Below are 72,089 nucleotides of genomic sequence, written 5' to 3' on the forward strand. Positions count from 1 at the left end.
TGGACTTATCTCATATTATCTCTACTTTTCTCTTTATTTCCTTCCCCTTATAATCTTATCTGGACATTCTCGGATTAGTTAATGTCCTCGGATTGGGCCATAGGCCCAATTAGTACAACCTTAACAGTACCTCCTGATTAACTTGCCCCCACACAAAGATTTCACCTTAGACCTCCAAAATGCTTGGGCCAACCCTGGTCTTGGGAAAGAGTAACTGGGTGAAGAATGAAGTTAAAAAAAAAGGTAGAGGGACAGAGATTGTTTGATCGGCTTAGGAGAGAGGGAGAGAAGAGTGAGTGAATGAATGAGATGAGGAGTGCTATACGTGAATGAAGAGAGAGAACATTAGATATTTTCAATTAAAAAATATTATTTGTTTTACATCCAAGTGAACTGTTGGTTCTATATATAAGATTCAACTATTCACAGGTTGTAAAATATTATGGAAACCCATACCCAGATGGAGCATGCTTTTTAGGGTTGTGGTTGTAAAATAGCACCTGGAGGGTGTTTAGAGCACTAGCAACAATGAAGCTATATAGCTATATAGTTATTTTAGCTTTACCAAAACATAAAAAATGCTCCCACAGCAGTGTATGTAAAGCTAAAAAATTTTAGCTTCAAGCTTCCGTACGAAGCCAAAATGAAGCTAAAAGTTAGAAATATTATTTTAATTCCTACCTCTATTAAAATAATATATTTTTTATTCTTTTTCTTTTTTGCTCATTTTGCCTATTGTGCTCTCATTCTCACCCTTTCTCCTCAAATCATCAAACTCTCTCAAACTTTCAAACTATCAGTTCTATATCAGTTCGACTCAACCATTCCAGAACCTTAGATTGACACAGATGAATCGGAAGACAAAATTTCGAATCCGAGTCATGACCATTTGGTAAGGAGGAGCAAGTCTGACAAGGTTGGTGGTGTCGTGGTTTGTCGTCAATCTTCATCTTCACGCAAATCTTCATCTTCATTGCCAATCTGTTCTGGGTTTGGTGGTGGTTTGATTTTTTTTTTCTTTTTTCTTGCCATGGGTTGTGGTTGTCCCATAGAGGTTACTGCTGGTGGAGTCGTGGTGGAGGTGGATGTGGCTGGTTGAAAGGTTTTTGTGGGTGATTGTTCTTGGTTAACAGTGGCTGTGGATTGTGCATTGATTGGTTTGCGGTGTTTTTTTTTTAGTGAGATGTATTATTTTATTGTGATATTTATATTATTTTATTGTGATATTTATATTATTTTATTATGTTGAAAGTTAAAATAGATCAACTACTACTGCTAGATGTTTGATAAAATAAGTAAGTAAAATAGATAAAGTAGAATTTTATGGTGTCAAATAACTAAAAAAATGACTTTAGTGTTATGAATGTTCTTACACCCTCAATGTTAGTGCTGTTACATAGCCCAATTGTAAACTTAAAAGACATTATTTTATTCACCCATCTCTCTCTCTTCTTTTCGGTTGCAAGTAAGGCATTATTTTATAACATTTTATGGTGTAGTTTTATTATTTTATTGTGTTGATTTATATTATTTTATTGTATTGTATGAAAAAATAAAAATTAAGATATTAATTATATTATAAAGTGAAATAATATAATAAATAAAGTAATATTTTTAAATGGAGAAATAGTAATTTTTGTACAACCTCGGATCTCAGCTAACTAGGTGATACAGTGCAGTCTATACCGACAATTATTGAGGATTTCTATCCCAGTCTGTAAAAACAGAGAACCGGCCAGCACATTGATTTCACATCCAATACCATAATTAAGCAAGCAGCCAAGCACACCGCGATGGCGTGTTAGATCTACATAAAAGAAAAGTGTCAGTGTCAGCCATGAACAAAAAGCCGTGGATGACAGATCAAAAATAAAGCAAAAAGTAGTACTACAGACAGAGTGGTAATGACAAATTCAGGCGTATTTATTGTCACCTTTTGTTTTAATTTTTTTTTACTTCAAAAGATAATTTTTTTATCCATCATTTATAATTTATAGCGATAAAAAAAAAAAAAAAACCCAACACTAAAGAAAAAACCAGTTTAGTTTTGTATTAGAATAATTTTATTTCTATTTTAAAAAAAATTAATTTTAGTTGACTTGTATGTAAAACTTTAAATTTAAAGGGAATGTAAATTTAAATATTCAAAGTTAACTAAATTTTTAACAGATATGGAGTATTTTATTTGACTTAGAATCAATTTTTAAAATAAAAATTATCAAGTAAAATTAATATGTTGCTCCGAGTTCAATGAAAAGCAATGTTAGAGTCCATCAAACAAAAAAAAGAAGCAGTGTTAGAGATGTGTCATTTTTTATTATTATAATTATTTAGTAATTTATTATAATAGTGTGTTTCAATCAAATTAATTGGCAAAATATTTTATCATAAAAAAATAGACTTTTAAATTCTGTTTACACTGTAACAGTAAAAAACAATTATTATTAGGACTGTTTTATAATTAATATTCCAATCACAATAGTTAAAAAGAAAAGAAAAGAAAAGAAACGATGAAAGTATTAAAATGTGAAATACCAAGGATATTCATCCTTTTTTGAGAAACAAAAAACGCCTATTTAAAGGCCTTGCTTAGCTGCCTTTCTTGCAACAGCACTCAGCAGCTCTCACACTTTCGAAGAAGAAGAAGAAAAAGAGATGGAGCGATCGATGCGTGTGTTTTCCACAGTTTTCGTCGTGCTGCTGCTTCTTGTGGCCACAGGTTGTTCTTTCTCATACACTTATTTACTTTCTACATAACCCACGCACACACACATATATAGCTCTAAATCTGTCTTAGAGTTAAGTATATAACATATAACATGGTTGACAAGGCACTTGTGAAGTAACTCTGACCTGTGTTTATATTTTGAGTGTGTTCCTTTATCCCCACAAAAGGAGAGGAAAAGCTTGTCTAGCCAACTCCTCAAGCTTCATTAAAGAGATTTTGATCGTAGTCATTTCTTCACATGGTCCATAAATTCATTGATGGCATATGACCATTTCTTTCAAAAAGTTTGTGAAAGAAACTCGATTTGAGGGAAAATAAAATGGAAAGGATAAATCATTTGAAGAAAATAAGAACTTTTTTTTTTAAATAAAGAAAATGAATTATCTGTTTAGATAAATTTTTTATCTTAAGTTTATTTTAACTCAAAATAGTTTTTTTTTTTGAGGAAACAAAAATAGTACTTTTATAGAACATTTTTAATCTGCTGTTTAAAAAAAAAAAAGACGAGACTTTTGAAATCTTGTTTCTCAGAGTAAGTGTGATGATTTTTCTTTTTTAATTTGGGACTTCCTAGAATATATATGCTCAATTTTTATTTTAATAATAAAAATTTTACTTCTTCAAAAATTTAATTTTGATTTTATGAAACATACATGATTATATATTATTTATGCCATATCTAATAAAGTAAAACACGCTTTAAAAAGATTGCTATATTTTTACAATTTTATTAAAGTTTAGACAATTTCAAATCTAGATATATAACTTTTTTTTTTTAAAGAAATTAGATATATAACTTTGGGTTGAAGAACTGTAGTGAATATAGTGACTATAGTTATATATAGTTATACATTAAAAATTGAGCAATATCGTATCAAAAAAAAAAAAAAAATTGAGCAATATAAATACACATTAAAAAACAATGATATAAATTTTTTCATGGTTAAAATTAAAATTTCCTTCAAATCCAGTTAGGAATATTTTTGTCAAGACAATTGACAAATAATTATTTATAGTAAAATAAATTATGATTTTGGGGTTTGAAGATGACAAATTATAAAGGTGAGAAATCTAGATATCGATGAAGGTCAGTTGCACGAAATCCCAAGTCTTCAAGATTTGGGCCCGTTTAGTAAGAGCTATGTCATCAGTGTCACGTAAAGAAGTACCATTTGTGCCGTAATTTGTCAGTGGATCTACCTCACTTTTTTACTATTCACAATTCACTATTAGGGTAAATTGTGGCATGTGTCACAAATATTATTCTTTTGGTAATGATATTAGTTTGTATTTTTTTGGTAATATCGTGTGTAAGTGAAAAGGAATTTAAAAATATATGTAATATGGTTTAAAACTCAAAATACATTACCAAACATCTCTTATATCCTGTACAAGTGTAAAAGTAGTACCAAGTGAGATCCTAATCCAGATCTCACTATTTTTTTCCCTACCAAAATAAATTCAAATTTGAACATCTGTATTTAACTTTTTTACCAAATCTGGATGTTCAACATATGGATTTGATCACTTAAAAAAAATAAAAATAAATTAAGGGCTTTTATGTGGCATTAACAATCTTATTAAAGATAAAAGGGCAAACATTCTCATAATCCGGTTTAATATGTAGTTTCCACGCTATCATGCTAAAAGATAGTGTGGATCTTTTATTCTTATAATCGTTTCAAATATTTGTTAGTACAAGTGAAAGTTATACATAGTTGTCACACTTACCACTACTAATAAAGAAATGTTTGGAATTATTTTGGTGTTTGAGCAGAGATGGGGCCAATGGTAGCCGAAGCTAGGACATGTGAGTCACAGAGCCATCGCTTCAAAGGCCCATGTGTGAGGAAGAGTAACTGTGCTTCTGTCTGCCAAACGGAGGGCTTTCATGGCGGCCAATGCCGGGGCTTCCGCCGCCGATGCTTCTGCACTAAACATTGTTAGTGTGTATCTGAGATCAGCTAGAAGATGATTATGATATCATCTCCTTTTAGTTTGTGTGAACCAAGAATAACATGTCATATGGTTTGTCTTTTCTTTTTCTTTTACCTAGTGTGTCCCAAGAATAATAAGACCCTACTCTGTATAGGGGGGATTCGTACTCTTCTATCATGTGATTCATCAGGTTTTGTAATCTATCGTTTTCTCGGATAATGTTAATGTATTATTATGCGTGTCTCTGTGTCTCTTTGAGTGTGTGCGTATGTATTAGACTCAGTTGAGCTTCGAATCTTTTTTTTTTTGTTGAGAGACAGCTTCGAATCCTTAAAAGCCTGCTTTAGTCCCATATTTTCTATTCTTTGGTTAAATTTCAGATAATTACCGTGGAGTTTGAGGTAATACCAAATACATCTAGGATAATTAAAAAGCAACCATTTTAGTCATAGAAGACAAGCGCTGATACAAGCTGTTTGTTCACTACACAAAACAAAATTTGCACAGCATTTTTTTTTTTCATTTCCAAGGCAACAAGTTCAGAAAATGTACAGCGCACCATCTGTTCCCGCCAGGCCAAAATCCTCACATTTGAGTCCAACACGTTTTCATCATTTTTGCTCTTCCCAAGAGCAACAAAGGGCTCTTAATATAAACTAGAGGAAAAGAACCCAAGTCGGTTGGTTCAAGGGCTCTTTTTAGACTTCATCAGAGTTAGAATTTCAACTCTCACTCAAAAAAAAGAAAAAAGAAAAAAATCGGACTAAGCAAAGAGAAAGGGGGGTTTCTATTCAAGAAAGGTTCAAATTAGTTCTTAATATCAAAATATAGCTAAACTTCTTGTAATGGAAGAAGTATAAATTACTTGAAAAATAGTTGATTTAGTATTTGTTTTGGTTTCTTTTGTAGGTTCTTTTTTTAGCAACTTGGCTCTTTTGCTTGGTAATTTCAACTCTTCTAGCGTGTAATCTTGTTTTTTTTTTTTTTCATCATCATCTAAGTTATAGTTTTGGGTAGGTAAAGAACTTGATCTTTATGGAAATGAAAGGATAAACACTAAAAAGAATTTGCAAAATGCATTTAGGCTGGCGGAAAAAAATGAGTGTGGGGTACCTTTCTGAACATTCATTCTTGGAAATGAAAAAAAAGGCTGTACAGCTTTTGTTTTAGGTGGAGTGAACAAACCCAAAATTGTTGCTTTTTAATTGTTTTGGATGTGTTTAGTATTATCTCAAACCGGTAGTTATCTGGAATTTACCCATTTTCTTTTTTTCTTTTTTTTTTGGGTAGAAGAGGCTTTTCATTAACAAAAACTAAAGTGCCCCATTGAAGCTTTTATACAAAACACTAGCAACATCTAAACTAAGCAGTAAAGAGACCTCCAAAGGAGGCTCCAAGTAAACAACAAAATCTTAAGAGAGTAGAGATTTTCTTCTAGCAAGAGTGTTAGTGCAGGCTTCCCTGTAATAGGGTTGGATTTTAACCATGGGACTTCGACTAAGTCCTTCTTTACAGTCAGCCTAAATGATATCAATAGCATTAGACAACACTTCAGCTTTGCTCAGCAGATCAACCACCAACTTAGCTTCCAATTCAATCTTAACAACTGGTAGATTAAGAGGTTTATACCATTGTTGAGGTCCAAAATATCACAAGTATTAAAATATGAAGTTAAAGGGCCCTTCAAGATGAGGAAGGCTCAATTTGCCATCCAAAGCTCACTTAAAATAAGTAAAAAAAAGGAGCCCAAGCCCATGGAAGGGCAAGCCCTGGGCCTTAGAAATGGAGAAAAAGGAAAAGAGGGGCTCAGCCCAGCCTTTGTGAGAAGAATTCTCGAGGAGCTCAGAAAGGGACAGGATTAGGATACCTTGGAATTGCCAAAACCAAGGGGATCCTTAGGAAATGCAAAAAAGAGCTAGTTGGGATTTGGACAACTCAAGAGAGCATGCTTATGGACACAAGGAACGAAGATAGGCATGCCCCATTAGCCGCCTATGACTCAGAAAAAAGCTAATGACTTAAGAATCAACACTTGATAAAAGGGAGCCTGATACCTAGAGGAGCGCCAGAAGTTGAACCATGAAGGAATGTGGCTGAGGATCTTTCAGCTTGACAGGAAGGAATCTACCCATTTAGAGATAAGGACAAAAGGAGAAGCAGCCAAAAGGTGGGGTTTGAAAAGGTCCATCTAGAAGTTTTGGGAAGAGTAGATTGAAAGTCAGCCTTTAGGACCCCCCAAAAGAAGAAGTTTAGCTGGGAACTTTTTAAAGAGAAACCTCAAAAGAAGGATGTAGTGAGAAAATAAGGAAAGGACCAGCTACTAATGTTGCTGACACAATATTGGTTATGGTATCTAGGGTAGCAAATGGAGGGAATCAATGGCACACCAAAAACCCTAGGAAGGTACTATAAAAGAGGATCAAGCCATCAACAAAATTCATTTAGCAATAACTAATTAGAGCCAAAAAAAAACCTTTGAAAGACTTCTTTAAAATTCAAAAAATGAGAGAAGAGGGAAAACACTGTGAGGGATCTTGAGATAAGCACTAGAGGATACACTTGAATTCAAAGGGATTCAAACCTCACAAGTCTTAGAAGCCTACAAAGAGTTATCTAAGTCTGTGACTTTGTAACTTATTTGAACCTTGTGGCATATCCCAGTGGAAAGAAGGACCCAATGTATTAAAACTCAATATAATGAAATATCATTTTATTTTCTGAGGATCCTTGACGTCTCTATTTACCTTTTTTCTTTATTTCTTTACTGTTTCTTTACAATATATATATATATATATATATATGTATGTATGTATGTATGTATGTATGTATGAATATGTATGTGTTGTATGGTCCATGTTTTGTGGACAACTTGATTCGTAATCAGTCCAATATAGCTGCGGTGAACCAAGCCTACTCCACCAAACAACAAGTATAAAGCTCTTTAGGAGCCCAGGATCTTTAATTCCACTTAGGCCTGGGTATTGTCCAAAATAAGAACCCACAACCATCTTTCTCGGCCCACAACTCCGCTGCAACGCTCGTAGTATTCCCAATAGCTCTAGTGTATCCTCTAATCCAATCTCTGTTAGCATTCCTTGTAAGTCCACCTTTCCTGGCCATACTAGGATTTCATAGAGAAGAATCTGAATTTGGCATTTTTTGTTAAATAACATAATTTTAGGAATAACTTATGAAAAAAGTACCAGGCTAAAGTTATTTAGTTATGTGACACTTTTTTGGAACTCGAGTTTGTTAAACTCAAGTTCCAAGTGAAACTTGAGTTTACTAGACTTGAGTTCTGACCATAATGACAATCTGATGGAACATAATACTTGGAACTTGAGTTCCAAAAAAGTGTTACATAACTAAATAAGTTTGGTTAGGTAATATTTAGCAAATTTTTCCATCTAAATTGAGTTTCTACCAATTAATGGGTGGGCAAATCCACTAACTTGGATGACAATCTGAGATGAAGATTTCTGCCCTTTGCCCCCATCAAAGATGTATTCAGTGGCTTTTCTCTAGCTTATATTACACTTTTATAAATTTTCCTTTTATTTATAATTATATATGTATATAAAATTTGTTCAAACTTTAATTATTAGACTAGTCTCATTTTTGAAAACAAGCTGCATGCCCTGATTTCAAAGAAATAACAACAGATAATTAAGGGTGACAATGTTTGATGTAATATACATATGTCACAAGGGTGGCAGTACACTTTGTTTAGGGGGGGTTCAAATGAACCCCCTAACTTCAAAAAAAAAAAAAAAATATATATATATATATATATATAAATATATATATATATAAATTATTTTTTGATGTTTAATACTTTAATTTATTTTTGAAAATATTTTTGCACACCCTAACTTAAATTTTATACACTCTCATTATAACTATTTCTAACTCTAAGAGTAAGAGTAATTTTTGTGAATTGTAAGTGTTACTCTTTATTATAAATTTATATTATATGTGTGTGAGTGTGTCTAATATTGATTGTGTGTTTTATTTTTTGTTATTAGAGTTTCAGTTCTTATAATCCTAGGCTACAACTACAAATGTTAGATCCTTTTGTAGTGGTACTCAGGTTATATAATATATTATAAGCCTATTTAAAAAATTCTATATACTACTTTCGTGTTCGTGTGTTCTAATAAGTATTACTGTTTCCTAAAAAAGAAGAAGTTATTTGTGTGAATAATGATGTGTGTGGATGTTTGTGTGTATAGTATAGATATAATATAACTTTGTGGTGGGCCTTTCTGTACTTCTGGGCTAGATTGCTTCCTGCCACATTGTGGCCTAATAGTTATGGGGTAGCAGAGTCGAGACTGACCTAATTGAAACTTAACTCAAGCTAGCTTGTGTGCAAGCTAGGACCCCTTTACTAAGATCTTGGTCATGTACCCACGGCAGAAGATGCTGTCACAAAAATGTTATAACAGAAGGGCATAGTATAATAAAACAAGAAGAATATATTTGCTGCCAACCAGAGACAATAATTAAACCACTTTCTTAGTAAGGAAAATACAACGATATGAGTACGGCAGAAATAGGTTAGTGACAATAATGAAGAAAAAGGAATAACGTCAATGCTTGATTAATCAATAAAAAAGAAAAAGGAGGACCAGTTTGTTGTGCTTGGTTTTTTAACAGATTTAAATCTAGGAAGGGAACTACTCTTCAATGTAGGCAATCTCACAGGGAAATCCTGCCATGAAAATTGCCTACTTTGAAAGTATGGGCCTAAATGGCTTATCTTCAAATTCTTTAATCTTGCTAGAGAGTTGGCTGTAGAGAGGGAGAGAAGGGAGTAGCCTATTAGTGCATGCCTTATCACACTCTTGCTTCCTCAATTCCCTTTCTATCCACTCTTTTTTTTCTTTGCTCTCCATTTCCTTTTTTATTCCTATATTTCCTCTATTCTTCTTTATTTTTTCTTTCTTGCTATTTTCCTCACTTGTTTTTACTTACTCTCCACTTGCCTCCTGTTGTTCTCCCCTTCGTTTATTGTACACAACTAAGGTCTTTTTATACTTCTTGCCGTGAAGAATTTTACTGTTTTACCCCTCAACTACTTTTGGCCTAGTGTAGGTGTCCTTCCCAGACCACCCACTGGTTTGTTGGCTACTTAGCCATCATCATTCACCACTACTCTGTGCTAGCTGTGCCACGTTCCATTCCCAGACAAAAAAGATTTTTTTTTTCTCTCTCCGTAGCATCCCTATTCGGATAAGGGTTGGGTATTCTCTCTTACTAACTCCTCTGACATGCACATAGTGATTCCAACTCATCTTTCCCTCTTTTGGGTGGTATGTCATCTGAGTAGGACATTTTTCCTAAAAGAGTTTGAGCGGGAATCCCAGAATAGACTTCTCCCTTCTCCCTTCTCCCCACCACCAAACCATACCCTCTCTTACCTTTGGCTCATGGCCCATCACACTTGTATTGGCTGGGTACAAGTGGGTGGTACCTGAGCCTTATGCGTGCTCCACTCCTATGTGAGTTCATGGTTTATCTGCCGTTCATGAGTTTGCCATTGCCTGTAAGTTTGTCTGGTCTTGCTACGCACTCCTACTGCTTATTTTTAACCTTTTGTGGCGTGGGTGAGTTTGGGTCTTTATTCTTTGCATTTTTTATCCTTCCTAGGCTGGGTCTTACTAGGGCAAGGGCCATTTCTTCTTTAATTCAGCCTTTGTTTCTCTTTATTGTTGGTTTGTGGGCCAACTAGTATTCCTGCCACGCCACTCCATTGCTTTTGCCATGTTGCCACTTGACTTGTACTTGCTGGACCTCCTTTGGGCTTGCCATGTACTTTCCTTTATTCAATTCACGTTGCCCAGTATTTCTGTTGGGTTAATTCTCATGCCATCTTGGGCTTCCTTGGCCCATATCCTTCTTTTGGGCTTCCTTGACCCGTTTCATTCCTTTGGGCATCTTTGGCCCATTCCATTTTTACATTTCCATAGGCTTTTTCTACATCTTTTGGGCTTCTTTGGCCCAATTACCATATCTTTTACTTTTGGGGGTTTGTTGGCCTTTGCACCAATCCCATTTACTAATTCCTTTCTTTGGGCTCCTTCGATCCATTTTGCTTGCTTTCCATTTCTGATAATTCCCATGGGCTTATTACTTCCTTCTCTAAGCTCCCTTGGGCCTATTTGGTTTCTTTGGGACATTTTTTACTATTTTGTAGGCCTGTGGACCATTATTCCTACCACTCGGGCTTAATGATTTTTTTTTCCTCACTTTGCTAATTCTTCTTTCTTCACTCTTTGTTATATTGTTGGGCTTCTTCTTGCCACTAGCCCTTTTCTTCTTTCTTTACTAAAATGGGCCTCAACAAACTTTATATAATTTAATAATTAGAAAATAAACAGGGTTTGTTACATGTGAGTATTGTTGCTATGTTATAATAACTTTTTGTTGTAAAGTTAGAAAAATTCAAGAAAAAAAAATTGTAAAGTTAGTGATTGTTTAAACATTTGATTGGTTAAATTGTATGAATAAGTGTGATTGTGTGCGTTAATTAATTAATACAGATCCAATAAGTTGAGTTTAGTCATTTAGTTTAAAATATTTTTATAAAAACAATGACAAATAAATAATAACAACTGTATAAAAATAAAAATATTAGACATAACAAAATAAAATGGTCATAGCTATCCACATTGGCAATAAATACTCATAATGAACTATTATGTAACAATTCAAAATTGTAAAACTTTTTTTTTGGGTCAATAACTCATATATTCAAGTTCTTTTTTTATTAAATTTAAATTTCTTAATAACACCCCTAAACAAAATTCCTGGAACCGCCACTATATGACATGATTTTTCATGGTTGATGTGTAATGTAAATGAGTTTATGTCAAAGCAAATCTATCCACTTTGATACAAATAATAAATGAGTCTATTTTCTATAGACCTCTTCGGCCTTGTAATAAATTCAAATTGATCTGGTTTTTCGTGTTAAGATGGATTAGTCCGTTTTAATATCAACTCGTTTTGACTCATAAATTAACTTCATTTTTATTCATATTTATCCAACATGAATTTTTAAAATTTAAATAAATTACTGAGTAATTAAAAAATCTTTTAAATACTTTTATTGGTAATCTTCTAAATGCTTTTAAATTTCAGATTTCTATTAAATGCTTTAAATAAAAATCTGAAATTTCTTAACTCTTTTACGTAAAGAGAAGTGTTACGTCCATAACATTTTCACAACAGATCATAGGTGGTTAGTTGTTAATTTAATTTTTCTTAGATTTTTTAATTCTAAGTTTGGATAGAATTTCATTGTATTGAAATAAAAATATTTTGACTATTAATCTAATTAATGCTTTATATAACTCTGCATGTTTTTATGATTAGTGTAAAATTTTTTGTTAAGAACTAATCCGAAGCCTATATATATATATATATATATAGTTAGGTTCAAGTTACTGCTGGTGTAACTCTAAGAAATGTTACAACACCTAATAACTTGTTATTGAATTAATCTTTTGAAAATTTAACTGTTGAATTACATGTTCTATATATTCTTAACATGCATGTCAATTTTCATATCCATCGGATGTTATTTACAATTTGATCCATAAATTCATCTTTTATGCATTATTTTAAATTATAAAAACTTGAATTTTAACAATTGATTAATGACATGACTATTAATCTTTGATCACCTTGAAATTTTGCAAGTATGGAGAATATACGAAATAATGTAATCTAACAGTGGATTTGTCAATATTCGCATCAAATTCAAAAATATTGAGTGGTGTAATATTGTTTAAAGTTACATCAGATGTAACTTGAACCCAAATCATATATATATATATATATATATATATTCTTTTTGTAGGTTGATAGCTTGCATAATATATGTTCATAGACAGTCCACAAGTTTATGGAATATGGTTTGGGTTTTGTATTGTTAATTTGTTATTGTTTTTTTTTTTTGAAAAAAGACCCGACTTTTCATTCAATTTAAACTTAACAAATCTTGGTACAGAGCATCACTAGCTGGAGGAGGACACTCCTCTAACCAGATTGTTTCCTCAGATACATAACGAGCAAAGCGAGCTAAGGAATGTGCTGCGCCATTAGCACCCCGCTTAACACAACTGACAGAACTCCATCTCAGACCGTGTACAAGACATTGGATATCCTGGAAAACATGACCCAACCTAGACTTGTCCATACTGTTGGAGCATACCGCTTTCATAACATTCACATTATCTCCTTCAATCATCAATTCAGCAAAGCCAGCATCAATGGCAAACTCCATTGCTCTTCGACATGCAAGTGCTTCAGCTTCTTCACTATTCCAAACCAGAGGTCCTTTAACAGACAAGGCCGCCATGACTTCTCCCCGCTCATTCCGAACAATCGCACCAAATCCTGAACAACCCAATTCCGTGAAGATGGCAGCATCAAAGTTCAGTTTATAGCGATCGATAGGAGGGGCCTGCCACTGAGTCACACTCTGCTGTCTACTTGGTATTGATAGCTGGTCTTGTGCTTGACGGTACTCAAGTAGGTAAACCTCTGCTTGTTTACACAGTTGTCCAGGATCTTTAATCTTCCCCCCATGTATTATGGCGTTTCTCTGATTCCAAATAACCCATGACAGAGTCAAAAATAATTCAAACTCCTCTCTAGACAAACGGTTGAGTAACTCCCCAAAAAGTTGTAACACATTATCGTAACCTTGGGTACATTTCTGCAGTCTCACCAAACTACCCGACCAAACATCCTAGGCCACCGGACATTCCCATAAAGCATGAATTCCAGTCTCCGGAGCTGTCTTGCATACTTCACAGTGCTCATCTTCCAATATTTTCCTTCGAGCCAAGTTTGCCCTTGTGGGCAAAATATCTTGACAAGCCCTCCACCCATAGACTTTTATTTTATTCGGAACCTTCAACTTCCACAGCTTCTCCCACACATCACGGCCACTACACCCTGAGGAACATTCAGCCCAATTATCAGACCTTAAAATTTGTCTAGCCAAATAATACCCTGACCTTACCGAGTACCGACCATCCTTGGTGTGAAGCCAAAGTAGTGAGTCCGAAACATTTCGATGGCTCAGCGGAATCATATCGCTTCAGCGTCATCCCTATGAAATTTTGACCAAACCAGCTCCCTATCCCAACTTCTGGACGTCTGATCTATGAGGTCAGATACTCTCCATTCCCAATCCTGTTCTTCTGGAGGGTGAAGGACCTTATTGGTTGGATAGTTTATAATCCATCTGTCCTCTATGACTCTAATTGAGGACCCATCCCCGACTCTCCAACAGCACCCTTGTTTTAAAATAGGCATGGCTGCCATTAAGCTCTTCCAGATAAAAGAGCTATTTGGTGAATCACTAGCCTCCAAAAAATTACACCGTGGGAAGTATCGATATTTGAAGCATTGATATAAAAGAGAGTCATGGCTTTGCATCAATCTCCACCCTTGCTTAGCCAACAAAGCCAAATTGAAAGCCCTTAGATCCCTAAAGCCCATCCCACCATCCTTCTTGGCCTGAGATAGCACTCCCCAACTCTTCCAATGTATCTTCCTTTCATTCTCCACTTGCCCCCACCAAAACCTTGCACACATCGCACTGAGTTCATTACATAGCTTTACCGGTAACTGGAATACCCCCATTGTGTAGGTCGGAATGGATTGAGCCACTGCCTTGATTAACACTTCTTTACCCGCTCTAGAGAGTAATTTTCCTTTCCAACCTTGTAGTTTTTTCCAGACTCTATCCTTTATAAAAGCAAAAGTCTGGTATTTTGCACGCCCTATAAAAGTAGGCAAGCCCAAGTAAGATTCAAAGTACTCCACCTCCTTCACTCCTAAGGTCGCCTTTGTCCACTCCTTTTGTGTTTCAGGTGTATTACTACTAAACAAAACCGATGATTTCTCCAAATTAATGCATTGCCCCGATGCACTTGCATATATTTGTAGGATCCCATTAACCTCATTAACTTCCTTTTGGGTAGCCTAGCAGAAGAGCAAAGAGTCATCAGCAAAAAGTAGATGGGAGATTCTTGGTGCTCGCTTGCAAATAGAAACCCCATGTAGGCGCCCTTCAACCTCTGCTTGAAACAGCAAAGAAGAAAAACCTTCTGCATATAGGAGAAACAAATAAGGCGAAAGGGGATCCCCTTGACGGAGCCCTCTAGATGGAGTAATATGTCCAAAAGGTTTGCCATTAATAAGGACAGAAAAAGTAGGAGTACTCACACATGTCATCACCCAATTTATCCAATTATCCGGGAAGCCCAATTTTACCATAATACCCTTCAAGAATGCCCATTCCACTCGATCATAAGCTTTGCTTATGTCTAATTTCAGAGCAAGCAAACCTGTTTTTCCTTTCCTCCTCCCACGCATGGAATGTAAGGTTTCACATGCCACCAACACATTGTCAGTAATAAGACGACCCGGAACAAAAGCACTTTGAGTGGAAGAAATAATATGTGGAAGAACTTGCTTTAACCTGTTAGCCAACACCTTTGATATGATTTTATAAATCACATTGCATAAGCTAATAGGTCGAAAATCCGACATTTTTTCAGGGGCCATTACCTTGGGAATCAACACGATATTGGTATGATTTATTTCAAGCACCAAAACACCAGAATTAAAAAAAATCCAACACAGCAGAGATTACATTATCACCAACAATGTGCCAAAATTTTTGATAGAAAAGGGCATTCATACCATCGGGTCCAGGAGCTTTTGTGGGTCCCATTTGAAACAAAGCTTCCTTTATCTCATGTGCAGTGAATTCATTGGACAAAGTTTGCCGCATATCATCAGTAACCTTGTGAGAGACTGCATTTAGACATTCTCCAATTTGGTCACACACCCCTGCACTAAACAAATTCCCAAAGTAGTTGGTCGCCACATCAGCAATGTCCTCCTGTTCCTCCACCCAATTATTTTCTAAGTCTCTAATTCCTTGTATAAAATTCCTCCGCCTCCGCTGTGAAGCTTTAAAATGAAAAAACTTTGAATTCTTGTCACCATGCTTCAACCAAGGAATTCGAGATCGTTGATGCCAGTAAATCTCCTGCTGTCTTAAGAGATTATCCAGGCACTTGCTGACTTCTAGGAATTCTGCTCTGTTCTCCACGGTACAATCAGCAGAGTTGAGTTCCTCAACCCGCTTCTGAAGTCTTTTTATTTCCTCTGAATCAGGATGCGTTTTCGATGCTCCCCAAGTTCGCACCTCAGCCCCACATGTCTCAATCTTCTTCTTTGTAATTGCAAGTGCGGAACCTCCATTAGAACTTTTCTCCCAGGCGTCCTTAACAACTTCTTCACAGTCATTCCAGAGAAGCCAAGATTCCTCGAACTTAAATCCATAGTTCCTTCTATTCTGGAACTTCCTGTCAGTTCGTGTTTGAAGAATGGTAGGTGCATGATCCGATGCATGAGATGAGAGGTGGGTCACAGTTGTCAATGGGAACTTGTCTCTCCAATCTTCAGTCGCTACTGCTCGATCTAGTCGTTCTTTCGTGTTTGCTTCACCAGGCCTTTTATTATTCCAAGTAAATGGGTAACCTTGATATCCCAAGTCTGCAAGGTTATTCATTTCAAGTGCCTCTCTGAAATCATCCATAAGTTTAGCATGAGCTGGCCGCCGACTAAGTTTTTCTGAAGAGCTAAGAATAGCGTTAAAGTCACCAATGCATAACCAAGGCCCATCTACAAAGGACCTGAGATGATTTAGCAAAGCCCAAGATTTAGCTCGATAATTTGTCTCTGGCCACCCATAGAAACATGTTAGAAACCAAGCAAAGCCATCTACCTCAACTACTCTGACCAAAAAATGGTGCACCGTATAGTTAATAAGATCTAACTTCACATCCTCCTTCCAAATAAGAGCCAGCCCACCTCCTGTATCAGGTTGTTTCACAATAAGTTTGTTTGGGTATGGCAAATCACCACACCAATCCTCAAAACCGTCTCTGTCCAATCTCGTCTCCATAAGGAAACATACTTTAGGAGCTTGCACCCTCACAAGATTGCGAAGGCTTCGAACTGTCCAGGGGTTCCCAAGCCCTTGGCAGTTCCAACTCAAAAGCCTCATTGCTTCTGGCAAGGGTGGGCATCCACCCTCGCCGATTTTTCAATAAAGTTTGTCTGTTGTTCATCCACCTTCTGCTGTTTGATGCGTGTTGCTGCCAAACCTTCATAATCATCGCCATCCAGCTGTGGCATTGTTCTCTTCTTACCCACGTATGCATGTGTTTTATTTTCCTCAGTTGTTTTAGGCCCATCTCCAATACGTGGAATACGTGTCCATTTTGGTTTGGGCTTAATAACAGGCCCATCCGTGGAAATGTTTGTTGTAGCAGAGTCCACATGCTCTGGGTCCACGTTTAAATTCAAATTTTGCTCTTCAGTAACGCTTCCCACATATTTCGTTACCATCCTTTCCATAATGGCGTCATTATTACCAAGAAACACAGGACAGTTTGGCTGAAAATCCGGGGAGATCCCTGGATTATCGTTGTTTCCTTCTCCATGTAACGTCTCCTCACTAGGGTTTCTTAAGTGACTCACCGCCGCCGTCTGAGCCTGCTTCAAAACCGACTGTTTATCTGAACCTCCCTCGGCACGATCATGATCCATAGAATTGGCCTCCGGAGCACCTGAGTTATTTCTTTTGGGTGGTGACCTAGGGCGTCCACCTACTGCTTTCAACCAGTCACCATACTGAACCTGCACTGAAGTCCCCTTCTTTGTTGCTGTAAAATACCCAGCACAGTTTCTAAGGTCATGACCAAGACAGCCACAAAAATGACAAAACAATGGTAACCTCTCATACTTGAAAGTAACCCACACCCGTTCACCATCAGAACCAGCTAGATACCCTCCTCTGCGTAAAGGTTTCGATATTGGTAAAGCCACCCGAACCCGCATGAAGAAGTTTTGGGCGTCCTGATTACGCCGTTGCTCAACCTCCTCCACCTCACCCAATCTACTTCCAACCACCCTCGCCACAGATGGAGAGAACATATCAAACGGCGCCCCCCATATTTGAACCCAAAGAGAAGCAGATTCTAACTTGACATTGCTGGAATTCATACCCTTTTGCCACCTCTTCAGCATAAGTAGTTGGTTGTCAAAAGTCCATGGTCCTCCTGTAAGAATTCGCTCCAGGTCAAACTCTGTTTTGAATTTGAACTGAAACAAATTTCCTCCAACCTCCACAATTTGTAACCCATCTTCTAACCCCCAAGCTCTACGGATAGTATTCTTTGCCGCCCGTTTGTTGAAAGGTTTACACGTGAGAAATTTTCCGATCAAGCTCAGCATACAACTTTCTATCTCCTCCCGTCTTCCTTCCTCCAGAATTACGATTATGTCTTCTTCTTTTGCAGTTAACCTCATACTTTCCAATCTATCCAATACATCGTCTGCCATACTACGAGAGAAAAGAGAATCAAAGAATAAAACCAAACGAAAGCAATGAAAAGATGCCCTTAGGAGAATCCTAGGGGAGGGAGAAGCTCGTATCTACGAGAGGGAGATGCCCTACGAGAGGGAGATTATATAAGAACCAACTTTTATTGTTAATTTGTTATTGTTGTTCTCACTTCTCAGAACTTTAAATGATAATTAACATTTAATAATTCAATTTTTCTAAGAAGTTCCAACCATTTTTCGCCTATAGACTTTCGAGCGCTGTATGCATAAAGAAGTTCCAATTCAACTACAATAGGAAAATTTATTTTTTTTGGGGGCTAAGTTGGTAATTACGTAATGTATTTCCCCTAGGTGCATTATTATAGCCGGATCGTGGGACCCACAAAGGATGACTGAATGGAATCTCTCAAGCCTGGGGAATAGTCGCATGTATATCTAGAATCGTGTATACAGCAATTGTTTAAGAAATCTAAAAGTAATTTATATATTTGTATTATATAGCTGGAATAGCTCAGTTGGTTAGAGCGTGTGGCTGTTAACCACAAGGTCGGAGGTTCAAGCCCTCCTTCTAGCGTTGATTTTTGCTTTGATATTTTTAATTTTTTAATTTTCAATTTTTTTTACCAAACCAAATTTAATAATTGATTCTAATTTTCATGCTTTTTAATTTTCAAATTTTTTTATTAAACCAAATTTAATAATTGATTCTAATTTTCATGAACTTTCTTCCTAGTTTGTGTATGTATTTTATGTCACTAATTTATGATGTGAAATATCAAATTGTTTAGTGTAAAATTCAGCCACGTAGTGATGTCAAAAAAAAAAAAAAAAAAAAAAAAATTCAGCCACATAGTGAATTTAAAATTTTGGCCTTCCAGGATCACCGGATTAATTTGTCTGTGATTTTCATTTTTTTTTTTTCTAAATTTTTGTATGTGATTTTCATTGGTCGACAAGGTTCAAGCTCTCTTTCTTTGGACCAATTTGTATGTTTATGATGGGGAATTCCAAATTGTTTTATGTAAATTTCAGCCACATGGAGAGTTAAAACACCATGGCCTACCTGCGATTTTTATTAAGCTTTTTCTACAAAACACTAACTTTTGGTTAGGTTGGTGGGTTGAATGCACACCCTATAATGAGATAGTTCTTACGAGCAAAATCATTTTTTCATTCCATCTAATCTAAAACAAGAAAGACTTTTTCCTGAAAAGCTTATAAACAGATGAATAATAATGACTACTGATGTACACTTGTACTTTGAAAATGATTACACAAATTATAATGAACTAGTAGGGTGCCATGAGAATCGTTAAACTCATTTTACACACCCACTATTTATTGTTTAATTCGAGAAGAATGAAATAGGAAAAAATTGACACACCAAACGAATAAAACTAACAAGCAAATTAGCTGACAATTTAATTGACAACATTGCAAAACTTTCGAATCTGTCCTTCAGAACCAGTCTTAGGATCAATATCTCCCATCTTTAGCATGGCAGCAGCAAAATCAGAACTGAAAGTTGAAGGGCTCTTGCTATACTCTGTAACAATGCTGTCTGTGGATCCTCCACTAAAGAGTATTTGATCAGATTGAAGAAGGCCCTTCTTCTGAATGAGATTCTTGAAGTAGTTATTATCAAAAGAATTGGGTGTCACCAAATCAAGGGGCGCTAGATTATCACTGCTAGCATCATCAAGTGAACACCTGCGCTTTCTAGTGCTAGCAAAGCCTGCATCGATATCACTTGCATTGTTATGTATCCTATCACGGAATGTCACACATCTTGCTTGGCCAATTGTATGTGATCCTGCATTTCAATGAAGCCAGTTCAGTTAACCATGTTGCACTTATTGTGACGCAAGTAATTAATTATTATTATTATTTTTTAATTATGTCATAGATTTAGGCTCAAACCTGAGAGGGCAACCATGTCTCTTTGACTCAAACCTTTGCTACCAAACAAGGATGTTAGCCTGTCAAGGCTGTCTCTAAAGCTTGGAAGGTTGCTCTCAGCTAGGCTACGGCTTGCGGTGGTTGAGTCTCTTCTTCCAAGTTTCACTGACCATGTTGGTCCACCCACCTGATTTCATATTAAGAAATTGTGATTAGTAATTTGTAGATTAATCATAACACAGCATATGCTTATGGCTACCACAAACAATATTAGTGATGATTGGCAAGGTTGATATAAGTCTATGTTTCAATTTTTTATTTTTTAATTCAAATGTTACAACAAGTGAGAGAACACGGAGCTTTGAACCAAGACTCTCTTTATAAAAGAGATCAATAATGCTATTGAGTTACAAAACTTTTAGTGATAGGAGTGCTAATGATTATAAATTAATAGTACTCACAGCGACAGATGCATCACGAGCAGCAACTGCAACAATATCTGCACATGATACAATGCCAGGACAAATGCTCTCTACTTGGGACTTGGCATCATCAATGACCTCGTATCCTCTAATTGAATGATCATTGTTTATTGCCTTTTTCTCGCTCGATATTGAGGGAGCATCATCAAGCAAGATTGATGCATCACAACCCTGCAATAATTGATTTATATTTATCATGTTAAATTTACTTACGTTATGTTTGTGTGAAAACTCAAAATGATTCCGCGAACTTAAATTACCTGAACAAAACAATCATGGAAATGGAGCCGAACGAGTGATGCTGCCATTCTACGCTCACGAGAAACCGCTGTTCTGATAGCTGATCGGATCTTACTAAGTGCATTTGGACATGTTTTGTCATAGAATGTGGAAGATAGTTGTGCTTCACAATGCATATTTGAGAGAAACAATAACATAGAAAGAAACAAGCATACACTTGTACGAGTAGAAGCCATGTTCTGTTCCTTTTAGATGAAAACCAAGGTTTTGACTGTGATAGAGGCACCAGCTCAGTTATGGAAATGCAATACAAAATACCAAGAACGTAAATATTAGAGCTAATCAAGTAGAAGTTTAGAGGGAAGTGTAGGATGGATTAGAAACACAAGCCTCGTATCCTATATATATAGTGCTAATAGAAGTAAACACATTGCCTTGTTACATTCTTCTTGTGCATGTATGTGACCTATTCTTCATAATCTTTCTGACAATGGAGAATTCATAAAATTCAGACTATTACAGCGCCTCCATTGAATAGTCTATGTTTTACCTTCTCAATGTATTCCAGTTCATTATTAGAATGAATCAAAAATTTGAACAATGAAACTCTAGTGGGGCAGCATGGAGTGCTGGTGTGTTTGCTTTCAATTAAAGCACACAGATTAAGTGTAAAAAATGTAAAGTCGGTGCAGCTTGCAGGTGATTAATTTCGACTTTTCAAAATTTTTAAAGGTCAGAATGTGACCTTCGGGGCGGTTGACTGTCATTGGTTCTAACCTAAGAAAATTCTAATGTTGCTCGAATACTGTATCATATCGGTGAAAAGTATCCTCATTTATGATTTAAAATTAAAGTATTTAACTGGCTATGAGTCAATGACATGGGCAAATTATATTATAGCATCAATGGTATAAAACCTTTGCTCAAGTCTTGGCCTAAAGGCGGACCTTATCCAAAAAAAAGGATTTGGATGGAGAAAATTTGGGAGAGAGCAAAAACAAAACATAATAATAATAATAATAAAACAAAATTAAAATTTAAGCTAGTGGTGGGATTTTGGAGCCGAGCCATAGTTTTCAATTCATAAATGGATTTCCACAATGGTGTACGTTGGTTGTGAAGTGCAAAAGCAAAACTTGAACAACTAATATATATATATATATATATATATAATCAAAATTGAGAGAAATTTCAATTAAATTTTAAATTGGAGTATAATTTTGTGCCACGTGTTTTATATAGTTTTTAAATTTGTATGTCAAGTAAATTATTAGGTGCAAAAATTAAAGATTCTAAATTTAATTAGATTCTAAATTGAATTTTAATTGGAGTTTAAATTTGCACCATGTGTCCTATCTAGTTTTTTAATTTTTGTGGCAAGTGAATTATTGAGTGTAAAAACCGAAGAGTCTAGATCCAATTAGATTATATATATATATATATATATATATATAAAATTGTGATTGTTTTTAAGTGTACCCATGCATATGCACGCAATTAAACACTAATGTATTATTAATTTGAGAGGAGACTAAAGGAGGTGGAAATGAAGGACCGAATGAGATATAGTTGAAACTTGAAACCCATGAGTTAACCATTATTTTTCGAATGATTAATCATTAAACCCCAAAAAACTAAATCCAACTCTCAAAGAATATGCCCTATCACTTTATAAAGGGAGGAAATTAAAACAAATATAAAGCAAATACGGTAGAGTTTCGGTATGGACTTTAGGGTTGTCTTCAACTTATGAAAACGAGGGTGCTGGGGGGTATTTATAGGCTTTTAGGCCTTTTAAGGAGTTGGTGCAACACCACCGCCCACGCTGGGCGGAATAGTACTTCCCCAAGTCTTAAAGGCTTGTAGGGTTTGAGGACCAAAGTTTGAGTAGTCTTGGATGGAGAGGTGGGGATAGTACATTAGGTTCATTAGATTAGGATTTCTATTTGAGCTTAAAAAAAAAAAAAAAAAAATGAGGAGTTGGTGCAACATTCTATCTAGCAGAGGCAATTGACCAAAACAAATCCCTAAGTAGAAATGGAAAGTGAACAATTTTAAGGTTCTTATCTCTAAGTCGTATGCACCATGCACGCACTGGTGTATGCCACTTCAGTAGTGTAGTTACTAATAGACACGATACTGATAATTTTGGTTGTGGCCGGGTCTTCTTTGTCATAGGATTGGGAACCTCGATTATGGGTTAGATCAAAATGGGATATCTACAATCCATGTAGCTCATGCAAATTGTCATTTGTCAAAAACTGCAAATTTCATTTTTGATCCAAAATCTTTCCAAATCAACTAGGAAAATAGAACTCCCAAAACAAAAAATCTTACACAAGGAGATTATGTTCGCATAGTAAATTTTTTATTTTTATTTTTGAAATAGAAACATCATAACTTGCATGATAATATCCAACATGATATCATTTTGGGGGCCAACAAGCTCCAATAAAAATAGTTTTGTAAATCATCCTTTTGAGAAACATGTGGGTATTAAGATTTTATAAAATCTTTGCTATAAACTGATGTATCACCTTATGCGCTCTCATGTGCTTCTCAGTTTTTTTATCAAGCACATATTCCACATGCCAATTGCCAAATACAAAGAAATTGGGGCAGTATGATCATATTTTAGAACAAATCATCAATTACCGCAAAACTAAGAAAAATAATGTTTTGTAGCAATTCATCTGGTTCCAATGGTAAAAATTGCAATATCATACAACAAAAATTTTAATATACACTATTTATATATAAGAGAAGAAATCAATATTTAAAAAAGGAAAAATGTGCTTCAATCTAAGTACATTTTGGCAAAATACTCCTGCAACCATTTGGCTTCCACTTGCAACCCAGAATCCCTCAATGCATTCATCGATGATCGATAAAGCCTCCCATCTAATCGTGTTCCTTCAGATTTCATATCCCGTAAAAGCTTCACCAACTCATCGATCCGACTACTCCTTGAAAAAACTCCAACCATAATTCCAGCCATGACCTTGTCAATCTCACCCCCTTTGATCCTAAACTCATTGTAATATCTCAGGCACGTCTCAAACTCCTTGGCTTTACTATAAGCACTAATAACACTAGTGTAACTAACCTTATCTGGTGCAACCTTTCTTCGCTTCATCTCCTTCCATAGCTTCTCTACCTGCCTTAAATTATTGGCCTTTCCATTCATTTCCATCAAAGAATTGTAAATCCAAACATTTGGTTCACACCCTCTTTCTTTCATCTTGGCCAAAAGCCTCATTGCATCTTTAGGCCTCCCCGTTTTGCCATACATTACAATCATGCTAGAATAAGCCACAACACACTTATCAAACCCCTTTTGTTCCATCTCTGAAAATAACATTTCTGCTTTCGAATAGAGCCCAAGATGACAATATGCATTTATAATCGAGGAGTATGTAACTTGTCCTGGTTCACATCCCTGAGAAATTAGCTCTTCATATACCTTAACTGCAGCTAGAAATCCTCTTTTCTTTGAGAAGCCATTGACAATTGCACAGAATATACAATCAGAAATTTTTAACTTTGAACTTTTCATTGCTTTAACAATTTCAAGTGTCTTCTCCATTAGTCCTTCTTTCACATACATCAACACTAGTTTTAAGTACAGCCCCGGATCTCTCAACATTTGTTTGCTTTTCCCTTCTTCAAAAAGATCTTCGGCCACCTTTACTTCTCGCAAGCTTGCAAAAGAACAAATCAAAGAAGAGTAAACCGAAGAATCCTTGGAAATTCCTTTCCTTGTCATTTCTTTGAAGTATTCAAGAGCTTCAAAAGCTCTTCCTGATTTGCCTAGAGACTCAATTAGAGTCCCATATATACGAGTGCAAAACGGTGATGAATAAAAATCTAGTTGACTACTTTCTAATTCACAAAACAATTCAACCACTTTATCAGAATCACCAAGTCTCATATAAGCTTCCATAATATGGCATGAACATTCAGAATCCAGAACAACTCCAGCAGATCTCATTTTCCCAAATGCTACAATGGTGCTTCTATACATATGAAGCTTGTTATAGCCTCTAATTGCAGAACCAAAGGCCAAGACACTGACTTTACCATTAGATTTGAAAACTTCAAGCAAAGTCTCAACAATTTTGAATTTTCTAGCTCTAATGCAACTACTAATCAATTTTGAACAAGTGGAACTATCAGGCAACGCATTGTAGTTCTTGAAATCATCACAAACTACTAAAATCATACACCATTTCTTTGAACGTAACAAATACCTGATTACATGCTTTAAAGTTGATTTCTCCGGTCTAAATTCTGGGCTTCCTTTCATTTTTTCATAGTACTCGAAAGCAAGATCCTCGGTTTGAGGACTTCCAAATAACCCACGTAAGAAATCATTTAATTTTGCAGAATCTTGTACTGGGTTTTGCTTAGAATCTTGAAACGGTACATTCAACTCGATCACTGGCAAGTTGCTAGAGGCCTCTTGGCCCTCTTCTAATATTGGAGAAGAGCAACCTGTGGTGTTGAACTGAAAATTTTGGACTTTTGAGCATGAAATTGCAGGGAAAAAGGGAAGGGTTTTGCATGTTGGGATCAAAGTTAATATGTGGGAATTTCTGTGACTGCGAGAGTGAATGCAAGCTAAAGACCAGTCTGAATAAGAGGAAATGGCCATCTTGCAGATAAGGTTTCAAGCTGTGGGGGAGAGATTGTGAGGTTATATATATACCTTATCCTTAACGAGATTTTTGCTATGAATGTGAATTTTATGAGCCACTAAACAAGCGACACGTGGAAAAATTATGGACCAAAGCTTTCCACGTCCTCCAAAGTAATGTTTGGAGAGAAGGAATCTTCCATTTCCAATAATTATTTTATGGCCATCACATTCTCATGTATCCTCCCTTTCTATCCCAATATGTAGCCCCCACAATTACGTGAGGTTAAGATGTTGTGCAATAGAGAATACATATGCATACATGTATGACGTAAAAGATATGTTTTCATTTATTTCCATTGAAATAAAATCCTATTCCAACCATATGTAAACTAGTTAGCAAAAATCAATATGTGAACCATCTCAGCTACAGCTATACTCTCTATATGCCTTCAAATGGCGATTCATAAAATTTAAATCAGGGTTCATATTTATATTTTTATGAATCTTAGGTTACATAGGATGCCATATTATAAAATCCGAATTCTATCTGAAAGTGAATTCGAACCCCAATTGATTGGTCTTAATTGAATTAGTTAATTTGATTATTTAATTACCAATTATGCTAGTAGAGTTCCAATTAATATACTAGTTGAAAACAGAAAAGGAAATCCAAGAATGAATAATGCTTCGGTGAATATTATTGATTGGGGATAATCGTATTTAGACATAATTGAGATTAGGGAAAGAAGAAAAAGCTAACAAACAGAATAACTGACTCTATTAACTGCATAACTAACTCTACTAAGCACCACTAACAGACTCACATGTGGAGCACGTGTAAACTTAAACACTTGTTACATATTGCTAAGCTGCAGGTAGTTTAGACTGCTTTAATGCTAAGCTACTTGTCGTTTTCATTCAGCTTGCAGTCTTCAATCTTTGCAACACTCCCCCTCAAGATGAAGCATATATAAATGTTATTTATGCCCATCTTGAGAAGAAGGTTATTGAACTATTGATGTCCAAGTGGCTTTGTGAGTAGATCTGCCAGGTGATGTTTGGTTGAAACATGGAAAGTCTTCACTACCTTATCTTGTATCTTCTCACTTACAAAGTGGCAATCCAATTCAATGTGTTTTGTTCTCTCATGATAATCAGGATTTGCTGCTATGTGGATTACAGCTTGGCTGTCACAATAGAGAAGGACAGGCTGAGTACGATCAACTCCTAGATCCTTAAACAAGGCAATCATCCACACAAATTCACTCATAAGAGCTGCCATTGATCTATACTCGGACTCTGTAGAAGACCTTGACACTATGTGCTGCTTTTTGGACTTCCAAGATGTGAGAGAATTGCCCAAGAATACACAGAAACCAGTGATCGATCTTCTGGTATCAGGACAGCTAGCCCAATTAGAATCACAATAACCTTTAAGGTGTAGCTTAGAAGTAGTAGAGAAGAACAATCCTTGGCCAGGTGTGCCCTTTAAGTATTTAAGTACCCTAGTAGCTGCTTGAAGATGTGGCTACCTTGGCTGTGAAAGGAACTGACTAACCTGATGTACACTGAAGGTTATGTCAGGTCTGGTTAAAGTCAGATACAACAGCTTTCCAATTAGTTTCCTATAATGTGGGATCTGTCAATAACTCTCCATGATAGTTTGACGGTTTCAGGTTTTGTTCCATTGGTAACTTCACTGGTTTGACTGCAAGTTGACCAGTTTCTACAAGCGAATCTAGTACATACTTCCTCTGGCATAAGTTGATGCCTTTGGAAGTTCTTACCACCTCCAATCCCAAGAAATACTTTAAAGTACCAACATCTTTCAGCTCGAATTGATCATGAAGAAACTCTTTAAAATCTGTAATAGCTTGTAAACTGTTGCTAGCCACCAAAATATCTTCTACATACACTAGAATGACAATGATAACATCACCTTGTACTCTGGTAAACATGCAATAATCATACTTAGACTGAATGAAACCATGACCAATGATAGTAGTAGACAGTTTAGAGAACCGTTGCCTACTAGCTTACTTGAGACTATACAAGGATTTTTTGAGTTTGTAAACCAAGTTGCTGTTCTCCCTCTTGCTACCAAACCCATGGAGGGAGCATGTATTTTAAAATATTATAAGAATTAAAATAATAAAAATATGGATGATTTGTTGTTTTGATGCCAAGGAAATAAAAAGAAAGATTAGGGTGTATATGGGTCGGGTTGGGAAGTTTTTTCAACCCAACTTATTATGGTAGGTTAAAAAAAATCCAACCCATCACAGGGGTCTAACCTAACCCACATGGATCGAGTTGGACCCATGGGTTGGATAACTTTTTTTAATACTATTATTATTATTATTATTATTAAATTGAGCATTATAATATCACCACAAATAAGAGCAAATTTATAACCAAATAATCATGACCATAGCACCAAACCAACACAAATTGGTGGCGTAGCAGGTGGCTGGCGTGGCTAGGTGGCGGCATGGTGAGGTGGAGGTGAGAGCGAGAGAGGAGGGAGTGATAGAGGAAGAGAGTAAGAGACTAAGACCCATGGGGCTGAGATGAAAAAATATGTAAGAGGAGAGAGAAAAAGATTTTTTTTTTTTAGCATTTGTGTTTGTACCGTTCCAAATTTGGAACGGTATCGTTCACCTATGCTAAATCTTTTAGCATTTGGAACATCTGAGGTGAGAGTTTTTTTGGTGTTTGGTGTGCCAAATGCCAAATTTTGTCATTTGGCACACTCAATGCTAGTGTTCTTAATGTTACTATGTGACGTGAAAAAAGTCAGTGAGGGTAGTATGTTTTTATTAGTCACAAGCAATGGTAACAACGGAAGATTTTAAATTCGATAAGGATCTAGCATAAAAGTAAAATAACACCTTTCTTTTTAGAAACAAACACATGAACAAAAGGTAAATGAATGAGGTTCTAACACAAATGTACACCACAAAAAGTTATGTGAGACTCATGTGACTTTTTTTAATCCAAATTTACTGTCAAATAGAAGGTATGGTGCAAATTGTTACACATACATTAGTTTAAGGGGGCATTTGGTTTGCATGATGCTACATTACAATAATATAACATTATTGTAATGTTAGATTCATGTATTCTCATTACAATGATATAACTTTACTGTGCTTGATTGACTCCTAACATTCACAGGATCAATACAATTTTTACTTTTGAATTTCCAAAAATATCCATTTTACAAAACTAAACAAAATTTTAATTTTTAATTAAAATCTAGAAAATAACGGAAAAAAAAATCTTTATCACACTTTCTCACTAACCAAATAATTCAAATCCATAAAAATTAAAACATTTTTCTTTCTGTTTCCCACACTTTCTCACCAACCAAACAACTTAGATCCACAAAAAATAAACAAAATTTATTCATTTTCTTCACTTTCTCACCAAACAAATAAACAAAGAACAAACTAAAATTCAAGAATATACTCCAATCTCCACCATCCCTTAGTGGAGAGAGAGAGAGAGAGAGAGAGAGAGAGAGGAGGCTGGGATTTTTTTTAGAATAATAAGTATTTTAACACACACACATGGGGAGATGGGAGAATGTCTTAAAGAAACTGCAGGCTGGGATTTGAGTTTGATGAGAAAGAGGCTAGGGCTTAATAAAAATATATTAGGGTAATTTTGAAAATAAAATTCATTAGCATGGACAATTTTGTCCATTCAATAAATTATTATATCCTACCCATCATTAATGTAAGATTACCCTCGTTTAAGAAGGTAATGTGATATATATAGCTTTTTTTAAAGGAAATTTTTTATTATTTTGTCTATTTTAAATGTGTTTGGTACCAACTTATAAAGCTAGCTTTTTTTTTTCCTTTTTTTTTTAACTTTTATATAAAATTTTTTTAAACTTCGCTTTTTTAAAGTACAAGTATACTATAACACACTTTTAACCAAAAAAAAAAAAATCAGCAAAAAAACTAAATAAGTTATTCTCAAACGGACACTAATTTCTCTGTTATATTCTCTCTTAAAAAAAAAGCCTTAATATATATATTTAGCTAACTATTATTTAATACTTCTTTTTAATAACAATTACTTTGTAGAATTTATAAAAAAAATATACTTTTTAGAAATAGATCTACTTATATAATATATATATATATATATTGTAAGGACGCGATTCGTGGCGGACCGTAACAGTGTCGGGTTCGCACGTGAAAAGGCCCCTAACAACATCATTTGTAGAGCGTGGGTTTGGAAGGCTAGGCCTTGATCGATAGGCGGTGGGTTTTTCGCGGTGTTCGTACCAGTTTAAGTTTTCCTACACCTCTGGAGTCTTTCTCCTGGAGGTGGGCTGGGAGGCTCTGGTTTTTGGCCATTTTTCCCAACCCCCCCATTGGTACACCTTCCTTTTTATTATATAGTCCGTCTTGGTTGATCCTGACCCTCCACTTGTAGGTCAGGCAGGAGCTTATTTCTGTATCCATCCCATCAACCGTCCCGTCTAACTTTCTATTAGTTGCATGGATCGACGTTTGCACCGCTCAAACGTCTTTTCTCATTAACCAGCTCTGGGTATTGGCAGGTGCATTTACTGAAGGGGGTGGGACGCACTTTCCTTGGTCCGAGTTCACACCCTGCTTCCCTTTGGGCCCCATTCCGTTCACATCCCCTTGAGGGGGCTGTTCGGGGATTGCCTACACCAGGGTGTTGGTCTTCCTGTTGAAGCTAGGGAATGCCGAGGACAGGGTAAGTTCTCAGCCGTTCCCCTTGCTACCTCGGCCACTGATCATTCGTCTTCGGCAAGGTACCTCCTCGGCACGGGCCCTGGGCCCAGATAGAGTTTGGGCCGGATTGCAGAACTCTCGAACCCACAATAGCCACTCAAAATCCTGCTATCCGTCCCCACGGACGGATAGGAGGGTTTTGATGACATCATGGATCTGCCAATGCCTATCAATCCTTGTCATCTAGCGATTCCCGAGGTTTTTCACCTGCCCAAGGCATGTTCCTAGAGCCGTTGGAAGGCGAAACGTGGCCTCATTAAATACGGGCGGCTTGGTGCTTCCCACGTTCAACGGTGTGATGGAAATCGAACGGTGGTGATCTCCTGGCCTCTTCGGGCGGGAAAAAGGGCGTGCAGTTTACCCTAGAAAGTATAAAAGATTTTTTGGAGATGGATCCGTCTCTCCAGTTCCATACTTAAGAGTTTTAGTGCGTGTATCCAGGGTTCATCCGAACTTCCGCCCAAATTCAAGTCTATCTCAAGCACATATAGCCCATCCGAAGCGTAATTCTCTTTTTATGTAAGTTCCCTACCTCTATTAACTCACGTTTTTTCTTTTCTGGATTTATTTCTCTTTAGCTCCATTTCTTTTCCGTCGCGGGTTAGGTTTGTTTTAGTAAATGGCGAAGGCGGCTAAATTGAGATTGAGGAAGTTGGTCGATTCTGAAGAGGCGATGAATAAGTTCATCGTTGATTATAGGATTCCCCCCAACGTAAGGCTGGAACACTGTAAAATGGGGGAATGACACATTAAGAGGGGGACGGGCGCGGTTGTAATTCCCGTCCTCGCCTTTGTAGAGGGAGGTATGAGAATCCCTATGGGACCAGTGACAAGGGGTTACCTCAGGCATTTCCGTTTAGCCCCTACCCAGTGCGCCGGCAACGTTCTTAGGATTTTGGGTTGTGTGGACGCTTTAAACGAGAAGATGGGTTTAAGACTGACCCACCATGATGTAAACTGGTGTTATAACCTCCAAAAATTGAAAGGAAAAACCTACTACATGAGGTCGAGGGATGATAGGATTCGGTTGATCCAGTGCCTCCCTGATTCCAACAAGGGACTGAACAAGGATTTTCTTATCGTCTCTGGGGAGTGGCATGATGGCGATCCATGCCCCGTAGTAGAAGGAGAACCAGGTGGGGTATTAGGAATGGAAGAGGGATAACCCTTTAAACCACTCTAACCTAACTTCCTTCGATAACTAATTACGCATATATGTTTGTTGCTTTTGTAGATGAACGCGCCTATAAACGGCATTTTCATTTAGTCAATCGGGCAGACTTGGAAACCGTTTTACAAGCGGCAGTTTTTGTGAATGACAGTGATGGCCAAGTCCGTGCAGCTCACAAAATACTAGGGTACCCTCCGGTTCAGAAGTCGTTCGGGGACGCGAAGCACGTGATCAGTGCCCGCCGTCCTTGGCTTCCAAAAATTACCGTGGTAGAGAAGGGATTTTTGATCTCGCAGGAGCCAGCTGTCCCCAAGAACATCCCCCTGGCGGGCCCCTCTTCGTCTCATCAAGCAGCAGAGGACGAAGGTGAGCCAGATCAGCCGGAGGAAGGGTTCGAGGTATTTGACTTAGTCTACCAATCCGAGGACCCTCCTGGTGACCTAGGTGACCCAGCCTTGTCCGAGGCGGAATTATCATTAATAGGCACATTTTCTCAAGCCGAGATGGGAGTCAAAAGAATACCTTTAACCCCCCTTCTCCAACTCCTCGAGGACCAACCAGGGAAGGATACCCAGGAGGCACCACAACCCAATGCTCCTCTTCCACCAGCTCGGCCCCTTACAATCCAAACCAGGTCATCCTCCACCAAGTCCCAACCACAATCCACCCGCTACGAACCTCCCACCTCCTCCCAACCAGCTCGGTCTCCTCGACCCGAAGGTGCTGATTCCAAGAGAAAGAGGAGCCCCAAGGGTAAGGACATCGTGGACGAGGGAAAATCCCAACCTCCTAAGGAGAAGGATGAGACTCCGCCCACAAAACAACCGAAGACCGGACCCCAAGGCAGAGGCAAAGGACCCGCAGTTCAAACCTCTCAAGGCAAAGGAAAAGGAATTGATTCCCAATCCCTTCCGAGCGCCTGGCTTCCTGCCCCAATGCTTCACGGGGGTCCATTACTGGAAACTGCCTCTCTGAGGGACCTTGGAGACGGCGAGGGTGGATACGTGGTAGATGCATTAGGGAGAACCATGCTACTCCCTAATGACATGGAAGAGCTGAAGAGAATGAGGATGCAGGAGGTTTTTCTCAGTACTAAGAGATACTTGGGCATGGTAAGATTTCTTAAAACCTAACACTTTACTAATTCTCGTCACCAGTTTGTCACTCACTACACGTTCATCTTTCTTGACAGGCTCTCCAGGCAACCTATAGGATGGAGGAAGAAGTGCATGACAGGAGTAAGGTGGCCGAGAACGAACGCAAGAGGCGCATAACGGCCTCAAAGACTCTCGAAGCTTCTGAAAAGGAACTTGCCAAAGTCAAGGATGACTTAACAATGACCACTCGCGAGAGGGATAACGTCTCGGCGGGCCTTGCCAGTGCCCAAAAACAGGCCAAGGACCAAACCAAGCGCGCAATTGAAGCCGAGGATCAGCTGCAAATAGCCAGAACTCTGATCGAGGATTTAAATAAGCAGCTGACCACGGCTCTGCATGAGAAAGGAGTGGCAGAATATGCCCGTGATGAAGCCGTAAGGGCAAAGCAGGAGGCCGAGTTTGCCAGGAATGAGGCAGAAGCTGCCAAGAATACGGCCGAGGACGATGGTTACAACATGGGAGTAGCCGAGACCCAAGCCACCCTTAAGGTGCAGATCCCTGGTGTGTGTAGGTTTTATTGCTCCCAGGTTTGGGAGGAAGCATTGAAGCGAGCTGGGGTGGATGCCTCATTTGATTTGTGGAAGGCGGAGAGCATATTCTACCCGGCAGCCATCCGCGAGGCCACTTCGACCAGCCCCGCGGCTACTCGTGATCAACCCGAGGAAGAGATCACCCCGTTGGAAGACTTGCAGGCCAGCGGTTCTTCTAGCAAGGCGCCCAAAGAAGGAGAACTTCAGGATGTGGCAGTGATATCCCAGCACACGGATTCTGAGGCACCTAAAGAGGTTGCCGAGCCCGTGGTTGGCATTCAGGTGCCTAATACAGAGGAACCCACCATACTTGCAGAGCCGCCACAGGCCACTTCCCTTGCTGTGGTTCCCCAGAGTACCAGTGCTGGTCCTGTTCAGCCTTCCCCAGAAGGGACCATCCTTCCAGGCACCGAAGCTGAATCTGCTCCCATCTCCCAAAATGTCACCGACAAAGAAGCAGAAAAGTAGAAGCCTTCGTTGGGCTTTTTGTATTCGTTTCTATTTGAACGATTAACTTGTTTCTTTTCCTTTCACAAACTTCCTAATTTATTGATGGTTTACAAGCACTTGAACATGTATATATGAAATCTTGTTTTTCCTTTTTCCTTCTGATTGCATCGTTAACCGCCCTCGTTGATGCGCACTATTTGCTTATGAACTCTGCGCTGATTTATTTTAACATGTACAAATAGCTATGCATGTAATACATTCATCATCATGTTCCCCGAACCCTAATTTACTTGCGCCCACAAAGGCCTTAGATTTATTCCTAACCTTCGTCTTACGAAGATATAAGCACCATTTTTAACGTCACGCATAATAGCTAAAACTCGCTTAGTGCCTGGTTTTCCTCATCCAAGTAGTTGGTTTCCCTATAGGTTTGAGTCCGAGGACCATGCAATGCCTTGGTTCTGTCCAAAAACCTAGTTTTCCTCGTCCAAGTAGTTGGTTTCCCCGTAGGCTTGAGTCCGAGGACCGTGCAATGCCTTGGTTCTATCCAAAACCTAGTTTTCCACATCCAGGTAGTTGGTTTCCCCAGAGGCTTGAGTCCGATGGACCATGCAATGCCTTGGTTCTGTCCAAAACCTAGTTTTCCACATCCGGGTAGTTGGTTTCCCCAGAGGCTTGAGTCCGGTGGACCATGCAATGCCTTGGTTCTGTCCAAAACCTAGTTTTCCACATCCAGGTAGTTGATTTCCCCAGAGGCTTGAGTCCGGTGGACCATGCAATGCCTTGGTTCTGTCCAAAACCTAGTTTTCCACATCCAAGTAGTTGGTTTCCCCAGAGGCTTGAGTCCGGTGGACCATGCAATGCCTTGATTCTGTCCAAAACCTAGTTTTCCACATCCAGGTAGTTGATTTCCCCAGAGGCTTGAGTCCGGTGGACCATGCAATGCCTTGGTTCTGTCCAAAACCTAGTTTTCTCTTTGTGTGGGATCTTGGCTTTAGGGGAGTTAGCTCCTCAGCCAAGCCCCTAGAGTTTATCCATACGGTTAACGTTACCCAGTGCCTAGTTTGCTCTTTACGGGGGACCTTGGCTTTAAGGGAGTTAGCTCCTCAACCAAGCCCCTAATCAAGAAACGTAGTCCGTAACAGAACTTTGTACTAGAACTCTATGACCAACGGTTAGATATAACGAAGAAACTCTATCGACCCACTTCCTATACCAACACACAAGCCTTTCCTACAGACGGCGCCAATTGTAAGGACGCGATTCGTGGCGGACAGTAACAGTGTCGGGTTCGCACGTGAAAAGGCCCCTAACAACATCATTTGTAGAGCGTGGGTTTGGAAGGCTAGGCCTTGATCGATAGGCGGTGGGTTTTTCGCGGTGTTCGTACCAGTTTAAGTTTTTCTACACCCCTGGAGTCTTTCTCCTGGAGGTGGGCTGGGAGGCTCTGGTTTTTGGCCATTTTTCCTAACCCCCCCATTGGTACACCTTCCTTTTTATTATATAGTCCGTCTTAGTTGATCCTGACCCTCCACTTGTAGGTCAGGCAGGAGCTTATTTCTGTATCCATCCCATCAACCGTCCCGTCTAACTTTCTATTAGTTGCATGGATCGACGTTTGCACCGCCCAAACGTCTTTTCTCATTAACCAGCTCTGGGTATTGGCAGGTGCATTTACTGAAGGGGGTGGGACGCACTTTCCTTGGTCCGAGTTCACACCCTGCTTCCCTTTGGGCCCCATTCCGTTCACATTCCCTTGAGGGGGTTGTTCGGGGATTGCCTACACCAGGGTGTTGGTCTTCCTGTTGAAGCTAGGGAATGCCGAGGACAAGGTAAGTTCTCAGCTGTTCCCCTTGCTACCTCGGCCACTGATCATTCGTCTTCGGCAAGGTACCTCCTCGGCACGGGCCCTGGGCCCAGATAGAGTTTGGGCCGGATTGCAGAACTCTCGGACCTACATATATATATATATATATATATATATATATATATAACCGAAGTTTTTGACTTTTTATTGACCTCCCCAGAGCTTGCCACATAACACACTTTTAACCAAAAAAAAAAATCAGCAAAAAAACTAAATAAGTTATTCTCAAACGGACACTAATTTATCTGTTATATTCTCTCTTAAAAAAAAAGCCTTAATATATATATTTAGCTAACTATTATTTAATACTTCTTTTTAATAACAATTACTTTGTAGAATTTTAAAAAAAATATATACTTTTTAGAAATAGATCTACTTATATAATATATATATATATATATATATATACAGTGGCGGAGCTAGGATTTTAGGTTAGGGGGGGGCAAGATCAAAAGTCAAGATTGGAGTAAAATTAAATTGAAAATGTATTAATTGATATTAATAACAAAATAAATAAACAACTATATGTAAATGTAATTGTCCACAATTAAAATTTGGGTTTGTAAAAAAACTTGGGCTTGAGACTAAAAAATGTTGGTAAAGAAAGAAAAATTTGTTATATGAAATGCAGGTGTTATGAGTAGTTCTAGATCACAAATTATTTCATAATTTTTTTGTCAAAACCCTGACATGAGAGACTATGAGTGGTTAACCAATACTAACACATAAACCCACCATTTTTTTTTTCAACAATCACACTTTGCCATGTAACAATTATGACAAGAAAATGGAAAAAAATTTATGTTCGTCGACTTTTTCGAGATGCTTTAGTGACTAGTGAGTGAAGGTAAATATTTTTTTTCTCATAATTCTATTCAGGAAAATAGTGGTGGAGAAGTAGGCTGTACAAGTGGTTTTATTTTATTATAATATTATTTAAGGTGGGACCCATTATTCTACTAAAATAATTGCAATGGACCGTGGGAATGTGAAATGGGGTTTACCTGTGAAACTAATACACAGTATTATATTTATGTAAAAAAGCTGATTATCCTTGTGTATACTAATAATTATTACTTGTACTATATACAATACTAGTACTTAAGAATTTTTGGGGCGTCAGAGGGGGCATTTGCCCCCTCTCGCCCCACCTTCCCTCCGCCCCTGTATATATATATAACCGAAGTTTTTGACTTTTTATTGACCTCTCCAGAGCTTGCCACATCATTATCATTTTTTTAAAAAATAAAATTATTTTTGTTTAGTTCAAACTTAACAAGGAGTGTAACTCTATCTTTCTAACAAGTCCAACTTAAACTTAAACTCAAACTCATCATTATCATTTTTTTAAAACAAAATTATTTTTATTTAGTCCAAACTTAGCAAAGAGTGAAACTTTATCTTTCTAATAAGTCCAACTTAAACTCAAACTCAAACGTTGATAATTTATTTCCAAATTTACGAGGTTAATCATGAACACTATAAAAGTAGTACAAGCCCCAATATTTTTTTTTCAAAGCCTAGTAGAGGTCTGAGTTATTCTTTTGTTATTTTTTTCTCCTCTACTTTGTTAATATAGATATATATATATATATATATATATATATATATTATGGTTTTTCATGTAATTTTTAAAAAGTAATTTTCGTACATGAACCACTAAACTCTCTTTAGCCGTTTTTTACAAGATAAAAAACCTTGCAATAATTGAAATTTAAGGTTGCTGCTACTTCATATGTCTTTATTTCACTTCACGATATGAATGTATGTTAATTTCTTGGGCAGAAAGCTTATACAAAATATATTAAGAGAATGTATGACTTTCATTATTTCAATGTAGGCTCTTGTTCAACATTTTTTAGCATGGGCCATGTGCTGATAAGGTTCATTTAAAGTTTAGGCCCGTTAAAATTTAAAACTTATTTCTTTATGAGATCGTGTACTTTTTTTTATTTCTTATATTTCTCTTTTGAATAGTCATATATTTTTTGAATTGTTTCAATAACTTATTGTTTAATTATATATTTTTTGGTATTTTGAAAGTTTTAACATCTGAATTTGTGTAATCACACACACACACACACACAACTATATTATCTATAATTTGTAGGCTTTGAATCTTTTGATTCCTTTCAATAGTTATAATCATGGATTATTTTTTTGAATGTAACCCATCTTTCTCTTATATTTCTCTATTATTTAGTCATATATATTTTGTTTTGTTTCAATAATTTTTAAGTAGTGAATCATCTAATTCTTTAATATGTTTTGAATGTAACCCATCTTTCTCTTATATTTCTCTATTATTTAGTCATATATTTTGTTTTGTTTCCATAATTTCTAAGCAGTGAATCATCTGATTCTTTAATATTTTTTTGGTCTTTCAGAAGTTTTAATATCTGAATTTTTGAGTTATTTTTTTGTAATATTTGAAACTGTCTAACAAATTTTTTGTAAACTATTGCACATTCAAACAATGACTTCTTCATTAAATTATAACACAAATTGAAGTCATATAAAAGCAAATCATATAATGGTGTAATTTCTTAATCAATTTAAGATTTTATAAAATTATTTAGTGTACCTCACAAATAGGTAGGTTCAGCATAACACGGATTAGCTAGTAATATTTATAAATAAGAAAGCAAATGATTCTTTAATAAAATATTAAAATTCAAATCGTACGAGGGAAGGGTCAACGGCTTGTATAACGTAAAACACAAGACCAAGGTTGCTCCATTAGCTCTTTTATTTCCTCCAACAAACAGCCCTAGGTTGCAAAGGAAGATCCATCCACAACAGGCATGGATTTGCTATCATCCTATTCAATTTCTACATCAAAGATACCAATGTCCACATAAAACCCGATAGTTTCCAACGCACCAATACACAAAAGAATCCAGGCATGAGGCAAGTAGTGGCGACCTGAACTTTTAGCACCTTTCACCCTACCCCCGGGAATCTTCCGAAAACCTCTCATTTCTAGCTGGATGTGCCAGACAAGTTTTTTATTTAATTTTTAAATACCACATATCTTAAGTCTAAATAAAAATTGGAGGGAATCGAAAGATTCGATGGGAGGGAATCTTATCTCATAAAAATAGCAAGACCCATTAAATCCAAAGCCTTATAATGTAGAGCCCAATTTGGTTTGTCTGCCTAAAGTTAGAGGTATCCATCTGATCTGGTCTGCAATCAAATCAGCCATAACTGAGGGAGCCCAAGAAGATTAACTAGCAGCTAAGTCCTGCAACAGGTTCATCCTATCTTGAACCATCATTGAAGGATCTCCAAATTGTTCACCAAGAAAAATAGCTACTGCTGTTGAACCAAAATATGCCAAGCTGTAATTGCGAACAGGTCAAAATCTTCCTTGGTTAATCTTTGTATCAGATCATCAAATAATTCTCGCATATCACCATAATCACGCTCACATATCTGAAATTTTATTGTAGAGACAACAAACAGCATCTGCCACTGCACAGAACCTGAGTGTATGAACTAGAGATTCATCCTCCTGATGATGAATAAGATTCAACATTCCACCATGGCACATCCCTATCAATGAGATTCAAAACTTTAGCATTGTGATCCTTCCATATCCCTATTGAATTGCCATTACCAGCTCTTCAACACAATCCTCTCTCTAATAAAGGCCTCCTAGCTAACACGCTGCACACAGCGAAAGGAGAACATCCAAGCTTTGATCAAAGACAAATTTTCTCCAAATCTCTATGGAATCAGTTGAAGAAATTTTTTATAGGCAATAAGCATATAAAAATTGACATCTTTCTTAGTAAAATATTAGTAGTCAATACTCTTATATCAAGGAACATAATAAGAGAGCAATGGAAAATTGGAAACATAAAAACAAAACCGAGGGCAGATATTAATAGGAAAAGGGTGAGCTTCACAAAGCACAGCACCCCTCTTCTCTCTTAATTGTACATATATTTTTATTTCTATTTCCCAAGATTACCCATAAATCTATTAATTCATAATAATATAAGAGGTATCAATGTTAGTAAATGTTGTACCAATTCATATTGGACACATAAGAAAACATAAGAGTACTTTACAAATAAACACAAAAATAAATACCACTAGACTTGTCTCTATCCCTTGCGAATATTCCAGCTCCATCATCTGATAAGTATTTTGTACTCCCCCAGACATTGCTAGTTTCATTCCCACTTCTATATTGAATTTAGAAAGCGGCCTCTCTCATCACCCACAATGACAGTTTTCCTTGGCATGGCATAATTTGCAATAAGTTGTAATCAACTAAAGCACAAACTTGCTACTTATCACTCTACCCCAAGTCATTGGTAATAGTAAAAATCTTTCATCGACCAAAGGAAGCCATCCATTACCTAATACCAAACAAAGATTAATTTCCTTCTCTCAAAAAGAAAGTCTAATTCAAGATAATATATGTATATATGAAAATTGGATAGGCAGATCAATACTCACCCAACAAATCAATAACAGGTTTCAAGTCCACAGGTCCTTCCTATCACATCATTCACATCACAGTTAGCAACGCATGGACAAACTTTTCTAAAGAAATAAAATGATGATTTTTTTTTTTCAAAGTCAAAATGGAAGGATGAACTTACTCCAGACATTATGATCCCAGCTGGGGATATACAACGCGAAACAGAAGCTTTGAAATCCTTAATATCCTTCACAAACTTGTCAAACATTGCCACTTGAGGTTCCTAATATACAAATACTTCTAAATGTCAAAGCCCTCAAACTGCTCTAGAGCTCATAAAAAAATTTAACACTTTCCTTAAGAATGACAAAAAGTTGTACAAGTCCACGAATCTTAATCTAATAATCTAAACTGACATAATTGCCCAATTGGCCAATTTTCTGTCAGAAATGAAAATGGTATCCTCATTATTTTGCGCACCCTGCACATCATCTAAAATGGGCATTTTGAGATACATTCATTAATCTATGTATATACTATATAGTTAAAAGCCAAAGCACAGCGAAAGTCTAATTAAATTTTAAATTGAAGTCCAATTTTGTACCACATGTCTCATCTTATTTTTAAATTTTTGTCAAATAAATTATTATGTAAAAAAAATCGAAGAATCTAAATTCAATTAGATTTTAAATTGGATTTTAATTGGAGTTCAATTTTGCCCCATATGTCCTATCTAATTTTTAAATTTTTTGGTAAGTGAATTATTGGGTACAAAAGTTGAAGAATCCAAATCCAATAAGATTCGTAATTATATATATATATATATAGTAGCAGGATTCTCAGTTTGGGTTTCAACATTTTGCTTGCTAAAATATCCTCACACAAATTCTTAAACTCTCTAAGATACCCCTATCTTTTAGTTAAATAATTTTAAATTAAAAAACACAACTTGGTTAAAAGAGTAATATAATGTTCCTAAGTTTTAGGCTTTTTCCTTTATTTTCTCCATTTGGCCTAAAACTTAGGACACTATATTATCTCATTTTTAAATATTATTTGACGTTATCTTACCTCTTTCTTAAAATAAAAAATAAAAATAAAAAAACACGGTTTTTTTTAGAAAGTTTCAACTTATGGTGTCTGCTCCTGATAAAAGCTCTTTATCATTAGATCAAGACATCAATTAGTTTTTGGTGTAGACGATGAACCCCAGATCTTTTATTCAACCATAAGAGACTTTACCGGTTGATTATTTATATATCACTTTTAAACATTATAACACTAATCCAAAAAAAAAAAATAAAAAAAAAAGAGAATTATTGCACGCACAAAACACTTGTGATGAGCCTAGTGTGTATATATATATGAGAGAAACCATATTACATATTTTAGAAATTCATGCCTTAAAAAATGTGTAAGTTGTAACTCTAACACCATTCATAATTTGAACTCATATACGGCTATAATTATTGATTGTTTTTAAATGTACTTGTGCATTATATATTAGTTTAATATAATATCAATATTTCTACGGTAAAACCCCAAGTAGAGAAAATTGGCATTGCCAAATTTGTCACCTTTACTATTCGTAGAAGTGGGGTAGTCTTAGGCATAGCCTCAACTTTTAATCCTGGTACATAACCTACTGTCAAAACAATGCCATCATTTATATCTTCTATATACTCACCAACTTCATCATCTGAATCACTAGTAATATCTCCCCACATGACCTACATTAACATTTAAGTAATAAATTACTAAAAATAAAAAACATTCAAGTAATAAAAAAAAAAATTCAACAAAAGCAAAAACATTACCTTTTGCTTCCCCCAAAAAGAAAAAAAAAATGACAATTTATCAACAAAAAAGTAGCAAATAAGAAGGAGATGTAAACCTCTTTAAATTCATTGTTAAGAGCATCCCTTCCAATTATTCCACCAGCAACAGAAATAATAAACGGAGTATTTGATCCCAATCTTTTTGTTATCTGCATTATAAGCATTAGCAAACAATTACCTCACAGTTTATAAAGACTAAAACACAATTTCCCTCCCAATTTAAATAAATAAATATATATACAAAAATTAGATGGATTTGAAGGATAAAAGTGTAAATTTGTTGAAACAAAAATTTTTATTTCTGCTGCGTCCTTGAAATATAGAAACAGAAACAAAGATGGAAGGTAAAAGTAGAAAGTAGAAAGTAGAAACATACAAGCCAAAAGCCAAAGGCCTCAAAGAGTCTGAATCTGCTGCCAATATTTGCTATAGCGAAATGCGGTCGAATCGGCTTCGACAGCACCTTATCAAAAACCTCTTGTACAGCAATCTATCAATTTTTATTAACACACAATAATCAGCCACAATTACCAAAACTAATTTTTTTTTTTTTTTAAAAAAAATCCAATTATAATTTCAAGCTGTGTGTGAAGAAGTGAGAGAGAGAGGGAAGGGTAGATTGGTAAAATTACATGAGGGGAAGGGTTGAGAGAGAGAGCAGAAGAGATCTTAGGGCGAGAGAGGATGCGATTGCAGAGTTGGTTCCAGGTTTTGCTAACGCACGCCGCCGATGCGAACGATAACGCCGGTAGCTTCTCTAGAATCTTCTGCAATACGTCATCGTTTATCAGCTCAAACCACACTGTACATGTAGATGTAGATGTAGATGTTGATGTAGTAGTACGGTGCGTTTTACTACTTTTGTTGGTCTGGCTCCTCGTCCTCGACGACGACGATGAAGATGCCGATGCCTTACCCATCGCTGCGAATAATTTTAAAGAAATTTTAAAAAATAAATAAATAAAAAGCTTTTGATTTGAGTATGTAATAGCAGGAACGAAGACCTCTCTCTCTCTCTCTCTCTCTGTGCTTGTCAAAGTCCTCGTATTTGACTTTCACACCTAATCCACACAAGTAACAACACACACTAAAGCAAAATAAACTATACATATTCCCGCCACTTGTTTTCTTTTATCAATAACCCGCCGTTTGTTTTCCCAACATTTTTATCGGCAGAAATGTTATTTTCCAAACATTTTCCCAATAAAATTTAAGTAATTAAGTAAATATGAAAAAAAAAAATTATTGGTAGATTCTAAAGATTCGTTTGAATATAACTTATTTTTACTGAAACTGAAAACTGAAAATACTATAACAAAATAATTTTTAATTGGGTGATCAGTGCCGTGGGACCTATGAACAATGCGTGAACAGTACCTTTTGTCCCTTGCACAGTGCTCACATGTGATGTTACTATTCATGCGCTGAAAAAAAAAATTTCGGCAGAAAACGTAAACGTGGGTTTGGAAACATGGATTCAAACCCACACTAATTCTAAGTTGTGTGAAAATGTTATGAATGTAATACTTTTCTTTTATTAGCTATTGAATTGACAAGTTTTTATCAGTTTCCGTATGTATTTACTATTAACCTCACTTTTTACCAACTATTAACAATCTACAACATCATAGATTTTTTTTTTCTTTTTTAACTGTCAAACTTTAGCAAAATTTATTTTATATAATTTATTTAAATATAAAACTAGCATATAATCCTTGAGTATTCAAGTATGGATGGCAGAGGGGTAGGTTACTTTCCTATTCTTTGCCTCCTTCCCAACTTGATTTTTGGGCGAGTCATTTAGGGCCTGTTTGGTTTAGAGAGTTTTCATCACTCATTACTCAATTTTCATAACTTATTACTCACTTTTCTTGGGTCCCATATCAGATTGTGTTGTTTAATTAAGTTTTCATTCTCAATTTACATCTTCATAACTCAAAAAACTGAGTTAGAGTGATGGAAAATGAAACCAAATTTTTGATGTTTTTGGATTACGAATTATAAGTTATGGTGGCATTTTTGTAAATTTAATCACATGTGTAGGACTCAACTAGAGTCTTGTCTCATCAACTCAAACCACTCTCTCTCTCTCTCTCTCTCTCTTCTCATATTTTTATCTTCTCTTCAAACCCATAGCTTTCTCTCCACACTATTCCTCCACAGCTTCTCCACAAACCACCACTCGCCACTACCCAAGCTACCACAAGCCAACACAAGCCACCAATCCTCCCTTTTTCTCTTTTATTTTATTTTTATTTATTTATTAGATTTCCCCCCCTTTTTTTGGGCTAAAAGTTCCTCCTTTGTAATTGTTCATGGGTTTAGCTTTGAGGGTTTGAAAATGGAATTTGATTTAGGTTTGATGTTTCAAAAGAAAAGATTTTTGTTTTGTGTAATTGTTGTGGGGTAATGAAAATACACTTAAGGACCTCGTTCTTGATTACAATCATGTTCCTATAATTGCCATATCAACTAGATTTCAAAATTATTACCATGGTCTTAAAAACTGAACCAATCAAAGAATCAAAAAACAGGTTAGTTTCCAATTTAACCCAATTCTTGACCCTTTTTTTTTTTTTAATTATTATTTTGCCAGTTTTTTCAGTTTTGACCTGACCAATTCTAGGTCCAATTTTCGATTCAATTGGTTGAACATGCCGGTCTGATTTGGTTTTTAAAACAGTGATAATTACCATATTAACAGTAATTCAATAGAATTTTCACACATAACACACCATGAAGTATCAATATAAACCTAATATGATGTCATAATCATGATTTTAAAAACTAGACCGAACCAGCCAGTCTGACTGGTTTAATCGAGAACCGAATACCAGTTCAGTCTAATAAAACCACCTAGAACTGGTAAAAACCCGGTAAAAATCGGGAATTACATGCAAAACCGATTCATTGACCGATCTAGGTTTTAAAACATGGCCATAATCAATATAACACAATAATTTCCAAAAAAAAATTAATGTTTTCTCAAAGAAAGAGAAAACATTAATTTAAGTATCTATGATCAAAACCATATCATTATCTTTCTATCGTTTTTTTTTTCTTTTTCTTTTTTTCTTTTTTGTATCATTTGTCCTCAATATTCAATCAACTAATTCATCAAGCTATAGGTGAATCACTCTTTCAAAAACAAAAAAGCAATTTTGCAAAAATTACTTGATTTTTAAAAGAAAGTTGTAAAAGAGTAATATTAAATGATTCTTAAAATTTTATGAATTAATTGTAAAACAATAGTAGTTTATAGAAAAAATTGAACAATCACCCCTAGTTTAGGATGAATTTTAAATTTTTGGATTTAAACTTAAGTACTCAAGTCCAGCTCCCCTCCCATTAAAAACTCTCACAATCTCTCTCATTATTTGTTCTCTTTCTTTCTCATTCCAACATCTACTCCTCCTATTTGCCCTCTCTCTCCAACATCACCATTGTAGCATCAGAGATTTGACAATTAGAGCTTGCCCCTAGATGTTCTTCGAAGGAAAAGATTTGACTCTAATCACCAATAGAAATATGATGTGCAATGACAAAGAATACTATCATCTTCTTATTGATGGATAAGTTCGAATTTGGTAAGGGTGGGGGTGTAAAACTCATGTTTTACACCATACAATAAAAGATTGTCACATCAGCTTTTTACTTAAAACTCAATTCATTCTATCACACATAATAACATTTCAATAAACATACAATTAAGTTGCATTTTCAAATGGGTATTAGAATTGATTGAGTGTGGTTGTGTTTATTTTTTAATATGTGATATGATGATGTGACATGTTGGGATTGGAGGGGTAAAACTAATCTTTAGTGATAGTTAATGCCCATGACTCTAAATATGCTTGGAGCAGGAATGTACTATCCTGGGGATATACAACACAAAACAGAAGCTTTGAAATCCTTAATATCCTTCACAAACTTGTCAAACATTACAACTTGAGGTTCCTAATATACAAATACTTCTAACTTGTCAAAGCCCTCAAACTACTCTACAGCTCATAAAAAAATTAACACTTTCCTTAAGAATGACAAAAAGTTGTACAAGTCCACAAATCTTAATCTAATAATCTAAAATGACATAATTGCCCAATTTGCCAATTTTCAGTTAGATATTAATATGGTATCCTCATTATTTTGGGCACCCTGCCACATCATCTAAAATGGGCATTTTGAGATACATTCATTAATATATATGTATTTAAAGCCCAAACATAGAGAAAGTCCAATTAAATTCCAAATTAGATTCCAATGAAAAGTAGCATAGATACGTGTTGAGTGTGTGAGTAACAAGGTAAATGGATAAATCTAGCAGCATCAAAATATTTTTTTACAAAAGGATTGACATGTAGTTAGTGACTCTGTGAAAGAGAGACTATTTAATGGGCTTTTGGTTTTGGTTGATGATGGTAATGCCTAGGGCTGTCCATGGGTCGAGTTGAGTTGGAAAAATCAACCCAAACCCATTTTCCCACCCAAACCCACCAACTTAAATACGACCTAAACTCACCTAATTATTAATTGGGTTAAATGAGTAGTAACCAAAACTAGAACCAATTAAAACTAATGTTAATTGGGTTTTAACTAGGTACCCAATTTGACCTAAGTATCATTTTTACAAATCACCAAACTCTAAAATACCCAAAACCACTAAAAAGACCAAAATACCCATAAAACCTCCAAAATTACCAAAATACCTCCTAAACCGAAAAATGACATAAATACCCCCCGAAAATTTAAAATGACCAAAATACCCCCCTACACCTAAAAAATGACCAAAATACCCCCTATAAAATTAAAAATGACCAAAATACCTCTAAAACCTTAAAATGACCAAAATATCCCCTAAACCTAAAAAAAGACCGAAATACCTCTAAAACCTAAAAATGACCAAAATACCCCCGGAACCTAAAAAATGAATGAAATACCACCGAAACCAAAAATTTCGCTCATTTTTTTTTGTTTACTTACTCGATTGTGTACTAAATTGGATTGGTAGTAGATGCTTAACAATATTGGTGGACAATATTACTTAAGAATAAAAAGCATTTAGTATGAGTTGAATAAAATTTTTTATTTTTATTAAGAATGATCCCAATTGCAATAACTAAACAATTACTATCTATAACAACACTACAGATCATAGCAGATTTCAGCAAAAGGCCGAACTTAAACAACTCAAAAAATAACTAAGAAAAATTCCCCAATTTCATTTAAATAAAGAAAAAGAGAACATGTTAGATGGGATTTTATTTAGAATAGAACCTCAATAACCTATTTGCAAATTGTATTTGTTCATTCTGCATTAATTTTAACAACTTGGGAAGCATTTCATTAATGTTTGTTGATACAAGCAGGAGGGTTTTGCTTGCTCGAAATTGCGGGCTAGATGTTAGTACAAGTGGAAGTAGTAGATCCTCCACCTCCCTTGTATGCGAGATCAATGTCAGAAAGCACCACTTGTTGGCATGGTACACTCTTAGTGCAAATAAGATTCATAGCTTCCTTTGTCGAAGAAGTGCCTCTAATTTTCTTGAAGCTATCATTGCTAATCTTAACTTTAGAGGGAGACTGAAAACAAAACAAAAGAGCACACCCAAGAATTTGATATTAGTATTTGTAATTGTTTTTTCTTTTTTTAACCTTTAACATCAAAATTTGTATATATATTTATGATATTTATAATAACCTGGTTTGAGCACTGATTGTTTGGGTAGTAGTTTTGATCAATGATGATAGGATTGGCAACATTTTTCATGAAAACATCCTCAAAATGTATATTGGAAGCAACTCCAAAAGAGGAAGAAGGCCATGTTTTGATTCTAACACCATTATCTGTATTGCTAAGTGTGGCACCAGTTACTCTAATTCTTAAAATAGGTTGTTCATTTTGGTACTTTCCAAGACTTCCAATGCTGATACCATGGCCAGGTCCACAAGTTACTTGGTTAGCAGTAAAATCTTGGGTTCCATCACTAATGGAGATGCAATCATCACTTGTTCCAACATTGGCATTGGTAATGGTGATCTAAGATGAACGTCCCACGTGGATTCCATCAACGTTAAGGCTGTCTGCTGGTGTAGTTATGGTAACATGTTGGAATTGCAACTTCTTGCATTCCAAAAGGTTAATGTCTTGTACTTTTTAATTTGTGACGTTGTTGAACCTTATATTATGTTCATGTTTACAAGTTTGATAAGCTAAAACACTAAATATGAGCGCTCAAGTTTCATTTAAAAACATTTTAATTAGTAAAATGCTAATGATTCATTGAATTATACAAAAAATAAATAAAAATTTGTTTGGAAATAAACCTGATCATTATATCAATATATATTAAAAAAAAGGGTAAAGTTATAGCAAATATTATTACATAAAAACTTACAAACTAATGTGTCTATGAACGTGGTTGGTACTACTTCAATAATATTATATTATATAAACAATTTTTCATATACCACAAGCTTTGTCAAAAGATTACATGTGCAATTGTGATTGGGGAATTATCACTTTTAGATTTAACCATTGTTTTTTCTCTATCACTTAAAGCCGCACATGTTAGTGTTGTGGCACAAAAAGTTGTGTCCATACTCCATAAACTTTCTCATATATAAATTTTAAAATTAATTCTTTTTTTGAGTTGTGACCCTCCAAGACTAATCTACCCAGTGCATCTAAGCCCTCCAAGCTTCTTGCTCCAACGAGGTTACGTCGAACCTTTGTCTTCTCTAGCTTACCGGATTCCGCTATAATCCATAGCATCAACCAATATCAATTGGTTCCTTCCTAACTGCTTCACAAGCACCAAAAAGCCTACTCAAAAATATGAGTATGGTGAGAAAAGGTTTTGACCAATGTATCTCTCAAGGATGTAACAATGGAGAGGGTGAGAGTAGAGAAATTTGGAGAATCAAAAGATGAAGATTATGGATGAGTCAATCTTTTTTTTCTCTAGGGTTTTTCTCTCAAAATTCTCTCTGGAAGCTCTCAACATTTCGTGGGTATAAGGGGTATTTATATTGGTGTGTGTTTGGAATGAGAAAGGTCAGTTTTTCCCAAACAGAGTGGTCTGGCGACTTGGCCTTGTGACTGGACTGAGTCGCGAGTTCAAGTCGCGACCTAACTACTGGGCCAGCCTGGGACTTTTGTCCTGTAGTGCAACAGCTGGTGTGACTCTTCAGCTCCTCTATATGCTTCACACGTGTGACTTTTCTGGCGACTTGCCAGCCACGAGCCAGTTGCGAGATCCAGTCGCGAGGCCTTGCTACGTTGCATAATTCTGAGCTTTTCTTCACACTCTCTCACACACTACCCTTACATGATTCCCACCTAAATATAGGGTTTCTAAATGCTGAATTACAAGAAAATTTGGCACGAAATAAAGCCAACAAAATAGTTGAGTAAATTCAACCTTACGATCTCCCCTTTTTGCTATTCCATGACAAAACCCTAAAACAAACTCTAGACTTAACATGTGAGTTGGGAACAGTTGAACAAAACTCACTCACACCTAACTCTAGAATCTATGTAGCTCTTGAACTATAAGTACAAGTATCTCCTGAAAAATAACAACACAATATGATCATTGTATGCAGAAAACTTGTAATGCATATGGAGTAAGCACAATGCAATCAAGCAAAATGGAATTAAGCAATAAACCATGACTTGACCAAAAATGAACAATCATTATAATTAGTGACCACAATGCTCATTCACACAAGGAATGAACATCCGGACATGCAAGCTAATAATCTCAATGCAAAGTATCATCTGCATGTCCAACACTCAACTAATGCAACAACTCAAGGTAATTGCATTAAGGATATAAATCTAACAAAGGGCACAAGAGTGATGTACTTAAAGAAAATGCATAACATTAATCAACAAGTACTACGCTACAAAGCAAGGGTACAAAACAAAATTTAAACAAAAAACTTATATATATAAACCAATGATCCAAAAGCTTTTAACCACAAACACTAAAACCATATCCACACAAGCACTGTAAACATATCCAAGAGTTTATAAAAACTGTAAGCAAATAGATATAAACTAGACTAGCAAAACAAAAGTTTGTTAGGCTATCCAAAAGTATGTGTGAGTGTATGTATCAGCTTCCTTTTACTCCCCCTGTCACTATGCACATTTCCTTTTTCTCGTGTTTCTCTCCCCCTTACTGTATGATATTTCTCCCCCTTTTTGGCACAAATAGCTAAAGGTTGTTCTACAGCTTTTGTTGAATAGCATCTAACTGTGTCTGAATGGTTGTGAGATGCATTTAAACTTGATTGTTGGTGGAGAAGAGAACTTTTTCAAACTTAGCAATATGCTGATATAGACTCGCAAACAAAATACCCAACCTGTCATCTTAATGGTTGGATTGTTCATGCTGAGTGCTAGTTGTCTGTAGCATAGGAGTAATGGGAGAAGCAGTCTCGGTATGCACAGGTGTAGTGGAGCCATGACCAGATGAAGTGGCATGAAGGAAGGGTTCACTCTTAGGTGCTTTAGAGGAGTTACTCTTACTTGCTTAAAGAGATATCATGGATAATGGTCGAAGACATGACAGTATTTTTCCATCTGTTGGGGGACGAACACCCTCAAGGACCATGATCTTCATAAGAAGACTACAGAAAGGGAGGCATGTTCATAGGGTAAAAGTTACAAGTAGTGTCAAGATAAATTAGCAATTTTTTTTGGTAGGACATAATAGAAAAATGTAGTAGTAGTAGCAGTAGTACTAAAAAAAAAAAACTTGTAAGGCCAGCAAAACTTGATGCTAAGAAAGGTTTTAAATAATATGCAAATCTATCATCCCACAAGTGTTTCTTCTTCCTTCCCCTCCTCCCCCCTTTTCTGGGGATAGGAAATTATGGCTTGTTCGAGCATAGGTGGGTAAATAAAAAGACATGTAAATGGCAATTTGAGTAAAGAACGATGGAAATAAAAAATTTTAAGTGTAAAGCTGATAATAGCATGTCATTAGGGAATGGTTCCTCCACTCAACTATACTATCTGCTATTGGTCTTAAATTCTGTCATATCCTCAACAACCAACGGCTTGGCTTGGTAAGAGCTATAGCCCCTTCTATTGCCATGACTCTCTTAGAGGCATAGTTCTTCCATGCAGATAGTCTACTTTTGAACCACCTTTAAGTTGGGTTTTGGCTTAGTATCACCACCTCTTCTGAACCACCTTATTTGTTAGGCTTAGAATGCTCCGCTACTCCAAATCATATCATTGAAACTACCATATATCTAGAGCGAAAGAAGGTTACGATGATGAGACTTCTATCATTTTCCCTACAATCTTGGAAGTTTGTATATGTCTTGCATATCTCCTATTATACCTAATTTGCTAGTTTCTTGGAGTAGATGCTAAAAGTTATAATCATGGTATTCTAAACGAGTGTATTTATAAAAATAAATATTTCCCAATAACCGTCACTGCTTCATAATTTGATAAATATGATTCATTTTGTCACAAAACTAGACTAATTTAACTACATCCAATCTCTTAACCCTTTTTTTTTTAGCATTTTGAAAGTGTTACCAATTCTTTACTTGATTTCAGTTCTCCTATGAAAAGCCTAATCTTAGAGGGGAAAAGCCTAGCCGTTGCAAACTCCTTCTAGTTCCGTGTTGGAGGCATTGCCTAAAGTCTGTGATAACTGAAAACTCTAGAATTGTTGTGGATAAAGAAACTCTAAAGGCAAAGGAAACAAGGCTAGAGAAATATTTTAACGAGAACACAGAAATCTTGGAGAGCTTCCAATTCCTTTATGGCATCGTTGCTTAAATATTTTCAAGATCAAGAGGTTTAAAGGATCTTCATACAAAAATATTTTTTAAGAAATATTGTTCTTGCAATATAGGGAATTATAAATCCTCTCATAATCTGTGACTTCTGGCTTGTCTAGTAGAACCTTGCTGCAAACTCGTGTTATTTTTTCAGTTTATATGAATATTCTAATTGTCTGAATATTTTGTAAGACTATTGTTGACACTTAGGAACCTGTTAAAGATGTTCTTAGGTTAGAAATTCTAGCACTATGCCTTTTAAGCATGGTGTCTTTGTGGCAGCAGTGCTAATAATGTTGTTTCTATTCGATTTATATCACCTGATGTTCTTATTGCTTATGGCATATGAGAACACTAGCATGCGATTTACTGTAATGGTAGGGTGCTTGGTTTGGCTTTTAGTCTTTACTCTTTAAGTTAGAAATGATTCTCATAAGCTTGATTAAAAGTAACTAGCCTCATCACATGCGCTTCACACGTGCGATGATGCTTTTCATTTTTTATTTTTTGGATTTACACATTTTACTCATGGGAGCTTTGTTTTATTTTTTATTTTAAGAAGAAGTTGTATTAGTACTTGACTACTAATGCGAGAAAGAAATGTTGAGGTGGGATAAAACAGTTCAGTGATAAATAAAAAAATGGTACATTTGTGGAAAAAGGAAAAAAACAGTTTTATTTTTATTTTTTATATTTTTTTCTAAAAGAAGAAGTTGTATTAGTACTTGACAACTAACGTGAGAGAGAAATATGGAGCTGGGAGAAAAAACTGTTTATTTTATTTTTATTTTATTTTTAATTTAGCTAAAAGTTAGGTGTTTTTGAAATACTAATTTTACATGTCTAACCTTATGATTTAAGCTTTAGAAATAGATGAATTTGAGGGTATTTAGGGCATCTAAATAAACGATCCCAAATAGGGCAATACCCTTAAATAGTACTACAGATACGTGTTAGGCGTGTGAGTACCAAGCTAAATGGATAAATCTAGTAGCCTCAAAATATTTTTTTACAGAAGGATTGGCATGTAATTTTGTGACTCTGTGAAAGAGATACAATTGAATGGGCTTTTGGTTTTGGTTGATGATGGTAATGCCCAGGGCTATCCATGGGTCGAGTCAAGTTGGCAAAATCAACCCATGCCCATTTTCCCACGCAAACCCACCAACTTAAATACAACCTAAACCCACCCAATTATTAATTGGGTTAAATGGGTAGTAACTCAATTAGACCCAATTATAACTAATGTTAATTGAGTTTTTACTAGGTACCCAATTAAGCCCAAATATCATTTCTACAAATCACCAAACTCTAAAGTACCCCAAAACCACTAAAAAGACCAAAATACCCATAAAACTTCCAAAATTACCAAAATACCTCCTAAACCTAAAAATGAAAAAAATACCCCCTGAAATCTTAAAATGACCAAAATACCCCCTAAATCTTAAAATGACCAAAATACCCCCTAAATCTAAAAAATGACCAAAATACCTATAAAACATACAAAATGACCAAAATACCCCCTAAACCCATCAAATGACCGAAATACCCTCGAAACCTAAAAAAACCAAAGTACCCCCCTAAACATAAAAATTGAATGAAATACCTCTAAAACCCAAAAATGACCAAAATACCTCCGGAACCTAAAAAACGATCAAAATTTCATCGAAACCTAAAATTTTGCTCATTTTGTTTTTGTTTACTTACCCGATTGTGTATTAAATTGGATTGGTAGTAGATGCTTAACAATATTGGTGGACAATATTACTTAAGAATAAAAAGCATTTAGGAAGAGTTGAATAAATTTTTTGATTTTTATTAAGAATGATCTCAATTGCAATAATAGAACAATTACTATCTACAACAATACTACAGATCATAGCAGATTTCAACAAAAGGCTGAACTTAAACAACTCAAAAAATAACTAAAAAAATTCCCCAATTTCATTTAAATAAAGAAAAAGGGAACATGTTAGATGGGATTCTATTTAGAATAGAACCCCGATAACCTATCTGCAAATTGTATTTGTTCATTCTACGTTAGTTTTAATAGCTTGGGAAGCATTTCATTAATGTTTATTGGTACAAGCAGGAGGGTTTAGCTTGCCCAAAACTGCAGGCTGGATGTTAGTACAAGTGGAAGTAGCAGATCCTCCACCTCCCTTATATGCGAGATCAATGTCAGAAAGCACCACTTGTTGGCATGGTACACTCTTACTGCAAATAAGAGTCAGAGCTTCCTTTATCGAAGAAGTGCCTCTAATTTTCTTGAAGCTAACATTACTGATCTTAACTTTAGAGGGAGACTGAAACCAAAAAAAAAAAGTGCATCCAAGAATTCGATATTAGTAGTTTTACTTTTTTTTTTAACATCAAAATTTGTGTATATATTTGTGATGTTTATAATAACCTGATTTGAGCATTGACTGTTTGGGTAGTAGTTTTGATCAATGATTATAGGATTGGCAACATTGTTCATGACAACATCCTCGAAATGTATATCAGATGCAACTCCAGAAGAGGAAGCAGCCCATGTTTTGATTCTAACACCATTATATGTATTGCTAAGTGTGGCACCAGTAACTCTGATTCCTAAAACAGGTTCTTTGTTCTAGTACCTTCCAAGACTTCCAATGCTGATACCATGGCCAGGTCCACAAGTTACTTGGTTAACAGTAATATCTTGGGTTCCATCACCAAAGGAGATGCAATCATCACCTGTTCCAATATCGGCATTGGTAATGGTGATCTGAGATGAACGTCCCACATGGATTCCATCGGTGTTGGGGCTATCTGCGGGTGCAGTTATGGTAACATGTTGGAATTGCAACTTCTTGCATTTTAAAAGGTTGATATGGAAATATTTGCTGTCCTTCGATGTAATGTCTTGGACTTTTGAATCTGTGACATAGTTGAACCTTATATTCTGTTCATGTTTACAAGTTAGATAAATGAAAATGCTAAATATGAGCGCTCGAGTTTCATTTAAAAACATTTTAATTAGTAAAATGGTAACGATTCTTTGAATTATACAAAAAAAAATAAAAAAAATTGATTGGAAACAAACGTGATCATTAAATCAATATAAAAAAAAATGGTAAAGTTGTAGCAAATATTATTACATAAAAATTTACAAACTAATGTTTCTATGAACGTGGTTGGTACTGCTTCAATAATATTATATTATATAAACAATTCTTCAGAGACCACAAGCTTTGTCAAAAGATTACATGTGTGATTGTGATTGGTGAATTATCGCTTTTATATTTAACCATTGTTTTTTCTATATCGCTTATAGTCACACATGTTAGTGTTGTGGCACAAAAAGTACTCCATAAACTTTCTCATATATAAATTTTAAAATTAATTCTTTTTTGAGTTGTGACACATCACTATACAAAACTTGTCAAATTATTAGTAAAACATCATTTAACATATAAATGCTTGAAATTTTTTTAACGAGTAAATTTTTTAAAGTTGTAGTGTCTATGTATATCTAATAGAAAATGATGGAATATAAATGCTAATTAATTAAGATTCAAATCTTACAATAGGAAGTACGTTGCAGTTTTTGTCTTTGTCACACTCATTTTTTTGCCATGCTTGTTGTCCTTTGCCATAAAAAACTCCACCACCTAACACAGTGAGACCGTTGATACGTTCAAAAGCAACCCAACCATCTTTACCGTTGAAGGAGGCAACATCTGATGGGGCCTATAGGGTTCCCTGAAGGTTAAACTCAATTGCACCTTTGTATGGACCCAACAAAGTCACTAAACCTAGTTTGTATACCCCCGCTGAAATCACAACTTTACTTCCTGCTATTGCGCACGTAGCTTTCCAAGCTTTTGTCAAAGCCTAACACATTGCAAAAAAAAAAAAATTAATAAAAAATAAAAAATCAAGATCAGTATATAATAATCTTTTTGCATGTTAATGTTTTATCATCTGGTCATGACATCGATCCGTTTTTAGTGTAAACGAAGTCTGAACCTAAGTTCTCTTGTTAAAGTTAAAAGGCTTTACTAGTGATGTTAACTAGAACACACTCTTCTTGCCAATTACATATTTATACCTGGGTTATATTAGCATTAGGTTGTGCTCCATATGATTCAACATCAAAGACCTGCTGGGATTTGGTGGATGCCAACACCAATAGCAAGGAAATTGTTGCAATGCTTAAATTCTTTCCCATCTTATTGTTCTTTGTTTTCTTTCTATTGCTAGTTTGCTGTACGAAATGATGGTAACCCCATTTGATTTGAAGTTATTTTTACTTCAATACCTGAGTTCCACACCATTGAAACTACTCAACTAATATTAACTAATTTAATGCAAGGTTGCTAAGAACTCTCCTGTATATACTTCAACTTCTATACTATTATTAGTTTTTGTGCTTTCTCCTCCACTAATTAATTATCGTTTGTTATTGTATAAGATAAGATTATTTTACTTTTGTATATCATCTTAACTTCTTTGCTTTAAATGGCACGCTGTTAGCCACCTGAAATATGTTCATCTTATCATGTAACCAGAGTGAATACTTTCGTTAGTAAGGGGGGAAAAGTCTAGTAAATTCTACCAAAATTGTGCAAAATTAGCATAGGCAAGATGCTTGTCTACGCTTTACAATAGCAAATAATGAAACCCACCAATATTTTGCTCAATTTTTAGGTTTCGGGGGTATTTTGGTAAATTTATTTTGTTTTTGGGATGTATTTCTATCATTTTTTTTAGGTTTTGAGATGTATTTTTGTCATTTTTTTTGGTTTAGGGGGTAATTTTGGTCGATTTTTAGGTTTTAGGGGTATTTTGGTCATTTTCTAAGTTTTGAGGGTATTTTGGTAATTTTAAGTTGTTTTTTTTAGCATATTTGGTCTTTCTTTAGGTTTGGAGGGTATTTTGGAAATTTTAAAGTATTTTAGGAGTACTTTAGTCATTTTCAAGTTTAAGGGGCATTTTAGAAATTTTATTAGGTCCCATTTGACACCCCTAGTATTAGGGATGAGCCACCACTTAACTTGATTTAATCGGGTGAATGGATTAGGGATTTGCTGCCGATTGAATGGCCAATCAAATCTAGGTGTCTCAAATCAAATCTAGGTGTCTCAAGTTGTTGGTTGGGTGGGACGGAATGTCAGGTGACATGGTCTGGGCTACAATCGATAATGAAGTATCAAAGCAACAAAAAAAAAAAAAAAAAAAATCCAACAATTCTTTAACCTCTTGTAGCCCAGATCAAGTGAGGCAGTAACACAGTAATGAGTATTTTTGGGTTTATTTGATTTGAACCCATACAATTGACTCAATGAGAAAATGAGAAAAGGAGAGATGGAAACCGAAGAAAATATACATTGATCAAAAATTATATTTTTGCCAACATATCTGTTATGTGACAAAACATGAAACATATTATATTAGTTATGTGACAATTTTTGGAACTCGAGTTTCACTGGAAACTTATATAAATAAATAAATAATAAAAAAAAAATTTGCTGTGAATCTAATCTAACACAGATATACAAGAATGACTTCATATAACCAGTTCATATGCTTTTAAACACACACACACACACACACACACACACACACATTTCCTAAAAAAAGAAAAGAAAACAAACTTACTCAAGGGTAGAAGAAGGTATGTCATTCTGCTCATACACATTTGAGTTGGCTTTGTCGACTTCCTCAAAAGAGCGAGGGAATGTTTGTTTGAGCAGAAAAGAATGGCTAATGGAACAAAAAAATGCTGGTAATGGACTTCTTTTTTTTTTTTTTTTTTTTTTTGTTTTTTATAAATTTTATTTTTGCACAGCAAGCAAAAAATAGGGAAGAGAGAAATCAGTGTTCTCCAAAATTAATTAGGTAAGTTGATGTTAATAACAATAATGATTAATCATATAGTTGAGTGTTTATTGTTTATTGCTTATGTTCATGCGCTAGAGTAGTTCCGGTTTATTGCACTTCATATACTCTTGATCTGCACGAAGATAAGTTAGAGTAAAAGCAATTAAGCTGTGTTTTTAAAATTGGAGGTCTAAACAAGTTATAATGTTTTACACTATTTGAACTTTCAGATTCTAATCTTCCTGCCGTTTAGAAAACCTATATTAGAATAAAGAGGAGTTCCACCAGCATTCGGTTTTGTTTTATCTAATTATACAGCTTTGTTTATGCACAAAAGAAAGCACAAACAAACTTCTTTATTTAATCACTATTTAATCTTTCCAATTTGGCGTTGATGTTCAGAAATCTCTTTAGTCTAAAAAGAATAAAGAATTCATACACTCGATGATTGCAATTCCCCATCGATGTTAAGTAGATTTCTTCACCAATTGTATAATTTTTCATAAAGTAAAGAGGAGACCAATAGTGCGGGTGCAACACTATAAGACGAGGAACGAAAGAAAGTCAAACCAGAAGCTAGTTGCCATTTTAACTTGTACATTATTACAATGCTAAAACCAAACTTATTTAAGACCAAATAAGTCAATTTGCTCCAAAAAAAAAAAAAAAGTCAATTTGCACCTCAGACATTAAGACCCTGATGCTAGTCATTGAGTCGTTGAGCCAACTGCTGCTTCAGTCTTCGAGTCATTGAAGCTAAGTCACTAGAGCAGTTGAGCATACAAATCTTTGAACTTTTGAGGCAAGTGAAGGAAATTGAATACTTATGTAGCACAAGGATGATAAACTTAATGATTGACGTTTGAGTTTGTATAAACATTGAAATTGAATTGCTCAAATACAAATTTGTCTCTTATCTCCATAACATTGATTGAAGAAAAAATTTCCAGGCAATATGCATAAAAATACTGACAGCTTTCTTAGTAAAATTTTAAAAGTCCATAATCTTATATCAGGCAATATAATAAGAGCAACAGAGACCTAAAAAAATAAAGCGTGCATGCTAGCAAATGTAATATCAATTTATATGGGACATAAAATTTGAAGAGTGCTACATAAATAAACACAAAAATAAATACCACTAGACTTGTCTTGTTCCTTGCAAATACTAGAGCTGCAGCATCTGATAAACATTTTGTACTCCCCCAGACATTTCTAGTTTCAGTCCCACACCTGTATAGAAATTAGAAAGCCGCCTCTCTCAGCACCCACAATGACAGTTTTCCTTGGCATGGCATAGTTTGCCATACATGAGTTGTCATCGATTAAATCATGAACTTACCACTTATCGCTCTTCCCCAAGTCACTGGTAATAGTATAAATCTTTCACAGACCAAAGGAAGCCATCCAGTACCTAACACCAAACCAAGATTAATTTCCTTCTCTCAATAAGAAAGTTCTATACAAGGTATGTATATCCTGTATATGTAGATCAACACTCACCCAACACATCAATAAAGGGTTTCAAGTCCACAGGTCCTTCCTATAACATCATTCACATCACATATCAGCAACAAAACCAAGGATAAACATTTCTAAAGATATAGAAGGATGAACTTACTCCAAACATTATAATCCCAGCTGGGTCTGAAGATGCCAAAACAGTTGCTGTGTAATCCCTAATATGCTTCACAAACTTGTCAAGCACCACTTGAAGAGATTCCTAATAATATCCAAATATTTCTGAATGTCAATGTCCTCAAACTGCTCAGGAGCTCATAAAAACTTTAACACTTTCCTTAAAAATCAATGATTGATAAAAATTTACACAAGTCCACATATCTCAATCTAATCTGAACTGGCATACTTGCTACATTTTCCAATTTTCTCTCAAAAATGAATGTTGTAACCACATTGTCTTGCCTACCCTGCCACATCATCTAAGATAGGCATTTTTTAATACATTCCTTATTTTAACATATTATCAATATTTCCACAATAATAAAACCCCTATTGGAGAAAATCAGCATACATTTTTCAGTGCCAAAGTTGTCACCCTTACTGACTGTCGAAGTGAGACAGCATCGACTTTTAATCCTGGTACATAGCCAACAGTCAAAGCAATCCTATTATATCTATTTCCTATGTACCCACCAAATTCCTCGTCTGAATCACCAGCAATATCTTTCCATTTGACCTACATTAACATTTATGTAAAATAATAAATAAATAAATAAATAAATCAATAAAAGAAAAATCCTTATTCTTCTGTGACAACTTCCCCAGAAAATGACAATTTACCAATAAAAAGTACCCAACAAAAGAAGAAAAGAGATAAAAACCTCTCTAAATTCATTGGTAAGAGCATCTCTTCCGATTATTCCGCTAGCAACAGTAATAATTAATGGAGTACTCTGACCCAATCTCTTTGTTATCTGCATTACAATCATTAACAAAATATTAAGTAACAATTTAAAAAGGCCAAAATACACATTTTGTCTCTTAAATTTGATTTAAATTCAATTTTGGTCCCTCAAATTTAAAAAATTGCAATTCCATCCATGAAAAACTCAAAATGTATCAATTTTGTCCTTCAATCTATTTGCCATTAAAGAAATTGCAGCATTGGTAAACAAAACAAAGTGCTGATGCGTTAAAAAGATGAGATGGCCTAAAATAAATTTAAAAGAAGGAAAATGCTAACATGAGTGACACAAAAATTTACAACTTTATCACATGAGCTAACATATTGTGACTGGTGTATAATAGTACTATCAATGAAGAGTCTATACTCACCATCTGGAAGTGATGTTTCACAAATTAATTACAACTTAACATCTTAACAATTTAAGAAAAAAAAAATAAAAAATGAAAAAGTTATCATAAATATTTTACTACACAAGACTTACATACTTAAGTGGCAATAGTAGATTTCAGTTAGCTCAACTGTTAACATCTCTGATTATTGAATAAGAGATTTGGGTTCATTCTCCGCTTACACCAAAAACGGATCGATATCTTAGTTCGATTATAAAGAGATCAATCATGAGAAGCGGATGACATAGATTGAAACTCTAAATGACAATAAATGTGATTATTAATTCAACACATAATAAATAAATGTCTTAATACTACTTTGTGATTGGTGATACATCAACTTACATGTAAGGTTTATGTACTCCTCAAAAAATTAAAAAAAAATAAAGCTTGTTAGAGCATCACCATCAAGTGTGCTAAATGCCAAATATTTGGCATTTGACACACTAAGAGCATCAGCAGTGGGGCTTCTATATGCCAAATGTTCCTAACATTTGGCATTTAAGCCCCAAAACTACCCAACAATGGGAAGGCCATATGCAATATGCCAATTCCAAATTTGGGATTTAGCTACAGTACCATCTCAAATGTAAGATGGTACTGTAGCTGAATGTTATAAAAAAAATAATTTTTTAATACTCTCATTTCTCTCTCCTCTCTCATTTATCCCGGTAAATTCCTCTCTCCTCTCTCATTTTTTCTGTTTCTTTTCTCTCACTTTCTTCCTGCTCTCTCTTCTTCAACGGAATGGAGGCAACGGCGTGGAGGCTTGATCAGAAAAGCTGTGGTGGAGGCGTGGAGGTCGTGGGTTTCCGGCGTGAGGGTCGAATTTGGGTGGCGATTGGGTGGCGTTTGAGTGGTGTTTGGCGTTTGGGTCGAAGATGATGACGATGATGATGGGTTTGGGATGAATCCAGACGGCGACGGGCGACGGGCGAACCTCTCTCTCTCGCCATCGCTGCCGGTGAGAACAGATGGGTTTGGGTTTGGGTTTTGCGAGAACAGATGGGTTTGATTTTTGATTTTGGATTTTGGATTTTGATTTTGATTTAGGATTTTGATTTTGATTTGGCTGGATTTGGTTGTGCTGTGTTGCCATTGGATTGTGTTTTTTTTTTTTTTTTGGTTCAGCTACTGGGTTTGTGGTTATGGCTGGTGGGCCGACGGTGGAGGTGGTGGAAGTAGTTGTGGCTGGTGGGTCGACGGTGGGGTGGGTGTCTATGGCTTCGTTGGAGTGGGTTTTGGGTCAGTGGGGCAGGGTGGGTTTGCTGCCTGGGTTTTTTTTTTTTTTTTTTTTGGGTGTTGACGATAAATTATGGGTTGTTGTTGGTGGTGGCGGTGTGGTGGTGTCAGGTGTGTAATGCGTCGGTGGTGGTGATTGTGGTTTTTTGGGTCAGTGGGTGGCAGGGTGGTTTGCTGCCCAGGTTTTTTTTTTTTTTTTTTTTTTTTTTTTTTTTTTTTGGGTGTTGACGGTAAATTATGAGTTGATGCTGGTGGTGGCAGTGGCGGTGTCAGGTGTGTAGTGAGTCGGTGGTAGTGGTTGTGGTTGTTGAACAGAAATAAAGAGAGAGAAAGATTAAATAATGTGTTTTATTGTAAATGATGGTAATTGTGGGATATATTATTTTATTGTATAAAAATATTATTTTAATGAGTAGAATAGGAAAATAAAAGTTGGGATGTTGGGTATGTTGAAAAATAGTATGGTATAAGTAATAAAGTAGCTTTTTGGGATGGTAAAATAAGATAGGATTTGAGATCCGGATGTGGATGCTCTAAACACAAAAAAGCCTGTTCTAAATGCAAACAGTTTTGGCATGAATGAACAGTACAGTTCTAAATATACAATTGTACGGATAAGAATGCTAAAACATTTTAATATTTATTTATTCTACTTTTCTCTCTCTTCTCTCACCGTGACCCTCTGATTACTCTCTCATCCTCTCTTCCTCTCCACCAATCCTCCCAATCAGACAAGATCAAGAACCTAATCCACGCCAGCATCCAATCAAGCTCCGCCACCGTCCAATCTCTCCTCTGAACTCGCCGCCGATTACTCCTCTGGTCTCACCAGCACCGCGCCACCGCCGATCTCAGTCTCAACATCACCCACGGTCTCACCAAACGACTTTCGCCAAGCCGCCATCCTCACTCAGTTGCTGTTAATCGCCGAACCTCCTCTCCCTAAGCCGCCACCGATTTGCCCAACCTCCTCTCCTCAAGATCTCGATCGTGGTGGTTTTTTTCAGGGGCTGATATTGGTTGTGGTGTTGCAGTGGGCTAATATTGGTTGTGGTGTTTGTTTGAGTTTTTTTTTTTTTTGGTAGCAGTGGCTAATATTGGTGGTCGGTGGGTGCTTGTTGGTTGTGGGCTGTGGTGGGGTTATCTATGGGGGGTGGGGTTTTAATGCTTAGGAGTTCTTTTTAGATTATTGTAAGGTGTTGTATATATTATTTTATTACGTTTAAGGGAAGAATAGAATATCTTATGAATGGTGTATTGTAAAGTAGTGTGTTAAAGTAAGTATTTATATGTGAAAATGGCATTTGGGATACAACACTTGATGAGAATGCTTGGTTATGTAAAATTGGTAATATCACACTTATCAATAGCATTACCCTATAAAAATATGAAAAGTTTTTGGCTCTAGCATTGTTGAAATACTAAAACTACTATTAATTTTATTATCAAAAATTACAAATTAAGATGAGAATGAATATAATTGGTAATGCATCAACAATATAATAAATAAATTTCTTAATTACTATTTTTTTGTTATTTGTTCAAAAATTGATCTATTTGTTTGTTTGCAACGCTTATCTAATAAAATTTATAATATCTCTAAAATCAATTTTGTAAATATAAATTTCAAAGATAAAAGTGCAAAATTTTCAATTTGAGTAACAAAAATCCAACTTACAATTAGTAATAATAATAATAATAATAATAATAATAATAACCGATTTAATCACTTAATTTTTCTTCAATTGTCAAATTAGTCCTTAAAGTTGAATTGTTAATCAATTCAAAATGAGCCAATCTTGATCATTTTGTCCAAATTTGTTTGCAAATAAAGTAGTTTCAACATTTTTAGAAAATAATACTCATAGAACAAAAATATCAATTAAATGGTACAGTTTAATTTTACAAAGTGAGTAACAAAAATTAAACTTTAAAGAGTAATAATTTCATTAGTGAAGTAAAAGGCAAGAGATAAAACTGAATTTAGCCTAATAATAATATTAGGAATAAAATTAAGATTAGATTCTCAAAAAAAAAAAAAAAAAAAAAAGAAAGAAAGAAAGAAAGTAAGATTAAGATGAAACATACAAGCTTAAAAGCCTCGACATGTTTGTGTTTGTAGCCTATACTTGCAATAGCAAAATGAGGTCGAATCGGCTTGGAGAGCACCTTATGAAGAACCTCTTGCACACCATCAATCTATCAAAATTAAAGACAGAAATTATGTAATTAATTCTAATAATTGAACCAACCCAACCCAGTAATGCTATATATGATTTGAATAAAATAGTAAAAAATTATTATGATTATGAGTAGAGTAGAGTATGAGTGAGTACATAGGTGGAGGGGTTGAAAGAGTAAGAAAGAGCAGAAGAGAGCTTCGGGGAAGAGAGGATGTGATTGCAAACTTTGTTCCAACTTTTGCTAACGCACGCCGCTGATGCGAACGACAACGCCGGTAGCTTCTCTAGAATCATCTCCAATATGTCGTCGTTTATGATCAGCTCCAACCTTCCCCTACTTTTGGAGTTGGAGGCCTCGCCGGCGCCACAGCTCATCGTTGCCGTTTACTTTCCAATCAAAAACGCTTTCGCTTAATTTCGACAATCACTCTCTCTGCACCTCCACTGCCTTTACAAAGCCAAATTATTCTGCGTTGGGAAATGATTTGGCTACACGTGGTGCATTGTCTTTTGTCTTCTTTTTCTTTTTTTTCTTTTTTTTTTTTTTTTGAAAACTTTGCAGTGGATGCTTACGCTAGCTTTTATCTTACGTCTTATTTCTTTTTTCTTTTCTTTTTTTGGGCAGAACTTACGTCTTATTTCAGTACAGTGACTACAGTCCTTCCATCGAAGAAAATAATTAAACATTTTTATGGATTTAACTCTGCAATATAAATGGAATGAAAAATATATATCATACGATATTTAATGAAATTTATATATTAGGGGATGTTTAGTAGCAGGGGCGTAGCCAGGATTTTTTATATGGGGGGGCCGATTTTTGACAACGATAATTATCATTGTTGTATGGACAGTCTATATTTTTAGGTTGATATGGACCTCCTTTGAGATAAACTCGTCAGATTCATCTTATTTATTAATAGGAAATTCACATATTTGTTTACGTGATCCTGGATCACAATCTATCTCTTCAGATTGAATTCTTGAATATTTGGAAGGGTGTTTATTAGGCATTGAAGTATCAACATTTATATCTATAACCACATTTGTTTCTACAACCATAGGTGTCCTAAATTCTAAATTGCTAACATCTTTTTTCTTAAAGAATGCATCAATTGTTTTTCGTTTGCTCATAATTCTTTAAGTTTTAAGAATATAACTCAAAAATTAACCTGAAAAGAACTTAAAAAATAAACTCTTAATTAGAAATTTTTACTTAATTATATGGATGTTATTCGTACTTAAGAAAAAAAAAATTTCCACTGTAATTTAAATAGTCAACCTATCATCATTCCTATTATTAATTATATGGATGTTATTCATACCTCCCCATGCCTTCAATCATATATTTCTCTAAAAATCTATGAAAAATTAAAGTGCATGTAAATATTTAAGTAAGCGTATATAGTTGAGAAGAAGAAAAAAAAAAACACTAAAAAAAGAGATGAAGGTGTGCTGAAGAAAGAAAAGAAAACTGAAAACTTATCCTCTGAATGATTTATTTTAAGAAAGCAAGAAGAAAGAAAATAATGGTCAAGTTTTTTTTTTTTTTGGATCGTGAGGACTGAGTTTGAAAGGAGGGCTAAGCTGAGGTTTTGTTTTGTTTGGGGGCTGCTGGTATTAGTGGAGTGGGCGGTGGCGTGTACACAGAAGACAAGAAGAGAATAAAAAGAAGAGAAATGATATGTCTACAATATTTTTATAACATTTTTACAACAAATTCTAAGTGGCAGGTTGTTATTGATTGTTATTGTTGGAGCAAAAAAGTAATCTTAGTGTTAGATTCAAATTTGAACCAATAATAACTAACCACTTATGATTTGTAAAAATACTGTAAAAATTTTGTAGATGTAGCAACTCTTTAAAAAAATAGCAAAAGAAAGGGTTCTAATTTTGAGATTGAGAATGGGTGATAAAATGTTAATTTGTTGAGTAGTGCCTTTGGGTATTTAAATATAAGGGGGCCATGTTTTGTTTTATTAGAAGATAAAAGTAGCCTACAATTGAAACTAAAGCTGCTTGGGTCTGGGAGTGAAATGAACAGAAAAGGGAGGGGGGGCCGGATGTAAATAATTGGGGGGGCCCAATTAAAATTTCAATATAACCTGCTGGACTTTTTTTTTTTTTTGCAGGGGCCACGGCCCCCCCAAGGGGCAACGTGGCTCCGCCCCTGTTTAGTAGTGCATTTTGAACAATAGTTTCAGTATTTAAACAATATTATACGTATTTCTACACACTTTTTTACTCACACATATTTTTAAAAAATACAAACATTGTTACTAGAATAACATTACTAAACGGGTCCTAGATGTTTTAATGATATTAATTGAACTATAAATTTTTTGAAAATACAGAAACTATAAAATAACCAAAACCAAAATTTAGAGAAAAAAATGGTAAAATTCATTAAACACTCTTGAGGTTTGTGGCAATGCCAAGCACATCCATAAAATTTCAAAACTAACCAATATAGTCTATAAACACCAACCTTTTGTAACGCTGTTTGCGCACTCTAACTTACCTCCTCTCTTCTCTTTCGTTTTCACACTACCATTCATTCGTTCACCCTTCACAAACTAGTTGGCAGCAACAACATATCATTAATGAACTCAAAACAAGTACCATAAAAACTGAAATTTTAGTTCAGAGTTGAAAAAACCCAAAACCCAAAATTCTGGTTTTTCTTAAAATTGTCACTTAACCTCTAATCTTCATCGACACTGAAGCACACAGATCTCTACGATTGAAGAAGAAAGAAACATTAAGGTCATGCCACGTGATAGACCTAAGAGAGGTGTGCACTACTTCCGGCTCAAAAGGTATCCAACAAGTTTTTCCAATTCTTAGCTTTATCCCAATAAGAACAAAAAAAAAGAGAAATGGCAAAGATAGTTGAAAAAATTTACAAAGCTCAAAATTTTAACGTTATCCACGATTTTTATTGTTTCTGGTATTAAATTAGCTATACAAGTTATATATTCAATTTGGTTGATTTGTGCCCCTTGATCCATATTTCCTGTTTTTTTTCCCATGTTGGGAGTAGTTTTACACTTTTTGTACCTTAGACACGTGTCTTGATGTTATTAGACAACATTTAGTCTAGGCTTTTTCTAAGAAGGAAGTTGGGACTGACATTCCCGCGTAATGGGCTCAAAGATCCCATTCTGCTGCTATCAGTTTGTGCTCAAACATTGAATACAAAGTCTAGGGGACGATGCTGCAAACTAGGCTTATTCTCTGTTTCTACCGTAAAAGGAACATTTCTCCAATTTTTGCTATAGAGCTGACTTTTTTTTTTTTTTTTTAACTTTTTGATGTGCAGTAAAGTTTTCTGCACTTTTTTGCAACATGAGTGAACTTCTCCATTTTCTACTGTAGAAATATTTCTCCACTTCTAGTATATAAACAACTCTAAAACTCAGAAAATACTTATCAAGTAAATGTTAGTTTACAAGGGTTCGTATATTGTCAAATACATACATACATATCATTGTTATGAATACTGTTTCGGTTTGTTTATTGGAATGGAATATTTCGGTACCGACATATTTCAGCATACCGTTTTAGATCATTTCGGAATTACCACTTTATATATATATATTTATATATATATATATATATATATTAGTAATTAATAAAAACAAATGTTATTACTCATTGTTATTCTTAAGCCAAATTTTATAAATGTAATATCATCATTTAATGAATGTAATATAGTGTTTTAAAATAAATATTACTATAATAATCAAGTGATTAGATTGACTATTTTAAAATTCAAATTTAGGTATTTTTGTAAATAAACATGTTAATATTTTATAAAATAGGAAACTTCTAGGAAGCCCCCTTTCACCTTTTCACCTAATCCCATTCCATCACCCACGTGCATTCCTTACACCTTCTCCTCCAATCTTTCTTCTTCATTTTATATTCCCATCAGTTACTTACACTTATAGAAGGATTTTCGTTGCTAAATAACTGTAATATGCTAAGTATTTTGTTAGTTGTCCTGTTGTGAAAGTATTCGTAATAATAGCATCTCGAGTTTCTTAAACTCGAGATTCAATTAAAAAATCGAGCTTTTAAGACTCGTTTTTGTTGTTTTTCAGTTGCTGACATGGTGAAAGTGTCCAGTTGGATAGCGAGTTTATAAAACTCGATTTCAAAAATCGAGTTTTATAAACTCGCTTTCGCTTTAACGCTTTTTCTCCCTTCCCACTTAAAACAATCTACAGAGACCCGGTTCAAAATCTCTCAATCTCAGACACCGCTCTCTCAAACTCTCTCAAGCTCTCTCAAACTCTCTCAAGCTCTCTCAAACTCTTCCCCTCACTGTAAAAATTTCAAAAACAACTCACTCTCAGACACTCCGCTCTCAAACTCGTCGTGCCGAAGGTGCTGCTGCCATTGACACTCAGCCACCGAAACTCAGTTCTGCTTCCATTGACAGTCAGGCACTCAAAGTTAGTACTGCTCCCATTGAACCACCGTGCGCCTAAGGTACTCTCTCTTTCTCCAACTTCAATCTTAGGTTTTGGAATTTCATGATGTTTCCTATTTCGTTTTTCAATTTCGGATCTTTCTGGGTTTTGGTGGTTCATGTCATTTCAGTGAATGCATGTATATTATTCTGTTTGGTTGTTTGGGAAATTAAATTTTTTTAACTGATTGAGCATTTGATTGGGTTTCATTAGTGTAAAAAGTGTTAATATCTGGATTACATTGATATTTAATCTAGTTTGTTGGGGTTTCATTTGATTTGTTCGTGGGTTTTGTTTGATTTGTTTGTGGGTTTTGTTTGATTTGTTTGTGTATCTTGTTTCATGGTATTTTCGCTGATTTGTTTTGGGTTTGTTTTAATTTTTTGATTGTATTTTCGTTTGTGGGTTTGTAAAGCAAATTATGGGTTTGATGAAATGCTTCTATGAACGGTGTATGAGTTGTGAAGTAATAAGTGAGAATATTCATTTGAAAAAAATGAGAACTTACACCAGAACATCTGTATTTGAGCGTGGACAGGGTTTTGGGGTTGTGCCCCATTTGGTTCAAATGTCATTTATCTCAATTGTTAATTTAATTTTTTCCCTACCAGAAAAGTTATTGGGTTCTCTAATAGAAGAATTACCGTTGGGTTTTCTACAATAAATTTAAAGGTATGATAGCTTAAATTTTCCTCTTTGTTTCATTGTTCAATGAAATCTCTTTTCCATTTGCAATTGCTTTGATTTAGAACAAAGATTTCCTTAACAGCAACACTAATATGACTATGAGTGCAAAAGTTTTATGGGAAAAGAAAATCTTAAAAAAAGAGATTTTGAGAACTTAACTGGAACTTAAAATAGATGGGTACATTCAAGGTTTTACTTTTAAGTTAGAAAACATTGGAGGAACTATTGTCGGGAGAGAGGAAGGAATTGAACAAATGGGGAGTAAAACCAAACTTCAAAACATAGATTTATGACAAAGTTTATTAAGCATATGGGCCAACATCAAAATGAAGATTATCTATTATGTGACTAATTAGTGAAGGTGAGGGAAGATTACAAAAAATTAAAATGAAAACTCACTAGGAAATGAAAGAGGAGCCAGTTGTTGGCATTTAAGGGCCTTGACAGCCCTTCTCTTAAACTTATAGCAATTTTTTTTTTGCTAAATTTTAGTTGACTATAGATTTAATTTTAATTCTTTTGCTCAATGTTTTCTAACTGCAGTTTTTTTTTTTTTTTCTTTTCTGGATAGGATCTAACTGCAGATTGGTCATGAATAAATGTGCCATTTTATTGTGTTTGACCTGGAATATAATCTGTTAGGAATATAATCTTGGAATAACCTCACTTTCTATCCTTCTCTGTATGAGTTTTTGTTGTTTTGATTCGGTTTTGAAACTTCTCTGTGATTTTGGGATAAGTTTTCCCTGTTTCCGTCAATTTGCGGATTATTCTCTGTGTGTTCATTCTACCTTTTTGGAGTGCTTTGTTGTGAAAATTGGACGAAATATACGCATCAATTCTCTGTGTTCATTTTCCCCCTTTTGGTGCTTTGTTGTGAAAATTGATTGTTCAAATTTCTACAAGAATTTTCCTGCATAATTTCGTTTAAGAAGTATTGTTGTTGTTTCTGTTATGTATGTCCACGGGTTGTATTTCTGTTGCTGCATATTTTGATTTCTGCAGAATAGGTTTAGGATTATCTGCATAATTTATGCCGCTCCAAATGCTTCAAAAACGTCAAAAAAGTACTAAGCAAATTGCTACAAAGAAGAAAAAAAACTGAACTCTATTGTATATACTACCTTACTCTACGAGTCTTTATGTATTTCATAGTATCGTTAATTATTATTTTTTTGCCTTTAAATAAAGCTGACAGACTAGAACAGCGATACTATAAAATGTAATTATATTTCACAATTTGATATGTTAGACACTGTGATGGCCCAAAATGGTTGATTTCAAAGTGTATAAGCTGAATGAAGAATGTAGACAACAGTATTTGCTTTATTAAAATAAATAGATTTTCCCCTATTGTTCTGTTATTGTAAAGTAAAAAGTTATGTATGTCAATATAGTGTATATAATTATACTATGGCTGTTTGGATCAGTTATATATCTGCTTGAATACATCAAAATTTTCCTTATAATGTCAATTGTGCTATTTTTCCTTCTCAATTGCTTAATGGAACACTATGGAGTTTTACCTAAGAAATATAATAAGTTAAATAATTTCTCTTTCCATATCTTTTCCTCTCTTTCTTTTTATTTTAAAAGAAATTTAAAGATATCTACTTCTTACAACTTTATTACCTCTAATGAAACCATTTTTATAGCTATACACAGTAGAGTTGTAATGACTAAGAGTCTTAACAATGTATAATATATATTTAAAGCAATTACCTGTATTTTCTTCTACTTATAAGATTTTAAATGATCCTGCGCATCGCGCGGGTTAAACACTAGTTCGAAATGAGAATGAGGAGAAAGAGAATGAGAACCTCTTAATCTCATTCTTTGAATAAATATGCGAAGGTACCACAATGAAAAAGATAGTAAACATTTTTCTTTTGTGTTGTCCCTGTTTTGTTACAACTGCATTGTTTAATGTCAAGATGGGTCTCCTCTTTTTTTTATTTTTTTGGATAGTATAGATATGTCTCCTTTAGTTGCATTGTTTCATTCTTGTAGGTGTCTTTGTCACTTCTCTACCTCTCTCTCTAAATGAACAAGCTTATTCTTGTGGGGGTATAAACTCAATTCTAAAGTACATTGATTGAAAAAAAAAGCAGAATTAATGAAAGTAGTCATTTTATTTGGTACATAATTCAATTTCTTTTAATTGTAAAAGTTTACAAAATTATTCCAACTTCAAAAAATTCATTATGTTTTTTTCTAACTTACCAATTCTAATTTCTTTGATTGCGTAAACATCATCGATTTGCATGTTTTTTGGTATGATTGCGAACTTATCTTTTTTGAAGAAAATTCTATTTTACAGTAGCACTCCTTTGCCCCTACACTATTAATGATCTCACAGTTGCACTGTTTGCAGTATGGAGCCTCAGATTGATGAGGAGTTAGAGGTCTTGGACCCCGGTCCGCGTCAGAGGTCATTGTTGACATGACAGCCATATCATCGATCAGAGGACATTTGGAATGGCGAGGTGAAATTTCTAGTTCTAACAACTACTTTAATATTTACGTTGTCTTTGACTGTTAGTTAGCAAGTTCTTTCAATGTTGTATTTCTAGTTCTAACAACCGCTATTATTTTGATCGATTTTGTAGGACTCGGGCCCACTTACGTGCCGTGGTCGCACTAAGGAGATGGCAAACATTCAGATGGAAGATAATCGAGTCATTGATATTATCAAATTGCTAAGGCTAGAAGGATTATTTAGAGCCCCTTCAAGAGAGATAGATAATTGCCTAATATCGGCCCTAGTTGAGCGATGGCGGCCGGAGACTCATACTTTCCATCTTCCACATGGTGAGATGACAATCACCCTACGAGATGTGGAGGTAATTTTCGGACTTCCTATAGACGGTGACGTCTTGGTTGGGCCGACTGCTGTGGTGGATGATGGGGGTTGGAGGCAATTGTGTACGGAGTTGCTGGGTTTTAGTCCGCCGAATGACAATAAAACATTGGTGGGGCAAAAAATTCTCATTAGCCGACTTGTTGAGGCCGTTGCAACGCCATTGCCTCATGATGCAACGGAGATGCAGATACACCGGTATGCCCGGTGCTATATTTTAGCGCTAATAGGAGACAAACTTTTCATGGACAAGTCAGGAGATAGGGTGCATTTGATGTTCCTAGACTTCATGCGTAACCTTCATGATCCGCCACAGTATAGTTGGGGTAGTGGTTGCCTGGCCTGGTTATATAGGGAGTTGTGTCAGGCAAGCGAGAAAGGGGCATCGCAGATTGGTGGGGCGTGCACGTTGGTCCAGTATTGGGCATGGGCAAGGTTGCCATTCTTGTGCCCGAGGATAGAGCCCCCACCTGGATGTGATTATGGCCCATGGCCATATGCTCCACTTGCATCTAAGTAAGTCTTTTCCTGATACCAAGTGTGTTCTACAATGTACTCTTA

At 35.4% G+C, this 72,089-nt stretch overlaps 6 protein-coding genes and 1 non-coding gene across 7 annotated transcripts in view; 3 read left to right on the top strand and 4 right to left on the bottom strand.

Moving 5' to 3' along the window:
• Positions 1-2,584: 2,584 nt before the first annotated feature.
• On the top strand, positions 2,585-4,909 carry LOC115982301 (defensin Ec-AMP-D2-like). The gene is made up of 2 exons (XM_031104865.1): positions 2,585-2,719; positions 4,506-4,909. The coding sequence occupies exons 1-2, from the start codon at positions 2,656-2,658 to the stop codon at positions 4,673-4,675; spliced, it is 234 nt and encodes a 77-aa protein (XP_030960725.1). The 5' UTR covers positions 2,585-2,655; the 3' UTR covers positions 4,676-4,909.
• Positions 4,910-18,612: 13,703 nt separating this feature from the next.
• Positions 18,613-18,686, top strand: TRNAN-GUU. The gene has a single exon. It is a non-coding gene; the product is annotated as a tRNA-Asn (tRNA).
• An 847-nt stretch (positions 18,687-19,533) lies between these two features.
• LOC115982911 (lignin-forming anionic peroxidase-like) lies at positions 19,534-20,969 on the bottom strand. Its single transcript, XM_031105666.1, has 4 exons — positions 20,754-20,969; positions 20,473-20,664; positions 20,033-20,198; positions 19,534-19,925 (listed from the first exon to the last, which is right to left on the bottom strand). The coding sequence occupies exons 1-4, from the start codon at positions 20,967-20,969 to the stop codon at positions 19,534-19,536; spliced, it is 966 nt and encodes a 321-aa protein (XP_030961526.1).
• Positions 20,970-23,427: 2,458 nt separating this feature from the next.
• Positions 23,428-25,393, bottom strand: LOC115982058 (pentatricopeptide repeat-containing protein At5g13770, chloroplastic). Its single transcript, XM_031104547.1, has one exon. The coding sequence runs from the start codon at positions 25,385-25,387 to the stop codon at positions 23,531-23,533; it is 1,857 nt and encodes a 618-aa protein (XP_030960407.1). The 5' UTR covers positions 25,388-25,393; the 3' UTR covers positions 23,428-23,530.
• Positions 25,394-39,193: 13,800 nt separating this feature from the next.
• On the bottom strand, positions 39,194-42,732 carry LOC115979238 (F-box/LRR-repeat protein At5g63520-like). The gene is made up of 7 exons (XM_031101219.1): positions 42,237-42,732; positions 41,981-42,094; positions 41,661-41,753; positions 41,344-41,496; positions 39,948-40,049; positions 39,802-39,841; positions 39,194-39,701 (listed from the first exon to the last, which is right to left on the bottom strand). The coding sequence occupies exons 1-7, from the start codon at positions 42,522-42,524 to the stop codon at positions 39,613-39,615; spliced, it is 879 nt and encodes a 292-aa protein (XP_030957079.1). The 5' UTR covers positions 42,525-42,732; the 3' UTR covers positions 39,194-39,612.
• Positions 42,733-58,303: 15,571 nt separating this feature from the next.
• LOC115979554 (F-box/LRR-repeat protein At5g63520-like) lies at positions 58,304-64,098 on the bottom strand. The gene is made up of 7 exons (XM_031101609.1): positions 63,657-64,098; positions 63,409-63,519; positions 59,604-59,696; positions 59,294-59,458; positions 58,883-58,984; positions 58,765-58,804; positions 58,304-58,675 (listed from the first exon to the last, which is right to left on the bottom strand). Exons 1-7 carry the CDS (start codon positions 63,876-63,878, stop codon positions 58,587-58,589), a joined length of 822 nt encoding a protein of 273 aa, XP_030957469.1. The 5' UTR covers positions 63,879-64,098; the 3' UTR covers positions 58,304-58,586.
• A 7,218-nt stretch (positions 64,099-71,316) lies between these two features.
• LOC115980897 (serine/threonine-protein phosphatase 7 long form homolog) overlaps positions 71,317-72,089 on the top strand; it is a 2,076-nt gene continuing 1,303 nt past the window's right edge. Inside the window, exon 1 of the mRNA XM_031103097.1 lies at positions 71,317-72,044. Coding sequence (XP_030958957.1) covers positions 71,317-72,044 — 728 coding nt within the window. The remainder of the gene's footprint in view (positions 72,045-72,089) is intronic.

This window comes from Quercus lobata, chromosome 3 (genome assembly GCF_001633185.2).
Source record: "Quercus lobata isolate SW786 chromosome 3, ValleyOak3.0 Primary Assembly, whole genome shotgun sequence".
Classification (NCBI taxonomy): domain Eukaryota; kingdom Viridiplantae; phylum Streptophyta; class Magnoliopsida; order Fagales; family Fagaceae; genus Quercus; species Quercus lobata.

Coding starts and splice junctions, on each gene's coding strand:
- LOC115982058 (XM_031104547.1), bottom strand. CDS start 25,387: ATGGCCATTTCCTCTTATTCAGACTGGTCTTTAGCTTGCATTCACTCT.
- LOC115979554 (XM_031101609.1), bottom strand. CDS start 63,878: ATGAGCTGTGGCGCCGGCGAGGCCTCCAACTCCAAAAGTAGGGGAAGG. Junction 59,459..59,603: donor TTACCAATGAATTTAGAGAG/GTTTTTATCTCT, acceptor ATGTTAATGTAG/GTCAAATGGAAAGATATTGC. Junction 58,805..58,882: donor CTGGGATTATAATGTTTGGA/GTAAGTTCATCC, acceptor ATGATGTTATAG/GAAGGACCTGTGGACTTGAA.
- LOC115982301 (XM_031104865.1), top strand. CDS start 2,656: ATGGAGCGATCGATGCGTGTGTTTTCCACAGTTTTCGTCGTGCTGCTG. Junction 2,720..4,505: donor GCTGCTTCTTGTGGCCACAG/GTTGTTCTTTCT, acceptor GTGTTTGAGCAG/AGATGGGGCCAATGGTAGCC.
- LOC115979238 (XM_031101219.1), bottom strand. CDS start 42,524: ATGGGTAAGGCATCGGCATCTTCATCGTCGTCGTCGAGGACGAGGAGC. Junction 42,095..42,236: donor CTCTCAACCCTTCCCCTCAT/GTAATTTTACCA, acceptor AAAAATTGATAG/ATTGCTGTACAAGAGGTTTT. Junction 39,842..39,947: donor CTGGGATCATAATGTCTGGA/GTAAGTTCATCC, acceptor ATGATGTGATAG/GAAGGACCTGTGGACTTGAA.
- LOC115982911 (XM_031105666.1), bottom strand. CDS start 20,969: ATGGCTTCTACTCGTACAAGTGTATGCTTGTTTCTTTCTATGTTATTG. Junction 20,199..20,472: donor CTCGTGATGCATCTGTCGCT/GTGAGTACTATT, acceptor ATATGAAATCAG/GTGGGTGGACCAACATGGTC. Junction 19,926..20,032: donor AGACATGGTTGCCCTCTCAG/GTTTGAGCCTAA, acceptor ATTGAAATGCAG/GATCACATACAATTGGCCAA.